Source organism: Nicotiana tomentosiformis, chromosome 3, assembly GCF_000390325.3.
Source record: "Nicotiana tomentosiformis chromosome 3, ASM39032v3, whole genome shotgun sequence".
NCBI lineage: Eukaryota > Viridiplantae > Streptophyta > Magnoliopsida > Solanales > Solanaceae > Nicotiana > Nicotiana tomentosiformis.
This window is the reverse complement of record NC_090814.1, coordinates 13496800-13568888: the sequence shown is the minus strand read 5'-3', so window position 1 is coordinate 13568888 and position 72089 is coordinate 13496800. Positions and strand designations below refer to the sequence as shown.

Below are 72089 nucleotides of genomic sequence, written 5' to 3'. Positions count from 1 at the left end.
TGCCTTGATACAAGGAAAACTCGACAAAACTCTATAAACGTTTCTCTATCACGGGTCATATGGTCGGTGGCCTCTGAGTCTAAAATACACACATGATAAGATTTGATTAGTAAAACGGTGCTAGAAACATATATAACACTTAGAGATGCGTTTTGAAATGCTACCTTTTTCGGCTCAGTGCACTCACGAGCAAAATGCCCTGGAACTTGGCAATTATAGCATTTCATCTTACTCTTGTCTTTCTTCTTGTAGAACCGTTTTTCTTTCTTGTAATTGTCTAGTTTCTTTTCTTGCGGATCCTTCTCCGGTATCCTTACCCTTTCAGCCATTTTTTTAGTTTCTCTTGTGCTTGAAACTTGATCTTTTTATACCACTTGATTTTGCCACAAAGGCACTAGGTACAACTTTAGCAGCACCAAGTCGCTCATCTTTAAGATCTACTCGCTCATCTTTAAGATCTACATGATGGGCAACATCAACAAAAATTTTGATATTGTTATTGTGGCAAGTTAACCTTCAAATGTTCCCAATTATTGGGAAGAGACCAGATCACTGCCTGAACCTACTGCTCATGGGAGAGAACATGACCAACACCTTTGAGTTGAGCAATCATATTTGACATCACCTTTAAGTGTTGGCTGACACTGTGATCATGATGCTTCTTGTAGGTATCAAACTTGATTGTCAGCTGTCTAAGGCAAGTAACAATTCTACCGCCATATGTCTCTCTTAAATGTGCCCATATGGCTTGAGTAGTAGGATATTGCTCACATTCATGGATGAGATCATCAACAACTGAACTTACAATAATTTCACATGCAATGAAATCTTTTTTTCCCCAAATATTGTAAGTTTCCAGATCCCTCATGTGTTGGGCAGTGTTACCCTCCTCTGGGTGACTCATAACATGGTTAATACTTTCAAGAACATCTTGCTCTTAAAGCGCATACCACATCTTACGACTCCAGATGTCGTAATTTTCACCATTCAGTTTGTGACCCTTGTTCAAATCAACAAAGATACTTTTCGATGCCATATCGTTATTAGAGACAATATTACAAGTTTAACTCATCAATATATTATTCAGTCAATTTATGCATATGATTACACACCCAAGCAAATTAATTATAATATTAATTATACATTAAGTATAGAATCGAAAGGTCACTATACTTCCATTCATCATCTATATCTAAATATTTTAATTAATATTAAAATCAATTCTTAGTGTATGCTTCATTTCGAGTCTCAATCCATTACAAAACAAAAAAATAAATAATACATGTAACTGGCGAGACTAACAACAACAAATTCAAATTTCATTAAAATAAAATATATAATAACAATTTCCATGTTTACTAGGACATACATATACCAACTGAATACGAACTCTTACATATATACGCTAAAAGGTGCACAAGGCCAAATATCATGATAAATATCAGTTAAAACTTCACCCCAAGGTTTTCGAAGAGAGTCCGGTAAAATAGCTAACACTTTCTATCAGTAATCTCTATGTAATTAGACAATTCAGCTCTTTTTAACTGAAAAAGGTATACATGTTCAGGACTAGAAGCATCAGGGCCCATTTTAAATTCTTTAAACTCCCTAAGTTTCTTTTCTCCTTTCGTTCGCTCGGCCCTCCGATCCCTTAACTCATTTTGCATCTCTCTCGAGATATTCCTGATGACTTCAGTCTCCAAGTCTTAATCATTATAGAAATAAGTTCTCGACGATGCATCCATCTACGTTGCTCCCTTTCTCGACTTCGAGAACTCCCACTTGGTATAATTCAAACTTGTCCATGTTCGGCCATATCTGAAATAGGACTAAGGAAACATTAAGAATGGCTACAACCATTCAATGTGACAACATTTGTCACAATCACTCGTAGAAGTATATCTACGTAAGGAATTAGGGCTAAACTAATTTTCTATATTAAGGAGATCAAGAGTTATCCACTAGCCAAAACAAATAATGCAATACTCAGTGAGGTAACAACTATGTGTTGAATCACTGAAACATGACCAAGAGATGAAGAACCTTTCATGTTACTAATATTGACTTGGCATATTCTGAAATATATTTATATTAATTATGAAAAGACAATAGGCGGTTATATAAGTCAAAAACTTCCCAAAGAAAGATACCACCGATTACATGTCTGAAAAAGAAACAATCATTCAGTTAAATGGTTTCCACTGAAATCCATGTACATCTTACAGGTTCCATAACATTTTTGTAGGCTTTTCATATTAAATACAGAGATCCAAATAGATTACTTCAAGACTTTGTTTTTGTCCATTTTATCTATTATAGGGATTCTTGTATATACCCATCTAAACATCAAGACAATAAATCATTGGCACTAATAATAGAACAACAGTTATGACGCAAATCGCCCTATTTTAATAGCGAATCAGGGTTTACCAAACACATTTTTAAGGCATGACAAACTTTGTTAATCAATCAAAGTTTAGGACTCATATACATGAATTGTCTTTTTCTAGATAATATTACCGGAGAGATCATGGAGTGCAGATTACCGTTAATAAACCAATTTCTTTGACGCAAACGGCACCAAAATCATGCGGCACCGTCAAAAGAAAATCTACAAATCTATCTAACTTATTCCATTTTTAAAGAAACAAAACCATCAGTAAAAGAAAAACGGTTTGTTTCACTTCCATAACTAAGCCATAACGCCCAGTCACTGCTATTGCAGAATTCAATATATAGTAAAATAGGACTCTCCAAGAGTAGTATCGCTCGTCGAGGCAATCCAAAACAGGAAAGAAACAATGCATACCAATGTTAGATTAACTGGCTGGGCGAGGAACAACATTAGCGTATTGTCACGACCCAAAATCCTAACCTGTCGTGATGGCGCCTATCGATGGTACTAGGCAAGCCGATTCTCAAAAATACTTCCAATGTTTCACAAAAGATAAGTCAAAAGCTTTTACATGACAGAATTTTCGTAAAAACAAGAGTTAAACTCAAAATACAGTGCGAAAAAATAGCCCAAACATCGGGTTTCACCAAGTCATGAGCATATAAACAACCAGTCTAAGAAACAGTGTCTACAAGAGTCTGTGTCAAAATACCAATACAGAAAAGAAAAGATAACAAGGAAGGAGAGACAAGGACTGCGAACGCCGATAGCTACCTCGTGAATCTCCGATACTCAACCACGCACGAGATCAACGTCCTCCGTGACCGGGGTAGCGTGAGTACAACCAACTCAGTAAGTAACAATAATAATTAAGAAACTGAAAGGTAGTGATGAGCTATACAAATACAGTTCATTTTAGTAATTTCAGCAATGAAAGTAAACATATTTTAATTCCTGCAATTTAAGTCAAGTCAGTTAAACATTACCAAGTTCAGGTAAAATCGGATACAATTTTTTTTCCAGAAGTTTCTAAACAATGACATAAATCATCTAAGTGCAGCAACAAATGAAACAAGTGCAACCTCTCAGGGCAACAGTCCTTCAAGCTCTCTCAATAGCTCAACACTCGACTCTCAGCCCTCAATACTCACACTCAATAGGTACCTGCGCTCACTGTTGGTGTACAGACTTCGGAGGGGCTCCTACAGCCCAAGCACTATAATCCGAACGGACAACTCACGTTCTATAGTATCATATCAAGATCCACACGGATAACTCATGTGCTGCACGGACAACTCACGTGCTATAGTATCATATCAAGATCCGCACGGACAACTCACGCGCTATAGTATCATATCAAGATCCGCACTGACAACTCACGTGCTACAGTATCATATCAGAATCCGCACGGACAACTCATGTGCTATAGTATAAATACCTCACAAATAGGCCCTCGGCCTCACTCAGTCATCAACCTCTCTAGTCTCACGGCCCTCAGTAATAAAGGGGAATCGGCCCAAAACAGAATGATATAATGTATCAATAAGGCATAACAGAGACTGAGCTATAATATGCAAGTAATACTACGACTGAGTACAAGTAACAATAAGTAGGAAGGTTCAACAGGTATCACGACCACTGGGGGTCTTTACAGCAACAACACATCACCTAAGCATGATTTCTAACATGATTCACTATCAAATTTCAATAGCACAGAAAGGGCACATAGCTAACAACAAGCTTATTACACTTTCCAGTTTCACGGAATGGACCAAGTCCCAATTTTCACGATGCACGCCCACACGCCCGTCACCTAGCATGTGCGTCACCTCCAAAATACTCACATAATATAATAATCCGGGGTTTCATACCCTCAGGACCAGATTTAAAACTGTTACTTACCTCAAACCGCGCAAAACTCTACTCTAAAGTGCATTTGCCTCTCAATTCGGTCTCCAAACGCCCCGAATCTAGCCACAAGCAGTATAATACAATTAATATAGACTAAAGGAATCAATTCCATAAGCAAAAACACAAAATTATAAGCCAAAATCTAAAATTGGCTCAAACCGGCCCCTAGGCCCACGTCTTGAAATCCGACAAAAGTCACAAAACCTGAAAGCCCATTCACTCATGAGTCTAACCATACCAAGTTTATCAAAATCCGACACCATTTGGTCATCCAAATTCCCAAATTTCACTCTCCAATTCTCTAGCCCTAAACACCCAAATTTTACCTCAAAAACTCATGAACTAGGTGTAAAATCAGTGGGGAAACATTATTATTGAAGATAAGTGGGCACAAGGAGCTTACCTCAGTAATCACTCCAAAATCCCTTTAAACATCCTCCAAAATCCGAGCTCAAAGTGGTGAAAAATCTCGAAGTCCCGCATTTATATGTTTTGCCAGGCCTTTCGCACCTGCAGCCTCTCATCCACACCTGTGGAACCGCTTCTGCGGTTAAACCTCCGCTTCTACGAAAACCACTTAAGCCACTGGGCTCGCACCTGCGCTCCAGGTCTCGCACCTGCGGAGGCGCTTCTGCGACCCTTCATCTGCTTCTACGGAAATGCCCAAGCCTTCAAACTTCGCATCTGCGGAGCCATTCACGCATCTGCGGGCTCGCAAATGCGCATTCTCCTAAGTCCCTAAGTCCAAAATCACCTAACGAATCTAACGGAACCATCAAAATTCAAATATGAGGTTGTTTACACATAAGTCGACATCCGGTCGACTTTTCCAACATAAGCTTCTAATTAAGAGACTAAGTGTCTCAATTCACTCTGAAATCACTCCGGACCCGAACCAACTAACCGGTAAGTCATATAACAGCTGTAGAACACAAAATAAGCAGAAATTGGGGAAACGGGGCTACAACTCTCGAAATGACCGGTCGGGTCATTACATGCTCCCCCTCTTAAACAAACGTTCGTCTTCGAACGAGTATAGAGACATACCTGAAGTGGTGAAAAGATGAGGATAACTGCTGCACATATTTTGCTTAGTCTCCCAAGTCGCCTCCTCGACCGACTGACCCCTCCACTGAACCTTCACAGAAGTAATATTCTTCGACCTCAGCTTTCGAACCTGCCTATCCAAGATCGCCACCGGCTCCTCAACATAAGATAAATCCTTATCCAACTGGACTGAGCTGAAATCCAACATATAAGACGGATCGCCATGATACTTCCAGAGTATAGAAACATGGAATACTGGATGAACTCCTGCTAGACTGGGAGGCAAGGCAAGCTCATAAGCAACCTCCCCAACACGTCGCAACACCTCAAATGGGCTGATAAACCTCGGGATCAACTTGCCCTTCTTTTCAAACCTCATAACACCTTTCATGGGTGACACCCGGAGCAGGACTCGCTCTCCAATCATGAATGCAATACCGCGAACCTTCCGATCTGCATAACTCTTCTGTCTGGACTGGGCTGTGCGTAGTCTATCCTGAATCACCTTACCTTCTCTAGAGCATCCTGAACCAAACCTGTACCTAGTAATCTAGCCTTGCCCGACTCGAACCAACCCACTGGAGACCTACACCGCCTACTATACAGATCCTCATACGGTGCCATCTGGATGCTCGGCTGATAACTGTTGTTGTAGGCAAACTCCGCTAGTGGCAAGAACTGATCCCACGAACCCCCAAACTCCATTATGCACGCACGAAGCATATCCTCTAATATCTGAATAGTGCGCTCGGACTGTGCGTCTGTCTGAGGGTGAAATGCTGTGCTCAACTCCACTCGAGTACCCAACTCATGTTGCACGGCCCTCCATAACCGTGATGTAAACTGCGTGCCTCGATCAGAGATGATAGATACCGGTACGCCATGAAGCCTGACGATCTCGCGGATATACACTCGAGCCTGCTGCTCGGAAGAATAGGTAGTCATCACATGAATGAAATAAGCTGATTTGGTCAGCCTGTCCACAATCACCCAAACTGCATCAAACTTCCGCTGAGTCTATGGAAGACCAACAACGAAATCCATAGTGGTCCACTCCTACTTCCACTCCGGAATCTCTAACTTCTGAAGCAACCTACCTGGTCACTGATGCTCATACTTCACCTGTTGGCAATTTAGACACCGAGCTACATACTCCACTATGTCCTTCTTTATTCTCCTCCACCAGTAATTCTGTATCAAGTCCTGATACATTTTCGCGGCACCCGGATGAATAGAATATCGTGAACTGTAAGCCTCCTGGAGAATCAACTCACGCAAACCATCTACATTGGGCACACATAGCCTACCCTGCATCCTCAATGAACCATCATCCCCAATAGTGACCTCCTTAGCATCATCGTGCTGAACCGTTTCCTTAAGGACAAACATGTATGGATCATCATACTGACGCTCCCTGATACGATCATAAAGAGAAGACCGAGAGACCACACAAGCCAATACTCGACTTGGCTCAGAAACATCCAATCTAACAAACTGGCTGGCTAAGGCCTGAACATCCCATGCCAATGGCCTCTCTGCTGCTGGAAGATATGCTAAGCTCCCCAAACTCTCCTCCCGGTGACTCAAGGCATCGGCCACCACATTGGCCTTCCCGGGATGATACAAAATGGTGATATCATAGTCCTTAAGAAGCTCCAACCACCTCCGCTGACGCAAGTTAAGATCCTTCTGTTTGAACAGATGCTGCAAGCTCCGGTGATCGGTGTAAATCTCATAATGGAAACCGTACAAATAGTGCCGCCAGATCTTCAAGGCATGAACAATAGCTGCTAACTCAAGGTCGTGGACATGATAGTTCTTTTCATGAGGCTTCAACTGGCGCGAAGCATAAGCAATCACTCTGCCCTCCTGCATCATAACACACCCAATACCGATCTGAGAAGCATCACAATACACTGTGTAAGAACCAGAAGCTGATGGTAAAACTAGAACTGGAGCCGTGGTCAAAGCAGTCTTGAGCTTCTGAAAGCTCTCCTCACACTCATCCGACCACCTGAAAGGAGAACCCTTTTGGGTCAATTTGGTCAAGGGCGATGCGATAGATGAGAAACCCTCTACAAAACGACGGTAATAACCAGCCAAACCAAGAAAACTCCGAATCTTCGTGGCCGAGGACGGTCTGGGCCAACTCCGAACCGCCTCTATCTTCTTCGAATCCATATGCATGAACGCTATTGGGGCGTTGGTCAGCCCAAAAGACATCACAAGGAACTCATAATGGCCATATAGGGTCGTGAAAGCTGTCTTAAGAATATCTGAGTCCCGAATCTTCAACTGGTGATATCCTGACCGCAAATCAATCTTGGAGAACACCCTCGCCCCCTGAAGCTGGTCAAATAGATCATCAATACGCGGCAAAGGATACTTGTTCTTGATCGTGACCTTGTTCAACTGTCTGTAATCAATGCACATTCTCATAGTACCATCCTTCTTCTTCACAAATAGAACTGGTGCACTCCAAAGTGACACGCTAGGCCGAATAAACCCCTTATCAAGGAGTTCCTAAAGTTGCTCCTTCAAGTATGAAATCACTCTACTGGGAACATAGTCTATAGAGCAGCTCCACTTAACCCTCGGCAACCCCGGCATCGCCAACGTCACGGTCTTAGCGTGACAATCTAGAACCGCATGACATGGAGACAACCAGTCCATACCCAAAATCACGTCAAAATCGACCATACTAAGCAACAAGAGATATACTCTGGTCTCCAGACTCCCAATAGTCACCACACATGACCGATATACTCGGTCCACAATAATAGTATCGCCCACCGGAGCAGATACATGAACAGATGAAACTAGAGACTCGCGAGGCATATCCAGATAATGAGCGAAATACGAGGACACATATGAATAAGTAAAATCAGGGTCAAATAATACAGAGGCATCTCTGTGGCAAACTGAGACAACACGTGTGATCACAACATCCGAAGCAATGACATCTGGTCTAGCAGGGAGAGCATAGAAACGGGCCTAGCCGTCCCCTGATCAGCCTCCCCCTCTAGGGCGACCCCTAGCTGACTGAGCCCTATCCCGAGCTGGGTGGGTGGGTGGTGGAGTTGCTCGTGTTGGTTCCATCGGCTGAGAACTCTGCTGTGGAGTCCCACTCAACAACCTAGAGCAATCTCTCTTAATGTGACCAAAATTTCCGCACTCGAAACAACCCCTCCTCTGACGGAACTGTTGCTCCTACTACCCCGAGGAACTACCCGTAGACACATGAGATGACGAGGCAAGGTGAGAACTCTGCGCTGGTAGTGCACTGAATGAAGACTGACCATACTGATAACTGTGTGAACCATGGCCAGATGATGCACCACGGTGAACTGGGTGAGCCGTTTGAGCATGTCTGAAAGGACCACCCCTACCGTGGTGGAACTGACCCCCAGAAGGAACACCGTTGAATCCACCCTGTCCACGAGGCCTCTTGGCCTCTCTCTCAACCCGCTCCTGGCTGCGAACCGTCTCAATCTGACAAGCAATGTCGACAACCTCATCAAAAGTAGCACTAGACACACTCTCTCTCTAGTCATAAGCAATCGCAGTTGAAAAGTGAGGCCATCTACGAACCTCCTGATCCTCTCCCTGTCGGTGGGAACCAACCAGACAGCATGACGGGCCAACTCAGAAAATCTCATCTCATACTGCGTCACGCACATATCACCCTTACGAAGCTGCTCGAACTGTCTGCGCAACTCCTCTCTGCGGGATTGAGGCACGAACTTCTCGAGGAAGAGAACGGAGAACTGCTGCCAGGTAAGGGGTGCTGCGCCGACCGACCTACGCCTCTCGTAAGCCTCCCACCAACTGAAGGCAGCCCCAGAGAACTGAAAAGTAGTGAATGAGACCCCACTAGTCTCTGGAATACCTGCTGTACGGAGTATCCTTTGGCACTTATCCAAGAAGCCCTGTGCATCCTCTCCCTCTGTACCACTGAAAGGCTCAAGTCTTCCAAATCTCTCCAATCTACGCTGCTCATCATCGGGCATGACAGGAACCACATAGTCCTGAGCAGCTGCAACCGGCTGGGCTGGTGGTACCCCCAACGTCTGGAGTCCCTGTACCACCTGCTCTGGTGTGCGGGCGGCGGGAGTCTGAGCACCTCCCCCGACCTGAGAAGTGGCTACTGTGGCCGGAACAGAGACCACCCGAGCAAGACTGGTGCACACGGTCAGAATCTGAGCTAAGGCCTCCTGAAGGCCTGGAATCACAATGGGCACAGGTGGTGCCTGAGCTGGTCACACAGGCTCATCCACAACTGGAGCCTGCTCCTGAACTGGGGCAACTGGTGGTTCTACAGGTGCTGCCCTAGCTATTGTGCGGGCTGCACCTCTTCCCCCTACCGCGGCCTCGGCCTATCGCGGCCCCGACTGGTGGTACAGGTGGCTGCCCATCCTGCCCCGTAGTATGCGTCCTCACCATCTGTGAGAGAGTTAGAACAACAGAAATTTAGTTACCAGAATCAAAAGATTCGCACAACAAGAATTCAAGAATGTGGAATTTTCTAAGGGTTCGACAGCCTCTCGAAGATAAGTACATACGTGTCCGTACCGATCCGCAAGACTCTACTAAACCTGATCATGACTCGTGAGACCTATGTAACCTAGGCTCGGTTACCAACTTGTCACGACCAAAAATCCTAACCTGTTGTGATGACGCCTATCAATGGTACTAGGCAAGCCGATTCTCAAAAATACTTCTAATGTTTCACAAAAGATAAGTTAAAAGCTTTTACATGACAGAGTTTTCGTAAAAACAGTAGTTAAACACAAAATACAGTGCGAAAAAATAGCCCCAAATATCGGGTGTCACCAAGTCATGAGCATATAAACAACCAATCTAAGAAACAGTGTCAATAAGAGTCAGCGTCAAAATACCAATACAGAAAAGAAAAGATAACAAGGAAGGAGAGACAAGGACTACGAACGCCGGCAGCTACCTTGTGAATCTCCGATACTCAACCACGCACGAGATCAACGTCCTTCGTGACCGGAAACACCTGGATCTGCACATGAAGTGCAGGGTGTAGCGTGAGTACAACCAACTCAGTAAGTAACAATAATAATTAAGGAATTGAAAGGTAGTGACGAGCTATACAAATATAGTTCATTTCAGTAATTTTAGCAATGAAAGTAGACATGATTCAATTCTGGCAATTTAAGTCAAGTCTGTTACACATTACCAAGTTAAGGTAAAACAAGATACAATATTTTCTAGAAGTTTCAGAATAATGACATAAATCATCTAAGTGCAGCAACAAATGAAACAAGTGCAACCTCTTAGGGCAACAGTCCCTCAAGCTCTCTCAATAGCTCAACACTCGGCTCTCAGCCCTCAATACTCACACTCAATAGGTACCTGCGCTCACTGAGGGTGTACAGACTCCGGAGGGGCTCCTATAGCCCAAGCGCTATAATCCGTACGGATAACTCACGTGCTATAGTATCTTATCAAGATCCGCACAGATAACTCACGTGCTGCACGGATAACTCATGTGCTATAGTATCATATCAAGATCCGTACGGACAACTCACGTGCTGCATGGACAACTCACGTGCTATAGTATCATATCAAGATCCGTACGAACAAATCACGTGCTACAGTATCATATCAGAATCCGCACGGACAACTCACGGACTATAGTATACCTCACATACAGGCCCTCAGCCTCACTCAGTCATCAACCTCTCTAGTCTCACGGCCCTCAGTAATAAAGGGGAATCACCCCAAAACACAATGATATAATGTATCAATAGGGAATAACATAGACTGAGGTATAATATGCAAGTAATACTACGACTGAGTACAAGTAAGAACAAGCAGGAAGGTTTAACAGGTATCACGACCACAGGGGGTCTTTACAGCACCAACACATAGCCTAAGCATAATTTCTAACATGATTCACTGTCAAATTTCTATAGCACAGAAAGGGCACATAGCTAACAACAAGCTTATTTAACTTTCCAGTTTCACGGAATAGACCAAGTCCCAAGTCCCACGGTGTACGCCCACACGCCCGTCACCTAGCATGTGCGTCACCTCCAAATTACTCACATAATATAATAATCCGAGGGTTCATACCCTCAGGACCTGATTTAAAACTGTTACTTACCTCAAACCGTGCAAAACTCTACTCCAAAGTGCCTTTGCCTCTCGAATCGGTCTCCCAACGCCCCGAATCTAGCCACAAGCAGTACAATACATTTAAAATAGGCTAAAAGACTCAATTCCATAAGAAAAACACGAAATAAGCCAAAATTCGAAATTGGCTCAAACCGGCCCCCAGACCCACATCTCGAAATTCGACAAAAGTCACAAAACCTGAAAGCTCATTCACTCACGAGTATAACCATACCAAATTTATCAAAATCTGACACCATTTAGTCATCCAAATCCCCAAAATTCACTCTCCAATTCTCTAGCCCTAAACCCCCAAATTGCACCTCAAAAACTCACCAACTAGGTGTAAAATCAGTTGGGAAACATCATTATTGAAGATAAATGGGAACAAGGAACTTACCTCAATAATCACTTCAAAATCCCTCTAAACATCCTCCAAAATCCGAGCTCAAAGTGGTGAAAATGGTGAAAAATCTCGAAGTCCCGTATTTATATGTTCTGCCCAGGCCTTTCGCACCTGCGACCTCTCATCCGCACCTGCGGAACCGCTTCTGCAGAAACCACTTAAGCCACTTGGCTCGCACCTGCGCTCCAGGTCTCGCACCTGTGGAGGCGCTTCTGCGGCCCTTCGTCCGCTTCTGCAGAAATGCCCAAGTCTTCAAACTTTGCATCTGCGGAGCCATTCACGCATTTGCGGGCTCGCAGATGCGCATTCTCCTACGCACATGCGTCCCCTGCCCTTCCTGGCCTTGCCCGCTTCTGCGGCCTCCCTCTTCGCTTCTGTGGGCTCGCACGTACGATTAAACTTCCGTAGGTGCGATTACACCAGCTGAGTCCAAACTTCAGCACTCTTCCAACTTCAAAACTTGGTCCGTTAACCACCCGAAATCAACCCGAGGCCCCCGGGACCTCAACCAAACATACCAACAAGTCTTATAACCCAATACGAACTTAGTCGAATCCTCAAATCACCTCAAACAACCTCAACACGAATTACACACGGATTCAAGCCTAATGAACTTCGAAATTTTCAAATTCTACAAACGATGCCGAAACCTATCAAATCACGTCCGACCGGATGTCGACTTAAGCTTCTAATTAAGAGACTAAGTGTCTCAATTCACTCTGAAATCACTCCGGACCCGAACCAACTAACTCGGTAAGTCATATAACAGTTGTAGAACACAAAAGAAGCAGAAAATAGGGAAACGAGGCTACAACTCTCGAAACGACCGGGCGGGTCGTTACACGTACCTGTCAACAACTTAGCAGAAGAATTGTTGAACTCACCATCAAAATAATAGCCCCAAGTCGTACTCTGAATCTCTAGAAAACAGAGTTCTTGTTTACAAACTAGATGTCTTAACTTTACTGTGTTCTATCTTTTTATGTGAGGGGGAATCTCTGTGTTATTTTAATCTCTATTGAAAAAAAATATATAAAGAAGAGATGGGCAGAACTACCGATCGTTTCAACTGTTTGCACGCTCCCCCTATTCTTTTAACGTGCGACACTTCTCCTATTTTTTTAGGAGTTAATAAACTTCTCTAGTAATTAACTTTCGCCATTTCTTCTAAATGGGCTGAGTTAGTACATATGGGTGACCCGTAACTCAAAACCCAATATCCAACAAATAGTATTAGTACTACTTTATTTTAATATTCTTAGAGCTTTATTTACACCCTAATTGTTTCGTTCGCACGAGCTATCATATTTTCCTGTTTTTACTATTTGATGCTCCTTCTTTTTCATCTTTTCTTTTTCTTTTTCTTGTTTTCCTTCTTTTTCTTCTTCCGTTCCTCTTTCTTTCTCTTCTTTTAAGTCACGGATCTACCAAAAGTAGCCTCTTTACTTTACCAGGTAGGGTTAAGGCCTGCGTATATACTACCCTTCACAGACCCTACTTGTGAGATTAGATTGAGTTTATTGTTGTAGTAGAGAATTGGAAGGAATAAAAATTAGTACTGCATTACTACACACCATGCATGCAGCCATGTTAAAAGAAATGCTATTATAAATCTGCTCCCATGGATTTGGACGAACTTTTCCTAAAAGTTTCACAAACAAACATCACCATCTTTGCCTACAATTAATTAAAAGAGTATATACTGGGAAGGACAAATTGGTCATAGTGGAATCATTTTGAATTAATAATAATTAAGGTAAATATATCTTACAAAGAAGTCAAAATAAGGGAGGTAAATGTAATATCACAAACCAAAGTATGTTTTTCAATTTTCCTTCTCTTATTTTAAAGTTTTGAATCGTCATCAGCACTATTGGTCCATGTCCACATTTGTGCTTCACAGGTGGGAACTTTTTTATAATCTTGAAATCATAGTAGGAATGTAGGATCATACTAGTACTACTTACTAAGAACATTACTATCTTATGATACACAGGACAAAAAACTAAAAGCACTACGTAATTCTTCGCTTATTCACTAGCTTCATTGCTCATAATTCACATATCACTAAACCTGGTAAAGGAGCATAGTAAACTATTTAAGCCATTCTATACCCACCTAGGGTCCAAAAATTTACAAAAACAATGTGCAATTATTGGCTAGCATACCACTAAACTTGGTAAAGGGGTATAGTACACTATTTTTAAGCCTTTTCTATACCCACCAAGGACAAAATTACCAGAACAATGTACAATGTGTTTGGCTAGCCTCATTGCTCACATGCCACTAAACCTGGTAAAGGACTCGGTCTGAGCCTCCATAAGATTCAGAAACCCAGTTTGGGGGTCAGTCCTAGCCGGTAAAATCTTAAAAGGGGACCGTCTGAGACCTATCAGTTCCAGATTCCAAAATCTTCTTTCATCTATCCGAAAAACTTTGAAAATATATACACTCCCTCCTGCAGTAGTAGCAGAAAACACTAATAAGAAACAATAGGTACAGAGTGCTAACTACTTAAAACTTTCTGTTATTAGGTGTAAAGGCATGCAGATATCATGCGGAGTCCCCTATTAATCCTTAAAAATAAATAAAAGCAGAAGCAAATTGTAACTCTCACGTAAAACAAAAAAATTTAAACCATCGACCTTAAAATTTATGAATGAAATAAAGTATAGCATAACTTCTCTTTTACTAGAGCAATTGGGTGCTTTGCAACGACAGTACAAAGGACAGAACTAGCATAGGAAAACAGAAAAAAGAATAAAAACAAAACTTTTAGATAAAAAGAAGATGCAAGTACCTTTAGTGCTTCTTCCTCTACTTTTTCGATGGAGGTGATTCTGCCTCACTTGAGGAATTGCAAGATAGGTACTGCAAATCTAAAGAAACTACATACCATATTATCACAATGCTCTAGCAAATGATTAATGCTTCTCCATGATCAAGGTGCAGAGGGGAGAATAAGAAGAAAAATAACAAATGAAACATCACATATTCCAACGGCGATAACGACCATAACACTGTTTCAGTTAAGCGTAAAGAGATTCTTATGAAAAAATATCTGCATGGTGTTCATTTAAACACTGCAGATCCTGAAAAGCTGAAGAAGATGATGAATCTTTTGGAAGAATAAACACACTAACCAGATGATTTTGCAAACTTGAGCAGTTTTCAAGTGAAAGACTTACTAGTTCTTGTCTGCATTCCTGAATCGCACACAATATTTGGAAGCAGTCGCATCTTCATCTTCAGAACTTTCTTCCACAAAAGAAGTCTGTCCACCCACAAGTTCAGGAGGTGCAAAGGTCTCTGTTTGAGGTGAGCCAGTCTGTGCAACCTCAGCATTCGGAGAACTTTTACAGACTGGAGCATTTCCTGGTTCTTGGACCTCATTCAAAGAGTTCTTATTGCTGTTCTCATTGTGACACAATTCTTCTTGTTCTCTGGACAGCTTCTGCTTTAATCTATGCGATCTGGGTGGCGATTTCTTGGATTTTTGTCCAGCTGCCACAGGTTCATGAGGCACAGACGCCCCTGGTTGAGGTGAAGGCATCTCCATAACTTCACCGTCCAAGGAAATTCTACTGACTGGAGCACTCCTGGGTCCCCTGACTTTATTCAAAGAATCCTTAATGTTATTATCATGGCACAATTCTTCATCCTCTCTAGACTGATTCTTCTTTATTCTATGTGAGCTACGTGAGGATTTCTTTGATCGTCGCCTAGCTCCAACACCAAGGAATGAAGCCAAATCTTTCCTAGCAAGCGAGGCCATCTTTTTGCCTTCCAGGTACTCAGAAATTGCTTGAGAATATGCACAAAAGGGGCAATAGAAGTTTCCTTCATTATCGAAGCTGGGGACAGAACCCAAACAGCTATGATGAACCACCAAAGGGCAGCTGCCTGAACTACAAACCAACAGTTGCCCACCTTCATTACACTTCACACAGAGATTGAGCTCTCTACCCTTTTGAGTTGCTAAGGAATCTTGACCCTGAGTGCATTGAGAGTAGTTAACGAAATCATCTCTCTTTGCTAAAAGGCCAGTCTTCTCATTGTGATATCCATCACTGTCACTAGAGACCTCAGGTTTATCATCTTCCATAGCATTCTTTTTGGCTCCTTTAGAAGGTTCATCTTTGAATAAATCTCCCCGAATGCACTCCCGATGTTCTTCAGTTCCATGAATGCGAGAATCTTGATGAACTACCTGCTGTGATGAGCCACTTGATGTTCTCAATTGAGCAGAAGGTTTGCTGCTACTTCCAACTTTTTGAATCTTTTCCTCAGAAATCACTTTTTGAGGCAAGAGCTCATCATGACCAATGCTCTGTCTAACCATATTTGATGCAGCACGCTCACAACTACCATCCAAGCCTCCAACAAGAGCTCTATTTTCCAAGTTCCCTTTTCGGACGATAGCTTGGAGATTTCCAGCAGATAATTCTGCTGAATCTCCATCTCTTTGAGATGATTCAAAATCATGAACTACATTGCACCTGGGACTAATGACTTCCTGTTTAAACTTTTTGGAGGCCTTTACGCAACGATCAGAACTGTCCTTTGATATGGGTTCAGGTTCGCCGTATTCTCCTTCATTAACAGTAAAAGTATCGATTCTCCTCTTAGAAGGCACCAGAGTCCTCGGTTGATTATCTTGCAGGCCACTCTCATTGCCCGGTGAAGGAGGAATTGCATTCTCATTTGGTAAAACATGTTCATGTTGACCATCAGTGCCTCTTACTTCATGACTCTGCTTAATACCATTTAAATCAACAGCATTAAAACGATCTCCATCTCTGGAGTGACTGCCGACCTCCAATCCACTCTTTGCTCTCAAGGATGCACAAAGAGGATTGGTAGTATCTAGCATAGCATCCTTAATCTGATTGTCAATTAAAAACAAAGCAAATCCCAATTCCCAGATAATCAGACAGGTACATTGCAGATGTGCAAACTTATCAAATTCCACATATAAATTAAGATTAGCTTACTTGCTGCAGAGCACATTTTGGCAAGCAAGATCTTTTCTTGGTAATAAATGACTGAACATCCCATTTGGACACCTCAGGCCCAGCGATTTTTTGATCTGATGAGACCTGGTCAAATGTACAGGATGCACATCTAAGCAAGTGAAAAAACAGCATCATTCGAAACTCTCAAGCGGAGAACGGCCTTGTAAAATGAATTACTAAAGTTAAAGAAAAATAATCATTTAATAAACTGAGATACTGAATCATATGATCTAAATTTAATAAGTAAAAGTAAGATACTTACCCCCAAGAATAAGCGACGGAGGACATCTTCAGAGCGCACTGATCGGTCAAATTCAATTTTATCACTGGGAACTGAAGCGACATCATTTGCATTTGACATTTCCTGGACAGACAAGGTCTCTAAAAATCTCAAAGAGACCAGTTCCCTTACATTTCTCCCCATATCATCTGAAACTTCAGGATTCTGCTGAACCAAATCTGTTATGCATAAACCAGAAATGTCAAAGCAGCCATTATCTCAGTTAATAAAACAGCTTTTATGTCACAAAGCAGTAGTAATTCAGACATACCGATGAGGAAAGAAGTGTCTATCTCATTGGAACTTGCCAATGTTTCAATCACCCATATCCACGGTAAATTTGACGTGCTAAGCTTGGTATCCATGAAAGACTGTTGGAGTGCTTTCGGGATCATATATTTGATTGTCAGCCTCCTTCACATTTATGTTATCTCAGATAACTGTCTAACGCAAAGATAGATGACACAAAGGTGTCGTAAATAGACAGCACAATCAGAGAATAGTGCACCTACATAAAATTCTTAAATTTACAAAAATGTACGAATAAGACGCATCTAAATCCTTCAACAAGAAGGCCAAACTAAATTGAGGTTCACCAACAAGGGGTATGGTGGAATGGATGGGATCCCTCCATCCTTAATCAGAGGTCTTAGGTTCAAGCCCCGAGAATAGAGGGTATGGCAGTGTTATAAATAGCGCTCGCCTCAGCGCTAATAGCGTGAGGCGAGGCGATGCGAGCAGCCTGCGCTATTTTGGTTCTGTTGCGTTGCGATTGTAAAAGGCGAGCGCCTCTGCCTGCGTAGCGAGAGGCGCTGTGTAGCGAGAGGCGAGCTGTGGCGTTGCTTTTTGAAAATAAAGAAAGAAAAAGGCTTAGATATTTTTAAAAAAAAAGACCAACGACTTAAAACATTAGGGTTGCAGCGATTTCATGTTTCTTTCTTCTTCAACTTTCTAACAACAGAGCAGCCAAGACCACCCAGCCCAGGTAAGCTTCTCTTCTTCTTCGACTTCTTCTTTCTTCTTTCTTCTTTCTCCTTTCTTTCTTTCTTCCTTTTCCTTCTTCTTCTCTTCTTCTTTCTATTTTTTTTGCTCTGTTTTTTGTCGAGCAACAGTGCAGAGCAGAGAGTCTGTTGCTCTGTTTTTTTTAGTTTTTCTTCTTCTTCTGACCTTCTCTTCTTCTTTCTATTTTTTTTGCTCTGTTTTTTGTCAAGCAACAGTGTAGCAAAAAACAAAACAGAGAGTATGTTTATGCTCTGTTTTATTTTTTCGTCTTTCTTCTTCTTCTGATCTTCTCTTTATTTTTATTTTTTGCTCTGTTTTTGATTGAGCGGCAGTACTGCACCCTGTTTTTGCAGAGGCAAAGGCAGAGAACTTCTAACTTCAAACCTGAAATTTCCTCCTTTTTCAGTTATAGAGTAGAATTAATTGCATATTGTGAATTGATATATTTATTAATCTATTATTGTTATTGAGTTTTTAGTTATATATATAATATTTTAGTTTTTTGTATAAATTGTCGCTTCACATAAAAAAGGCGAGCGCTTCGCTGCGCGCCTCTCGCCTCAGTGAAGCGGGCCCTCGTCGCTATTTGTCGCCACACGCTATCCAAAACACTGGGGTATGGAATGGAGATACCCTCTGGTTGGGAGCGCACTCCCTCTTTAACAAATTGTACACTGTGGGAATCTGGATTAGTCGGGCCATTGATTCCGGTGATCAGATGGTTATACAAAAAAAACACTAAATTCAATATCATATGTCTAAGCATTCGTGGATAGAGTTATCCGGTACATGTGCTGGTGGGAGGAAGCAGGTACCCCATTTAAAAGTCAAGGTGCACTTAAGCTGGTTCAGACACCACCGTCATAAAAAAAAGGTATCATCTTTAGGGGGCGGTTTGGAGGAGTCTGCTAGGTAAACACAGCAACATAGTACTTCTCCTCTCAAACACAACCACAATAACATGAACAACCAACCAAAGGATATAACACATTTACTTGATTTCTATGTAAGCCAGCTTTTACCAACAAAATAGATGCAAAAACTAAACTATGGAAATAAAAAATTACTTCAATCTCAACTAGAAATGTTGAAAGTTCCCTAACTTTCGAAAAGGTTTTCGTTACCGGCTTGGAACAATGATACATACTCAACTCACCTTTGCTCAGTAAAATATCCTTATAAGGCTACAACAACAACAACAACAACTATTACGCCTCATTCTCAAACAAGTCAGGATTCATATAGCTATTACGCCTCATTCTCAAACAAGTCAGACTATATGAATCCTCACTGACCAGTTTACTCCATTTAATCTCGTCTCATGCCAATATTATGCAAATACAAATAAAAAGTATCAGAGTTTCTGTATATTTTCTAAACGTATAAATCTCTAAAAGGCTAAACCACTCCTAGAAAGCATATGACCTATGGTAAAAGTGCTAACATCTAATACGTATTACACCTATTTCTGTAATAAATTCCTTTTCACCTATGGTTATTAAAAAAAACACTAAGAACCGCATATGCTTCAACATAAACAAAAACAAAATTCATGTTAATTTCTTTTTTCTTTTGACTGAGGACCCTGAAATAAAAGCTGAATATTTCCAAATTTCCAAAGAGCAAATAGGAAAAAAATAAATAAAGATGAGTACTTTGGAATGCATACCTTAAAAATTGGGGCAACTAATACTTGGTGTTGGAGAGAAACTGAGAGCGGGGAAAGTTGCAGGAGCATAATATTACGAAAGAGTCGGGTCGGGCTCATCGGGTTCGGGTAATTAGGCTCCAGGTTTTGGGAAAACGACACTTGTCCCCCTTGAGATTTGAGAAATTGGAAATACACCCCCGTAATGATGATAGTAAAAATTCGATATTCAATTGTTTCATGTGAAAAGATTTTTACACTAAAAAATTATTAATTTTACCGCTAAATTTACAAAAGTGAGAATAGATGTCACTCGAAATATTTTTTGGATATTAAAAAGATAGAAGGAAAAACTATAATAAGATGTTGCCAAATGCTAAAAGCACACATCATTCCAACACCAAATCAGCTTTTGCAATAGTACTGAAACACTCAGAAAACCCTCTTCCCCTGGCTTTTTGGGGCAGGGGATTTTGTTTTGGGGGAGGGTTTGAAGATTCAGAATACTCAATTCACATACACTATATGTGAATTTTTAATTTTTAATAGTAAAAAGTTAATTATCATTTTTACGAAGTTATCGGTTAATGCTTACTATATATATTTACTTTGTAATTGCTTCGATTTGATTCTTTAAATATTTTAAGCTCTATTTATGCCCATTTTCATTTCTAGCCATATAATGATGTTTCATAGAGAAGCTCAACTTTTGGCCTTCCCCTTGACATTTTCTCTTGAGGCACCTTCTTGGAAATTTGAACTAATGGTAGTTTATGTCCCTCCTCTGTTATACTTTCAGGCTATTAAAATCTCTATCGTTAACCAAAGTTCTACATTTGTTCTATTTTTGACGAAATGGGACACGTGACAGATTTGAACTTAAAAATCTATCCCACAACTGAACTAACCTGTCCTAACCCATGACCCGTCGGATCCCCCCACTCTAAATTAAAAAACCCGATAACCTAATAACCCTCCCCTCATCGTAAATCAACCATTGATAAATCAATAGCGACCAAATTTAGAGTTCTGGTGTTTTCTCTCATCTCTTTTCTTCTTAAACTTATGCGTTAAGGATGTTTAGGTCGTCGAAAGGCATACAATATCGGAGAATAGTTGTTCATCGAAGATGATGTGCAATTGTGGAGAAGTTACCAATCATTTCACTTCGAAAACTCTCCTAAACCCAGGAGACATTCTACAAGTGTCCTAAACTTGAGGTAATTTTTATTTTTTATGTTTGGATATATGTTAATATCCATTATTTCAACAGTTGTTTGAAGTTGTTTGTGTTTCGTTTAGAATGAAGGATGTGGTTTCTGGCAATGGAACGATGAAGAGTTCACTGATGCTGCGTTAATTGCAATAAACAATGTACGATTAGAAGCTGCAAATCGAGAGATTAATATGTTGAATATTTCTTTGGAAGCTCTTAAAGTTGAAAGGGATGGCTTGAATTAAAGGGTTGAAGTATTAGAGGCTATGAATAATTCTGCAGTTAAAAAATCTATGAAATTGGAAGACAAGGTGTTGAAGATGAAGATGTTCAGCATAATTTTAAGTGCCCTAATTGTTGGATTTGCTTTCTCGTTTATGAAGTGAATTACTTAGGACAATCTTGTATCTGTAATATTTTTATTTAGTACTAATGGAAATTGTTAGTGACTTTTTTTGGCTAAGTAATGTTTGTACGATTTGGATTCCAACAGTTTACTATTTCAACTGACAATTAGTAGTTCACTCTTTCCAGTAGAATTTGTTATGTTAGTAATATGGGTGACACTTCATGGGAAGAGCACTACGATTAAAGCGAAGAGCAGAATAGGTGAAAACATGGTTAGTAACTTCTCTGTGTGTATCTTATGTAGATCCATACTAGGTTGATACTTTCAACAACATGGCCAAAGAAACTCCAATTCAAATAAATTCAAAATGAGAAGGAAAAAGAAAAAGATGAAGGAAATAAGATTACCCTTGTCATGAAAAATATTCATGGTATAAAATATAAGAATTTTACATACACAGATATCACTTTAGAGGTGATAATACTATCAGACATCGTAGAGCACACATTACCTGTTGCTATGTTGAATATACTCGTCAAAGCTTCAAGGACTGTTAATACTAGTCAAAATAATGCTGCTATAATAGTTATGAAACTGCAAATCTTCAGTTTTTCATATTCCGCAGCTACAAGCCTTAACCAAAAGGCACCATTGCAATATACTGATAACACGCTAATTAAGCAAACAAATCACATAAATTAACAAGTCAGAAGTTTGACAATTACATCAAATCAGAAAAGTGAATGCTATGTTATAACTGCAAAAACTTACACAACCTAACTCATAACATGACATCCACCTCTAAAGTCACACAACCAAAAAATTATAAAGTATTGTCATAATGCAGTAATTACATGCCAAATTAAACCAACACAAACCAAAAGAAAGTGACATAGGACATATCAGATCCCCTTTCTTAGTATTAATTTTTGGACTTTCTGTCTACGTTGCTTCTCTAACTGATCCCTAGTCATTGCAACATTTCCCTTCCATGTCAAGTTTTTTGGTAAGTAAGGAAGATCAGTTGGTTCACTGATAAAGGGTGGAATGTGCATGTTTTGAGTGTGTTTGTATGTTATTCCGTGTGTGAGTTGCGAGAGTTCACATCGCTTTTGAAGTAAAAATATGCTCATTACGTGTTTCTTATATGTAGGAACAAACTTGTGCAGAAAAGGATTAAATAGGAGAAAAATTAGTAAAAACAAAGCTGAAGAGAAAAGTCTCGGACAACGAAGCGAGGTTCGCTTTGCCAGACCAGGACCAGAGCAGAAAAATTCAACTTTTCTAATCCGAATTAAGAGAAGAAAAATCAGGCCCAACTCAACCCTAAACCATATGAGAGTTAGCCACTTCTTGAAGAGAGAGAAGACTTTAGAGAGGCAAGAACACGCTTGGAGCAAAGAGAAGGATTCAACTTCACGGTTTTTCCTTTTTCTTCCTAATTTTCCATTATTATAAATTCTAATCTTGTATTTGTGCAAACAACAATGAGTAGCTAAGTTCTTATCTAGGGTTTGATGGAACCTATTGAAGGATAATTTTTTCACTGCGTTTAATATAAATTTGCCATTTACTTTTCTCTACTTGTTTACCTATATTATTATTGTTGTTGGTTGAAGGGCCCTCAATTGACTGTGCCTATTTAGTGTGTACTACTCGAGAGAGAGTACGTATTTAGGTGGTTGTTGAACAACACCACTCCTAACGTATTTGAGGAATCAATACGGAGAGTTTAAATACGGGATTAGAGATAATAAAATATTGGTGCGATCGTAGTGAGTGGTGAATTAGTGCCAGCTAGCGTAGTTCGAGAGAATATGTCTAGTAAATTGTGGTAGTTGCTCGAGAGATGTTATACCCTATATTTTCGTACGTAAAAGTGCGTCGTGAGCAAATTAATGTAGGACCAAAAATGAGATAATCTTTGAAAATATATAAAGTAAGTTAATCATGTTACCTCGCATGTTGCAAATATTGAAGATCATGAACAACAAGTACAAAGAGGGTTGGAAGATTCAGAATCTAAAGGAATTGAAGAATATAATATTTCGTCGAAAGTTGAGAATGTTATAACATGTACTTTTGGGGTGAGACTAGGGTGATTAACATGATAAGGAGGTTATGTTATTAGTTATATTAGTCGTATGATAGTCGTGTGTTATGTTTTGAAGTCAAGCGAGTGGTGGAACAAAAGTCAATGAAAGTCATCACAAGTTACGTTCATAAGTTTTACTGAAACTTTGGGTCAAATGTAACTGCGATTTTCTCCCAATATACTTAGAGTTATTAGGTTTTCCACCCATAAAATTGAATATTTATGAGTCTATTTTTTAATGCATTAAACTTTTTGTCAATACGATATCGGAGTAGAGAGATATGGGCATTTTTGCGAGACTGCGCAGACTTTCACCTACTTGCTTAAATGAGAATCCAAAAATGGGCCAGTTCAGGTCATCCAAAGAGGCCTTTTTAAAGGCATATTTCCTTCATATATTATACTGATAATAAGGCATAATAACCAGACATAAGCTCTGCAAAAATTCTCCCAAAAATTGCCCACAAATCCTAATTAATTTTCTCTCCCTTTCAAGTTCTAATTGGAATAAAAACCTAAAGTTTGGAGAACCAAGCTAGGAGCTGAGTTATCCAACAAATAAGGTAAGTTTACTGCTCTCTTTCATCCATTATTTTTTGCTGTAAATGCATAGTAAGTCATTCTATATTTGTAAAAACTTACGGGACGGTGATCGGAAGCCTTGAGTTCGAGTTATTCACTTGTAGCATACTGTTTTGTGGACTGTTTTGTGTTGTTGTTGGGCTGCTGTTTTACTACTGTTTTGTGGAGTTTTGGAGGAGTAAGGATGTGGAGAAACACCACATAAATGTAGGGTGGTGGGATGGTCATTCACTGTAATATTTTCGGACTATTTGACACTACTACGGTGGTCGTTTTTGTGTATGAAGAGATTGGGATATGTTGGGCTATTTTGTAGTATTTTATGGTGTATATAAGGTTGGAAAATAATGTATATATGTTGTTCTTGTTGCATTCTTGTGTTGTTGGTGTTATCTTAAATTTGGAGGAAGTAAGGATTATAGGGGAGATGCTGCCCGTTTTAATACAAAATAAGCTTGTTGTTCGTTGTGCGATAGTTGTACCTTTTGTAACTTAATGATAGTATTATTATCGTTGTTGTAGATTAAGGTGCGAAGAGGTGAGTTCAACTTGGTGATTGGAAAGATTGTGATAAGGTATGTTAAGGCTAAGCCCTTCCTTCATTTTGGCATGATCTCGTAACTACATGTGTTTGATAACGAGGTATAAAGAGAAGTTCATACTCCCGAATTTATATACATTATCCTAGTCTCATAAGTTAAAATATTCTCCCTTATCGGGACTTTATATTCAATTGAGTATTGTCTTCTTCCAGTCAAGAGAGCAGAGGGTCTATATATATATATATATATATTCACCACCATCAAGCTATAATCGATGGGTATGCCCCTATTGGTCAACCTCTGATCAGATGATAAGTTATATACCGAGCCTACTGTAGCCAAGCGCCTATGAGCTAGCACAGGATGGCCGATATACAGAGCCTAGTATGGCCGAGCGCCTATGAGCGAGCCTACTACATCCGAGCAGTTACACATACCGAGCCTTATAGGGCCGAACATTTATTTTACTTACTATATTGAAGGAGTTGAGTCAGTATCAACAGATAAGTATATCTCCAGATCATCTTTGACTCCCAGTTACTTATAATTATTATATTATCAGTTCAGTTTCAGCTTTCAGTTATGTTATTGCCTTACATACTCGGTACATTATTTCGTACTGACGTCCCTTTTATGGGGACGCTGCATTTCATGCATGCAGGTTCAGATAGACAGACAGGTAGACCTCCTCAGTAGGTGTTTCCCGAGTTCAGCCTGATCGGTAAGCTCCACGTCCTTCGGAGTTGCCGGGTCTAGGGTTTCGTGTACATCTTCTGTATGTATGTATATATGTTATGGGTAGGTTGGGGCCCTGTTCCGATCACAATACATCCATCAGTATAGGCTTATAGACATATCCTGGTAGTTAGTGCAGTATGTTGGGCTTGTAGGCCTGGTATATATATTTTGTTGGTTTGTCAGCTGTAGTAGTTATGACGGCCTTGTCGTCCCAGCTTTATATTGATGTTTAGTCAGTGCTAGTTTCCATTTAGTTTTATATTTTGCTTCACAAATTGTCTTGAAATGTGGCCATTTGGCCAAATTATGACATTATATGTTCAGAGTCCCTTAGTCATAAGTTGGTACACTAGGTTAGGTGAGGCACCGGGTGCCGGTCTTGCCCCCCATATTTGAGGCATGACAAGAGAGAGCTACTCAAAGTACTCACGATCGGTGGAGAATACTTGGGCGAATTTATAGAAAACGTAGCGGGGGAGATTCCGATAGTAGGGGAAATCAAAACCCTAGACCTCCAATCTTGTCTACAATATTTGCTTTGTTAATAATAAAATTACAGCTTTTTAATTACCTTGTTTTTAGTTAGTAAACAATCAACTCATTATTCAATATTTCTGAAGGTTGATTACTTAAATTCTTGCGAAACTAGTGGTTGTGATTAGTAGGTTAATTCCTTGTGGGATTCGACTCTAGACTTGTAAACCGAATTATATTTGCAAGGACCGCTAGACCTCTTAGGAGGCATAATTGGGCATGATCAAATTTTGGCGCCGTTGCCGGGGAATTAACGGTGTTATTAATTACAGCTAGAAGAATTGCTAGGATTCGTAGTTTAGTCAATTTTCTTCACTTTTAATTCATTATATTGAAATTCTAATATTTGTAGTCTTGTGTGTTACAAGTGCATGCCTAGAAACTCCTCAAGAACTGGTGAATTGTTTGAAGCATTACCGGATCCTGAGAAAGCTTTCAAGTCATTAAATCATTCAAACAAGAAGGACAAATAACAACAAAACCTGACAGAACAGATCAAACTAGATATGGGGGATGTCATAGACAACCAAAACAATGGGAATGACCCCGAACAATTAGGGTGTGGAACCTCTTGTGCTAGAAGCAGCCTTGTATGATTGGGCATAACCCACCGCTGAAAATCTGGTAACCGCAATTGCAGTCCCTCAAATACAATCAGAGTCATTTAAAATCACAAACATGTTACATCTGCTGCAGAACAAGGGACTGTTCTCCGGGTCTTACATTGAAGATCCATATCAGCATCTGAATTTTTTTTGTCAATTTGTGTCACTCAAAGGCAACCGAATATGACACCGGAAGCAATCAGACTGTTATTGTTTCCATTCTCAGTAACTGGAGAAGCTCAGACTTGGCTTAATTCGCTCCCCATAAACTCCATCACCACTTGGGAGGAATTAGTTAAGCAGTTTTTGAACAAGTTCTACCCACCCAATAAGACTGCCAAGTAAGTTGATGAGATATTGAGTTTCAGGCAGAAACTAGCTGAAACACTACAAGAAACGTGGGAGAGGTTCAAAGGTTTTACATGGAATTGGCAGATAACTTAAAGGCCAACGCTGATGCTTCAGCAGGTGGAGCATTTTTGAGCAAATCATTTAGAGAGTGTAAGGTCCTACTAGATAAAATGGCTCAAAACTCAGGATTGATGATACGAGACACTACAATCACCCCTATAGTTCACTCAGTAGCTTTGGACCCATACAACTCCATAGTCGAGAATATGGACACTCTGATGACGCAAGTTAGTATCCTCACCAAGAAGTTTGATGAATCTGGCCAGAAGCAAGTACACATAAATGACACGACTAATGGGGGCTTATGTACAACATGCATTAACCAACCATATGTGTGCTCGTGGAGTGGTGAAAGTAACAACCAGAACTATCTGGAGAATATGAACTATGTGGGCAACTATGGAGGCCAGAGGCAAGGTGGTCAGAATTGGGGGCAAAAGAATCAATAGTATTGACCAGCACAACAACAGTACAATAACAACAACAAATGTGGAGCTATGCGACCACAGGGTCAAGTCGTGCCTTACTAAAGGCAATAAGGATACAATCAGCAAAATCAACAGCTAACTTATCAACAGCCTCAACAATAACATATCGTGAGACAAGATGATGGGTTGTCTAAAATTAAAGGAATGTTGTAACAACTGATTGGGTCCAATGGAAAAATGGAAGAGAAGGTTGAAGCACATGACTCATCGATAAAAGGCATTGAGATTCAATTAGGGCATATATTTATAGCACTGAATAATCGTCCCCAAGGGACGTTACCTACAGATACATATGTCAATCCGAAAGAGCAGGGCCCGAAGCAGCTTATGGCGGTGAGTCTAAGAAATGGTAGAGATCTTGATCTAGAGCAAGAAATTACTCGCGAAAGCCGACCAACTGAGATAATTATGCCAATACCAATTGAGGTAGAAGATTCAACAGGGTTAACAGAGGTAACAGTACAACACGCACAAGAGGATACAAGCAAATAAAAAGAGGTTGCAAAGGAGACTGAGAAAGTACAAGAGAAGGCATTAGAAAAAATACCGGAGCAGGATCTAACTCAAGTCACATGAAGGAAGAGACCTCCAGCACCCTTACCACAAAGGTTGGCTAAATATCATAAGGATGAGCAGTACAAAAAATTCATGGAAATGTTGAAGCAGATTTAGGTAAACATTCCATTGATTGATGCTTTGAGAGAGATGCCAGGTTATTGAAAAATGATGAAAGACTTGATGTCTCGCAAGTTCAAATTTCAAGACTTGGCAACTGTGACATTGACTCAGACCTGTAGTGTTGTCGTGACAAGACCTATTGCTGAGAACCTATCTGACCCTGGAAGCTTCACAATTCCATGCACCATAGGTAGCTATGCATTCGCCAAAACATTGTGTGATTTGGGGGAAAACATAAATCTGATGCCATTGGCTATCTATAAAAAGTTAGGAATTGGAAGAGCAAGACCCACATCCATGTTATTACAGCTAGTTGACCGAACGGTGAAAAAGCCATCAGGTATACTTGACGATGTACTTGTGCAAGTTTGAAAGTTTGTGTTTCCAGCAGATTTTGTCATTCTGGATTGCCAGGTTGATGAGGAGATTCCCATAATTTTGGGAAGGCCGTTCTTGGTCACAGGAAGAGCTTTGATTGATTGTGAAACTGGGGAGCTGAAGATGAGGCTGAATAATGAAGAAATAACATTTAATGTGCAAAATTCTATGCGGCGATCCAGTGAGTTTGCAAATTGCTCTTTGATAGAAGCAGTATATGTGATCATGGAGGAAGATGATAAGATACTTAATGCAAAAGACCCTCTAGTAACCTACCTTATGAACTTAGAAGAAGTAAATGGTGAGGACTTGGCGGAATGGGTGTTGGCTCTTGAAGGCCAAGGGTACTAGAAAATAGAGCTCGAATTCGAGCCTTTACACTTAGAAAAAAGAAAGACCCCTCCAGCTAAGCCATCGATCGAAGCGCCACCACAGTTGGAGCTAAAACTGCTACCATCTCACCTCAAGTATGTTTTATTGTTACCTAACTCGACTTTACCTGTGATTATCTCATCTGGTTTGTTAGATGTGCAGGTAGAATAGCTTTTACAGGTGTTTGAAAGAGTGCAAGACTGCAATTGGTTGGACCATTGTAGATATCAAGGGTATCAGCCCGGTCTTCTGTATGGATAAGATTCTACTGGAAGATTGTCACAAACCTTCCAGAGAACATTAAAGAAGGCTGAACCCCAACATGAAAAAAGTCGTGAAGAAGGAAGTGATCAAGTGGTTAGATGCAGGAATTATTTTTCCCATCTCTGATACCAACTGGGTTAGCCCAGTTCAGTATGTGCCAAAGAAAGGTGGAATGACTATTGTGCAAAACGAGAACAACGAGTTGATCTTAACAAGAACAGTCATGGGATGGCAAATTTGTATGGACTACAGAAGATTGAACAAGGCCACCCGAAAAGATCATTTTCCCTTGTCGTTCATTGATCAGATGCTAGATAGATTGGCAGGGAGGTCCCACTTTTGCCTCTTGGATGGATACTCGGGATATAATCAGATCTCTATTTCCCTGGAGGATAGAGAGAAAACGTCATTCACCTATCTGTATGGTATCTATGCCTTTCGAAGAATGTCGTTTGGACTATGCAATGCACCCACCACATTCCAAAGGTGCATGATGGCCATATTCATAGATATAGTAGATGACATAATGGAGGTTTTTATGGATGACTTCTCAGTGGTGGGGAACTCATTTGATGACTGCCTTATGAATTTGAAAAGAGTATTGAAGAGGTGTATGGAGACTAATATGGTACTGAACTGGGAAAAATGCCATTTCATGGTACAAGAAGGTATAGTCTTGGGACACCTAGTGTCAAGTAAGGGCATTGAGGTGGACCGTGCTAAGGTTGATGTAATTGAGAAGTTTCCTCCACCCACTTCCGTCAAGTCCATAAGAAATTTCCTTTGTCATGCCGACTTCTACAGGCGGTTTATAAAAGATTTTTATAAAATTGCTAACCTTTTGTGTAAACTGCTTGAAAAAGATCACTCCTTTGTATTTTCTGATGACTGCAGGGTAGCTTTTGAGGAATTGAAAAAGAGGCTGGAAACTGCACCAATCATAGTGGCACCTGATTGGGAGCAATCTTTTGAGTTGATGTGTGATGCAAGCGACTATGCTATGGGAGAAGATCTTGGATAGCGAAAAGATGAAGTCATGCATCCAATATACTATGGAAGTATAACCTTTTGTGGTGCCCAACTAAATTACACAGTGACCGAGAAGGAGATGTTAGCAGTGGTGTTCGCATTTGATAAATTCAGGTCATACCTGATAGGCTCGAAGGTAATTGTTTATATTGACTATACTGTTCTCAGGTACCTAATTGAGAAGAAGGAGTCAAAGCCGTGCCTGATTCGATAGGTGCTACTGCTGCAAGAATTTGACTTGGAAATACGTGATCGAAAGGGAACGGAGAACCAAGTGGCTGATCACCTGTCTAGGCTAGAAGGAGATGAGAAGAAGTTTAAGATGGAAGAGATTGTGGAGATGTTCTCGGATGAACAACTGTTGGCTACGAGCCTTGAGGTAGCGCCATGGTATGCAGATATTGCAAACTACCTGGAGAGCGGTATTATTTCCTATGACCTTTTCTCTGTTCAAAAGAAAAAGTTCCCGCATGACTGTCGCATGTATTATTGGGATGAGCCTTATCTATTCAGGATTTGTGTTGATTACATGATTCGGAGTTGTATCCCAGACAGACCAATTTTCTATTTTGTAGGCTTGTCACACATCCCCATATGGTGGCCATTTTAGGGGAGTAAGGACAACTACAAAAGTGTTGGAGTCGGGCTTCTACTGGCCGACATTGTTCAAAGATGCACACCTCTAGGTGAAGGGTTATGATGAATGCCAACAGACCGGTAATATTTTTCGCCGACATGAGATGTCCATGAACCCAATTCAGGAGGTGGAAGTGTTTGATGTGTGGGGAATCGATTTCATGGGGCCTTTTGTCAGCTCATATAGCAATAAGTACATACTTGTAGCTATGGACTATGTGTAAAAATGGGTGGAAGCTGCGGCACTCCCTACAAATGATGCAAAGGGAGTCATTGGTTTTTTGAGAAAGAATATATTCACCCGGTTTGGCACTCCAAGGGTAATAATCAGTGATGGAGGCACTCACTTCTGCAACTGAGCTTTCGCAAAGTTGTTAGAAAAATATGGTGTTAGCCGCAAGGTTTCCACCCCATGTCATCCACAAACAAGCGCGCAAGTGGAGGTGTCTAATAGAGAAATAATGAGTGTGTTGACAAAGACTGTGAATACGAGAACGGATTGGGCGAGAAAGTTAGATGACGCACTCTGGGCCTATCGTACCGCTTTTAAAACTCCAATTGGCATGTCTCCATATAAACTGGTATTTGGGAAAGCGTGTCACTTACCCATGGAGTTGGAGCATAGAGCTTTGTGGGCATTGATGCAGCTAAATCTCGATATGGAAATTGTGGGTACAAGTTGAGTCAAAGAGTTACACGAGCTTGATGAGTTTCGTTACCATGATTTTGAGAGCATAAGGCTATATAATGAGAGAATGAAGATGATGCATGACAAAAATATTCTTGAGCAAAATTTTAAACCCGGAGATATGGTATTGCTATATTACTCAAGATTGAAATTATTTTTGACTAAGCTGAAATCTAGACGGTCGAGACCATTCAGAGTAGAGCAGGTGCTCTCAAATGGAGCTGCAGAAATTGAGTCCGAGGATGGGACGAACAGGTTTGAGTGAATGGGCAAAGGTTAAAACACTACCTTGGAATGAGTGACAAAAAAAGAGAGAAAGATGTGATACAATTGAACGAACCTTAATATGTGAGTGAAGTGTAATCCGAAAAGTCTGCATCGTGCTGCGACGTTAAATAAGGCGCTTCCTGGGAGGCAACCCATGGTTTTCTTGTAATTCGTCGTGCCGTGACGTTAAATTAAGTGCTTGTTGGGAGCTAACCCAATTTTCTTATTTTCATCTAGTTGTCATTTACTTTTTTTTTAAAAAAAGAACGTGGGGAGGTAGAAGCGAAGCTCGCTTCGCGACACCGAAACCAAGAATGTTGAGGAGAAAACTTTTGGTGGTAGCGAAGTGTATCTCGCTTCGCGAGACCGGGACCAAAAGAGAGAAAATCAAATATAAGGTGGACAACAAAGTGCCCATGGCTTCGCGAGACTGGAACTGGCCATAACCGAACAGGTAAAGGGGCGTGTCTCCAGGTCACGCGTCACGCAGTCCTGGCGCGACCCCATGCATTTTCTTAATTTTTTTTTTCTATTTTTCTATTTTCTAGTTAGTTTATATAATAAAACCTCTCTCGTTCCCTTAGGTCATGACACTATTGACAAATTGCACCAAATGAAGCTTAACAAAAGTTGTGCACATAAAGTGTTCGATGAATTGCCCGATTGAATTTTTTGGTGAGGTTTAGTGAAGTCTGAGTAGCTAACCTACCTCAGTTGTGCTCTTCCTAAGACAAGTATCATCCGCGACTAACTTAGGCATGACTGAGGTGTTGCCATACTCACATATTGTTGAATTATGCTAATTAACATGGAATAACTATCAAATTACAGACTGATGCAGAGGGGCTCCAGACAGTTGATTTGAGTGCTACTGAGGGCACTATTGCAGAGGAGCCAGTACTAGCCGCTGTGACCAAGGGTCACTACCGGTCCTCACCATGACCCGAGTGATTTTGAGGGAGCTTCTGACACCCACTCTACTTTTGATCTTGCTTATTTGTATTTTTGTGATATTGTGCAACTGAGGGCAGTGCACATTCTTTAGTGTGGGGTGGGGTTTCAGACTTTAATTTTTGTGGCATGTGCTTAATTGCTAGTCATACATTTTGAATTGCATGATCACTCTTATGGCCATTGTAATTGTATAATTGTAGTAGTTCTTTTTTGTAGTGGCTTAATCCCGGGGTTTTTCTAAACCACGGTTCTTTCCCGAGGATGCCATTTTCTTGAACCGGATATTTTTAGGCAGATAGTTTTTTCAAACTTTGTAAGAATTATGGACTTTTCCTGACGATGGATTACCTAGACAGTTTTCTTGAGGGCCTAAAGTCTAAAGAAAAATACAAAAAGATTATTTTGTTTCTCTTTTATTTTGTTTTCTGGTTCAACTGACAATGGAATTAGAAGAAGCTTGATCTCTATAATTACATGCCTTGACAATATGTGTGGCTTTCTTTTGATACCGAGGCTCATTTTTTGACTCTTGTAATAAATTTTATTGTGCTGAATTTTCTGATGACAGTGCTGGTTGCTTTAACTCGCGAGTCAGGTTTGGGCAGTCCTAAGTGAGTCATGTGCATTGTGTGAGGTGAGACTTTAGTGTACTCTGTGTCATCCTTGCTAGTCTAGAACTTGCCCCGTGTGTGAGTCAAAGCGAAATGATTAAGTCTTAGAAGTTTGGGAAGTGATATAGGCTTTCTTTGATTGGCCATTTAGCCTATTTGCCTACCAGTATTGATATTATCCGCAGTCACCCCTTTTGAGCCTGTAGACCTTTTTTTGGCAACCACATTACAAGTTGAAGCCCCTTTGTTCTTAATCAAATCTTGTTTAACCTTTACCTCCGAAAGCACTTAAGTAGCTAGAAGAGCAAATAAGAGATTGGGGAGCTTATGAGTGGAACCATAGGAAGGCCGAAAAGGTGCACTTGTGTAAAAATAAAAAAGGTACTAGCCAAAAATACCAAATTAAGGAGAGTGAAAAAAAGAAACAAAATGAATAACACCTCTCATATTTTTGTCTGGGCTAGTAAGTATCTATATGTTGATGTGCTTAATGAAGAAGGGCCTAAATGTGTATGGCTTCATGGCAAGACATCGAATTGGTCAAGACAAGGTGTTGAAAAGTGAAGTGTAGTATATTAAAGTACTTAGGAGGGTTAGTCACTATTTTCTCAAATATTTCCTACCCGTCCTTTAGCATATATTACAACCTATAAAGTCCTACTTGATCCTAAACTTTGCAAGCTTAGATTAGTAGAGACTTACACTATGGGCAAGCCTATGATACGAACTTGGGTGGCATAAGAGTTTCTTTGTGAGAGTGAACAAATTTTTTCGATTTGAGAGTCCTTAAAAGATACTTGAGCTTATATTGAGTGTGTGGACTACTTTCTCTGTGGTTTTTTGGTAAGAGCACATGATTTGCAAAGGATTGGTAGAGACCTTGATTTTTGAGTTGGCACAAGGAGCGAGTCATGGTCTGGAATGCATTTGAGTCAAGTTTTGTGGCGAGGATATTAGAAAGAGCCACACGAATATTTTAAATGATCTTGGTATGAGTTTAAAACTTGAGGAATGGTATGAAGAGTGCATATGATGGGTTCTAAGCATTGATATAAACCATTGTCATTGGTGTGATGCTTGAGTATGTTTTGAAAGGTGTTTCTTGCTTATGCGCTTACTTTTAAGTTTCTCAAGAACGAGCAAAATTTTAAGTGTGGGGTGGTGATAAAGGGTGAAAAGTGCATGTTTTGAGTATTTTTGTGTGTTATTTCATGTGTGAGTTGCAGGAGTTCATATTGCTTTTGAAGTAAAAATATGCTCATTACGTATTTCTTATGTGTAGGAACAAACTTGCGTGGAAAAGGATCAAATGGGAGAAAAATTGGTGAACAAAGAGCTGAAGAGAAAAGTCCCGGACATCGAAGTGAGGTTCACTTCGCCAAACCGGGATAGGAGCAGAAGAAATCAGGAAAGTCCCGGACAGTGAAGCGAGGTTCACTTCGCCAGATCGGGACCGGAGCAAAAAAAATCAACTTTTCCAATCCCAATTAGGAGAAGCAAAATCCAGCCAACTCAACCCTAAACCATATAAATATGAGAGTTAGCCACTTTTTGAAGAGAGAGAAGACTTTGGAGTGGCAAGAACACGCTTGGAGCAAGTAGATGGATTCAACTTCACGTTTTTTCCCTCTTTCTTCCTAATATTCCATTGTTATGAATTCTAATCTTGTATTTGTACAAAAAACTATGAGTAGTTAAATTCTCATTCAGGGTTTGATGGAATCTATTGAAGGATAATTTTTTCACTGCGTTTCATATAAATTTGCCATTTACTTTTCTCTACTTGTTCAACTATATTATTATTGTTGTTGGTTGAAGGGCCCTCAATTGACTGTGCCTATTTAGTGTATACTGCTAGAGAGAGAGAGAGAGAGTACACATTTAGGTAGTGTTGAAAAATACCACTCCTAATGTATTTGAGAGATCAATACAGAGGGTTTAAAGGTGGGATTAGAGATAACGAAACCTTGGTGTGATCGTAGTGAGAAGTGAATTAGTGCCAGCTAGCGTAGTTTGAGAGAATACGTCTAGTAAATTATGGTAGTTGCTCGAGAGAGAACTATGACACTCAAAGTAATCACGATCGGTAGAGAATACTTGGGCGAATTTATAGGAAACGTAGCGGGGGAGATTCCAACAGTAGGGGAAATCAAAACCCTAGACCTTTCCAATCTTGTCTACAATAGTTGCTTTGTTAGTAATACAATTACAACTTTTTAATTACCTTGTTTTTAGTTAGTAAACAATCAACTCATTATTCAATATTTCTGAAGGTTGATTACTTGAATTCTTGTGAAACTAGTGGTTGTGATTAGTAGGTTAATTCTCTATGGGATTCGACTCCGGACTTGTAAATTGAATTATATTTGCAACGATCACTAGACCTCTTAGGAGGCATAGTTGGGCGTGATCATTCACCAATACCTGTGCGATCCCCCTTGAAGCTGATTTTCCTATTTCTAGTTAGTTTTTGTATGTGCTGCCTTTGATGCAATCTTGTCTCTGATTCTGATATAACTGTTGGCCTTATTGTTGGGTCAGGATCATGTTCAAAAGTTGTATTGTCAAAATTTGGAAGTGAGCTCACTGTTGGAGTAGGCATAAAGACAAAGTCACTAAATTGAATATTCTGGGACACTTGGGGTGCAAATAAGGAAATATCTTCATCTTTAGATTCTATTTGTGATTGCATCACATCTTCATTCTCGCTGTGTTCATAAATCAAAGTCCTCTTCCTCTTTGTTGATGTCTCTTTTTTTATGTTTGACCTACTTTAGATGACTGTTTGCCCTTTGGAATATTTTTTCCTTTTAGTGGCTAGTTACACAAAACAAAGCAAGTTAGGGATGCATAAATGTAAAGTATTAATTACTAAAGTATTAATTACTTTTTACATCCTCTTGCATTGTGTTTTTTCTCCCCACAATTTCCATAAGTCATAACTCTACCTTTCCTTGACAAACTCCACTCACCAAGCCTCTTACTTGCCTCGTCCTTTTGTCTAATCCTTTTAACCTTAGGCTTGCCAGCCAACCACACTAATTCTAGTGGTTCTATTACCTGAGATGGTTCTATTTTTCACACTTTCTCACCAGAAACTGGTTGTATCTTAGGCCTGTAAGTCAGAAGATAGGCTTCCTTTCTAGACCACCAATGAATTTTCCTCAAAGGGTCTTCCTTCAAGTGTATTAATGCCCTTATTGCAAGAGTACATGGGATTCCAAAAAGGTCCCATGCCCTACATGTGCATCTTTTCACCTCCAGCTTTATAATATACTTATCCCCTTACTCTGACACTTCATAACCATCATCACCATTAGCTTCCACCTCATATTTTTGAGCTATTTTCAGAAAATCACTACATAGTTGCAAGATCTTAGGACTGTACCCATGTTTCCATAACCTCATCCCCTCTTCATTCTTTCTCAATCGATTCATTACCTTGATTCTTATATCCCCAATCATCTTAATTATGAGTTTGTACCTAACTTTCATAATTCAAGAATTAAAAAACTTAGTAAAATTATTGTCCACTGATAGATTCTTTCAGATAGTATCAAAATATGCCCTACACCAACTTTGTGGAGGATACTTTAACAAGGCAGTCACATCTCCTTCATCCAGATGCCCCCATATTCTTCAACTGATCTTTGAGGTCTTCATCATAAGTGTACCATGCACTCCACCAGAACAACTTCTTCATTTTCAATCCTCTATAATTTATGGCCCAGTTTGCCTCAACATATTAGCATAATATCTATGCTTTGCATCTGGAAGGACTGTTTTAATGGCCTCAAGTAATCCCTCCAAATAAGGATATAAATTAAAAAAAAAATCTGTACATCAAAAGAATTAAAAGACAGAGAGAGGAAAATAATAATTATACCTTCTGCATGTCTGACATGAAAGTGACTCCTTCACCCATATTCAGCTTCAATGAATTCTTCAAAAGCTCCGTAAACCATGTCCTTCTTCTTTTTGTCTCTTCGTCAACTAAAACCCAAGCTACAAGGTAGAATTGGTTCATATTGTCTTACCCAACATCAACTAATATTTATCTTTTAACCTCCCCTTTTGAGAAAGTACCATTCAATCCAATAAATGGTCTTAGTCCCTGCTTATATCTCAACTTCAATTCTTGGAAAAAAATGTACATCCTAAGAAATTTTCTTTTATGTTGAAGTAGGGCCTCTTTGGATAAATTTATGACAACATCAGTTCCAGGATTACTATCCCTTAAAGCATTTGTATATGCTTTCAGTTTGTTGTTTTAATCAGTGAAGCTCTATTAAAGCTTCAGTGATTTGCGGGCAAGAATCTGCAATCCCTTCTCGCTCATATAACCCATTCTTTTATTCCACAAATATGCAGAAATCTCATCATGAGCCGCATTCAATTCACCTTGGCATATATCTGCAGTTATCTTGTACAACGTATGATGAGCAACTCCCTTTGCAATCACCAATAATCCCTTGGTGAGTCTCCACTTTTGATTTGCAAAATATTTCTCGTATCTATCTCGGTCTAAAATAATTCCTGAGATCAAGTTCATTTGCAAATCAGGTACATGTCGCACGTCCTTTAGAGCCAATGTGTATCCAACATTTGTCTTGATACAAATATCACCAATCCCCACAATCTTTGAGTAACTTGTGTTACCCATACTCACATTGCCGAAATTACCTGCTACATATCTGCAAAACAAATCTCTTACCGGTGTGGCATGGTAAGATTTTGTTGTGTCAACCACCCATTCCTACTCTGGACCTGTCAAGTGAATGCATTCCTCTTCCTCATTTATGAAGAGAACAACTATGAGCACCTAATTTATGACTATATTTGATTTTTTATCACCTTCTACTATGTAAATAGTTTTAAAAATTTAATATACATATTTTTTTTAGCTTTGTTATACTTTTTTTTTTATATATAGCGTAAAAAATTAAAAATATTTTAAAAGGTCAATTATTACTATTAATTTATTTTATTTATATTTCCTCCCCTTATTTTTAAATAAAACAAATTAAAAAACCGAAAACAATATTAATTAAATATATATATATATATATATATATATATATATATATATTTTAAAATTTTTGGATGAAAATAAGAAATAGAAAAAGTCGAAGTATGGAATTAAAAAGTAAAAGTAAAAGTAAAAGTAGGTGAAAATTGTTCAATAAAAAATTAAAGAAAGTGAAAAATTAAAAAAATAAAAGTAAAAGAATGTGAAAATTTAAAAAAATGAAAAGAAAAATAAAGTTGGAATTAAAAAATAAAAGTAAAGGTAGGTGAAATTATTTTTTAAATAAAGTAAAAGAAAATGGAAATTAAAAAAAAGTAAAGTAAAATAAGTGGAAATTAAAAAAAGAAAAGTACAATAAGTGAAAAATAAAAAAAAGAAAAGTACAAAAAAGTGGAAAATTAAAAAATAAAAGTAAAGGAAAGTGGGGAATTTTTTTTTTTTAAAACAAAAATGGTAAGTAGGAATTTTTTAATTAAAAAAGAATAAAATAATAAAATAATTAAAACAAATCTGAAAAATTCCGATTTTTTTTATAAATAGAAGAGAAAATGGGAGAAAAAGAGAAGAAAGAAGAGAGGAGGGAATTGAGAGAATTTTTTTTCTTGTTCTACACTAAGAAAATTTCTACTCGTGTCATTCTTTCTTCCTCTTTCTTTTTTAAAATCTAGCCAAAAAGGAGTAGCCAAACCAGCTGCGAAATAGTTCAAAAACAACTTCAAAATCAATCCAAAATTAGTTCCGAAACCATCTTTAAAGTGAGGTGATGTTCGAGTTCGCCGGTTCGAGGTTCCGGCGATGTCACCTTTAGAAGCCTCCGATCTTGGTTCGGATCTCTAGCAGAAGTATTAAGTCGACTCTCTTCATTGTACTTGGTTTTAAGAGCTCATATTTTAAATAAAAATTACGGCTGATTGAGGTCCGTTCTTGCCTCTTTCGATTTATATTTTTTGGTCGATCTTTTTATTATGTTTGTTCATGAATCTCTGTTTATGTGTTTGCTTGTGGTATTTGTCGAAGAATTTTCATTGGTTCATATCCTGATTTGCCATGAGTTTTGATTGTTTTGCTGATTAAATTTTAGAGTTTATATTTGGTTAATTAGTTAATAAATTAGGCCATGTGATTTGTTTGTAAATGTGTCTTGGGCCGTGAAGATTTGGCAATTAGTTGGGATTGGTTGACATATGATAGTTTAGTTTTGAACTATAATGAAGGAGAAGAATTTGGGCCTTAATAAGCTGAACTTCATCCGACCCAGCATAACAATTCTAGCCCTTTTCCTTAAATAATTGAATAAGCTAGCCCGCCTTTCCATAACTAATTTATTACATTTTCCATCAATAATTCCATATTTCTTGGACTTTTCCAATAATCTAAAATCTTAGAAAAATAATCAACTCATGAAACATTCGTAGAATACTTAGGCGGGCTTTTAATTTACTATCATGATTGTGTACACGTTCGCGTGACATAATTATGATTGCCAAAATAAATCAAGGTACGCGTTCACGCGACTTTGGCCAAACAATCCTTAAGAATAATAAAGCGTGATTAATCGTGTACACGTATGCGTGACATGATTTTAGCGCCCCAAATAAAATGGATTCACGCACACATGATCCGTTTCAAAGATAAATCCATAACGCCATAATTTAAAAGCGGTAAAAGACAAAACTCACATAGGTTCTTAAACACGTAATTAACAATTAAGCCAGGTATGATTGAAGCTACCGTGCTAAAACCACAGAATCCGGGAAAGCCTAACACTTTCTCCCGGGTTAACATAATTTCTTACCCGGTCTTTTATGTTCGGAGACCATAAATAAGAGTCAATTTTCTCGATTTGGGATTTTAAAATAAACCGGTGACTTGGGACACCATAACAAATATTTCAAATGGCAACTCTTATTAAATAATCTCATTTCGAATAATATCACTTTAATTGGAAAAACTCCCCTATCCCTCGGGAAAAGGGAGGTGTGACAGCTCTGGCGACTCCGCTGGGAATAGGAACCCAAAACTTCTGATTTAGGGTTCAGAATCCGAGCTTGGCTTTCTTGATTATTGATATTACTATTTTGTGGGCCTAATGTGTTAATTGCAATTAATTTACTGTTTTGATATTATTTGAACTATATAAACTGTCTTCTTACGCCTCCCTTCTGAGTCTTTTAAAAATATGGTACACACGTGTGCGTGGCCCACTTTTCTGTTAGAAGTCATACCAAATAAAACGAGACTAGATCAGCAACTAGGCCGGTAGATTTTCGTGCTCCCGGTACATTGCCCCTACCTCGGCTCGAGCTGCCCGCTTGGGTAAGCTAGGTCTAAAACACACCCCCAGAATTTAAACCTAGAATAACATAGCCTAATGCCAGATCCCTAGTAGGAATATTTATTTGCATCACGTGCATTTGACTTTGGGGACTCAACACAGGGGTTGGATCCGTCTAGGATAGGTGTACCCAAAATAAAATACCATCCTAATGCATCCTACATGCTACTTGTCCATTTTGTTTCATCTGGTTTGCATGTTGACCGACTTCTAGAATAAGAACAGAAAATTGAGAAAAGTAGGAGTGAGAAGTAGGAGAGAGAAAATTCATCTGGTTTCCAAAAATCACGGTATTTGAAAAGTCCCGAAACTCAGCCAAAATTTTGAAAAAAAAGAAGGCATTTCAAATTGAGCCAAAATTTTCAAGTGTTATATTTCCCCTATTCTGTCAAAATATACCGAAATACGCGGGTCTGATTCTCACCGGATGTGAGATACGTAGGCAAACCTCATTGGTTCCGGCCCCAACTTTCAAAAAAAAATTCAAAATTATTTTTTCTTTCCTTAATTCCTTCTTAGAATTCTTTTCTTAGAAAATCAAAAAACAAAAACTAAAATCCAAAAATATTTTTCTTCTTTTCCGAAGTCTTTCATTCGAAAAAAAAATTAAATCAAAATCCCAAATATTTTCTTCTTTCTTTAGAATTCCTTCTTTCCAAAAATAAAATTCCAAAAATTCCATAAAAAAGAAAAAACTCAAATATTTAAAAGTCTTTATAAAAAAGAAAAAAACTGGGTTAGTCTATTCCCGATCTCCCTGAACTACATAATGATCGTATTCATGCGGTGACATGATACGTAGGCAACCCACAAAAGGTTCGATCAAAATATTTTTCAACGATTCTAAGATGAGGGATCAAAATGAGGCGTGAGTGAAAAGAAAAAAAATGGTGATAATGTTAGGAGCGTGACATATTACGTGTGATTTATATCTATAAAATGCCTAACTCTAACCGTTTGCTGTCTCTTATATAGTAAGCTTAAGGTGATTGGTTTGTGGTGAAACTGGCAACACATCATTACTTCACCAGATCAAAGGGAACGGTAGTAATGGATAACAGTGATGAAATTGAGTTGGTCAGTGACAATCCTCAGGGTCCATCAGTTGAGCAAGAGTCGGAGGAAATAAGAAAATTGAGACAACAACTGTCTGCTGTATATCAAGCTTGGGTTTTCGGTCAGCCTCCACCCCAGGGTCCCTAAAAGGGAACTTCCACTGTACCCCGGGCTACTCAACCACCGCTCCAAGCAGTGAGCGATCACATTCTACCACTAGGGTATGTGCCAAACTACAGCCTCCATGCTGCCCTTAGTACCTTTAATATGCGACCTCCAGTCGCACCGGTCAGGAACACCCCTCTTATCGTGTTTGGCGCACCGGTATATACAATCCCGCCACCACCTCCTGTGACGAGGCCAAACAAAAAGCCACCATCTCAGGCTTATGATGGCCAATACAACTCTCCAAATATGGCTTTTAGGGTCTCGACTCCATACAATCAGATTCCTTAGTACGAGTCACTAGTGGAAAATGAAAAGCCTGCCAAGACTGGTGAGCCAGATGAGATGGCCAGGAAAATGAAAAGTCTTGAACAAAACATAAAGAACATACAAGGACTAGGTGGTCACAAAAGTGTTTTGTTCAGTGATCTATGCATGTTCCCTCACATCCATTTGCCACCAGGGTTCAAGACCCCAAAATTTGAGAAGTATGATCGACATGGAGACCCTATCGCCCACTTGAAAAGGTATTGCAACCAACTGAGAGGTGTAGATGGAAAAGAAGAATTGTTGATGGCTTATTTTGGGGAAAGTCTTGTGGGGCTAGCCTCTGAATGGTTCATTGAACAAGATATCTCTCACTGGCATGTCTGGGACGACATGGCCCAGGCCTTCGTCAAACAATTCCAGTACAACATTGATATTGCACCAGATCACAATTCCCTGTCCAATATGAAGAAAAAGCCGACGGAAAGCTTTAGGGAGTATGCCATCAAGTGGAGGGAGCAAGCGGCTAGAGTTAAGCCACCCATGGATAATCATGAGTTGATCACCATTTTTCTAGAGGCTCAAGAGCCTGATTATTTCCAAAACATAATGTTTGCTATGGGTAGACCATTCGCTGAGGCTATCAAAATTGGGGAGATGGTCAAAAATGGTTTGAAAACGGGCCAAATCTTGAGTCAAGCTGCTTTTAAGGCCGCATCACAGAACGTTCAGAATAGTTCGGGGGGTTTGATGAATAGAAATGGGAGAGAAGAGAGAGCCATGATGGCTTCCAGCTCGAGGGAGGCCTGCATGGCATTCAACCAATCATATATGCTTCCTGAGGTCCCACAACACTATTATCCCCATCAAGATGCTCCTTATGTCGTGGCACTGCATCCATATGCGGTGATGAACGCGCAATCTTACATGCGGACACAACATTATACACAAAACCGAGCTCCACCTCCCAGAAATGCTCGTCCCTACCAAGCTCCATATAATCCCCAACCAAATGTTTCTCAATACAATCTTCGCCCAAGCGAGCCCCTAGAAGGAATCAGTTCACCCCTATTGGTGAATCATACTCTAGCTTATTCCAAAAGCTAGTCAGGCTAGGTTTGTTGCAGCCAGTGGCCCCGAACCGAGCTGATGCTTGATGTGAATACCACTCCGGAGTAGTGGGACATGATACTGACGATTATTGGACTCTCAAAAGAGCAGTGGAAGACCTCATCGAGGTCAAGGCAATAGTTCTTCAGGATGAGGAGCTCATGATGTGACAAACAATCCCTTGCCTATTCACAACACTAGGCTAGTAGTCGGAATGATTTGTGAAAATGAGAAATTTGATCCGGCACTGAAGGCCATTGCAGCCATTGCCGAGACAGAAGAAAAGCCAAAAAATGGTCGCCAAACCTGAAAGTTCCCTATCAGATGGGAGTCTCAGTAGCCGGTCTTGCTATCCTTTTCGCGTTCGAATTATTTCAGGGTGTGATCCGGATGTTTAACTTTGTTGTCTTACTTTCTGATGTAAACCGTTCTATCTTTAAAATTTTAAAAAATAAAATCAAATGAAATTAATATTTCATTTTCTAGGAATGTCTCTTTTCTTAATCTTGTCACTTTTCTTATTCTCTTTTCAGTTCTGTTAAATATAGATTTTAATGACATGACATGCCTGCGGACTTCAGGCCCAGATCCTAACACACTGTCAGACTTTAAAATAATGAATCAAAAATGAGAATGCAATGAAGATAATTTTAAGGAAATAAAATAAAGAATCAGAAATGTCAAAAGGTCCATATACTGTAACGAGAGTACTGCCAAAAGAGAGTGTTGTACTTGGGAAACATCGAAGAAAATATCCCTGAAATAACGGTCAACGTAGATGCAGTCAAAAGGTACTATATTTGATCCTCTATATAACATTAATGTTCTCCTATTGGGATGAAGAAGACTTTCTTTCTCACTATCCAAGTACTATCAACCTTTTGCAAATCCTTTGAGCCGGTTCCCTTTTTTTTTATTACCCTCTTTTGAACTTGGAAATTATTATTAAGAAAAAAAATGAATGAAAATGTAAAAAAAAAGGAAAAAAGGAAAAAGAAAGAGAAAACAAAACAAAACAAAACAAAAAAACAAAAAAAAGTAGTTATTTGAACTACGTTTGACCTGATTCCTTAAAGAAGGGATACGTAGGCAGCCTTACACGATTCAGTCTAACTAAATAAAATTTCCCCCCAAAAAAATCCAGTATCTAAAACTGGGGCATGAGTTTGTTTTAGTTTGTTGAAAGAGTCGATTCCAAGAGTTGTAAGTGTAAAACCTATTATATTGAGTCTATTTTGAACCTTCATGCCATCCTTTCTTTCTAACCATATCCAAAATCCTTCCAAACAAGACCTCCTGATCAGTTTTGAGAATGCCAAGGGAAATTCGCAATGAGCAATGATTGTCATATGGAGGACATGGTCATGGTTCTCACTCAAGGAATCAAGAAAAGAAAAATAAAATGAGAGAGTCTTACTAGTGAAAACCCTCACAGGCACTGTAAGACGACGGTAAGTAGAGATAAATAAATGAGAGAGACTTGTTGGTAAAAATCTCTCGGGGCACCACTAGTCGAAAGTAAGCCGTGAAACTTATGCAAAGAATTAACACAAACAAGCCGGACTTCAAGGCCCGAAGGAATAACGAAATGAATGATTAGATCAGTTTGATAGATCAGGCCGTTGAGTCCAAAATGCATGTCATGATCATTAAGGTTACCTCATTCAAAAAAGAAAAAAACAAACAAAGCCTCTTCCTTTATATATATATATATATATATATATATATATATATATATATATATATATATATATATATATATATATATATATATATATATATATAATAAATAAAATAATATAAAAAAAACCTCTTCCTTCTTTCCTTCCTGATGAAGGCATCTCTTGTAAATATTATTTCTTCACATTATTATATCCTTTGCTTTGAGTCAGTCCTTGTCAAAATAAGTAAGAAATGATTTCAAAATCTGCTACCAGCTTTTCAGTTGCACAAAGCAAATTCTGGCCAGAACATTCAAGATAACATTATCGGAGAAGTAACATGCACACACAGTTGTTACAGTCGACAAGTCTTGAGGATTCGTGCAGTTCAAAGGTTCCCAGAAGATATTTCTGTCTGCCTACTTGTCAAAAACAAGCAAAGAAAAGACCGCAAGATTGATTACGGTTTCCCTGTAGTACTGAACAGAGACTATGAAGTGTGCACATCACGCAAAAGGCGCATACCCAGTTGTGATTCTCTCTAACAAACAAATTGCTCGAAAATCAAGAAGCCATTCAAGATATCAGAAAATGTCGCCTAAGCAAAGATCTCCAGTTGAGATAAGGCTGATTGAGCCACAAACACAATCAAGGTTGGTACAGAGAGCAAAAGTCTCTTGAATGTAACAACAGAGTATACCAGCAGTGTAGCCAACTACCAATACAGTCAGTTTTCCTGAAATGAATGGGCACAAAGCCAAGCTGCCAAAGACATCAAGGCCACAAACCGACCGCCACTTTTGAAACTCACAATTTTTCTTAGTTTAGAAGCAGTAACAAAGCAGTGCAGAATGGCAATTCTTAAAGGACGAATGTCACCAAAGGTAGGTTTCCACAAAATCTCCATTTTTTTTAATTTTAAGCATGCATCACTATTGTTCATACAGATCATTTTCGTAGCTTAACCCAGGTAGAACCTTTTCGCCTAGGGGGATCCAGCTCATAGTTCCGAGTAGAAGTACTCTTCGTTCAGGATGTTTTTTGTAGCTTAACCCAAGTAAAACCTTTTCGCCTAGGGGGATCTAGCTCATAGTTCCGGGTAGAAGTAGTCTTCACCGAGCGGTTATTTCCATAGCTTAACCCAGGTAGAACCTTTTCGCCTAGGGGGATCCAGCTCATAGTTCCGAATAGAAGTACTCTTCGCTCAATTTGTTTTATGTAGTTTAAACCATGTAGAACATTTTTGCCTAGGGGCACCAAACCATGGTTACATATCTTTTCAGTAATATAGGGTGCCAACCCTTGGTTACATTTCATATCAGTAATACAAGGTACCAACCCCTGGTTACATTTCCTTTTAGTAACAAATGGTACCCCACTCCCTAGTTGATTTGAGCTTAAATGCAGGGTACACCATTTCCTAGCCATATTTTCTCCAACATAAGGTACACCAATCCTTAGTTGAGACACCATTTAGATAATCAGGGTACACCATTCCCAAAGAATCATATTTTCCTAGGGTACACAAATCCCGACCTTTTATTATTTTTAATAATAAAGTAGTATAGAGTTTTGTTATAATAACTCACGAAATTTTCCTAGTGAAAACTGGGACAGAAAAATTTCGTTTGTTTGTTTGTTTTGGTGTTTGAGCAGGTTTTACCTCGAGGCATAGGGTTCGAGAAGACCAAAAGAAGAATTCTCAATCCAGAATAAAGAAAAGAAAACAAGAGAAGTGAATCCAAAATGCAGAAGCGGATGAGAAGATATGGATTGCTCAAGGCGACTGAAGTTACGAGCTTTACATTTCCCGTTTTGATTAGAAGAAGCTATAGAACAATGAACTAGCACCTACAACTAGCGAGCATCAAGGTTTAGATCAGAGTCTACATGAAGAACCAGTCAAGACTCAAGATCAAGTTTCAGAAGACTTCTAGATAGGAATCTTGTAACTCATAACTAATAGGCTTGTTTAGTTTCTTTTTTATTTTGATATAATAGCAGGACCGCGGACCAAAGCCTCGACGAAACTTCACTCGACTCCTCAACTCATCATTCTACCATTTTTCTTGAACTACATGCGACCTGATTCCCCTATAACCCGGGATATATAGGTTGTCCAAAACCAGGACTCGGTTACACCCTATCTTTTATTTCTTTTCCTTTTGAATAATGGTTTGGTCAAATCTTAGTCACTTGGCTCACCTAATCTTTGCCTAAAAACTCTTCATGTTTCCAAGCAAAGGGGGGCAGCTGTGAGCACCTAAGTTTTGACTATATTTGAATTTTTATCACTTCTACTATGTAAATATTTTTAGAAATTTAATATATATATATATATATATATTTTAGCTTTGTTACACTTTTTTTATATATAGGGTAAAAAATTAAAAATAATTTAAAAGGTCAATTATTACTATTGATATTATTTTTATTTTTATTTTTTCCCCTTATTTTTAAATAAAATAAATTAAAAACCAAAAACAATATTAATTAAATATATTTTTTTTATAATTTTCGGATGGGAATAAAATATAGGAAAAGTAGAAGTATGAAATAAAAAAAATAAAAGTAAAAGTAGGTGAAAATTGTTTAATAAAAAAGTAAAAGAAAGTGGAAAATAAAAAAATAAAAGTAAAAGAATATGGAAATTTAAAAAAATGAAAAGAAAAAGAAAAATAAAGTTGGAATTAAAAAATAAAAGTAAAGGTAGGTGAAATTGTTTTTAAAAAAAAGTAAAAGAAAGTGGAAATTAGAAAAAAAAGAAAAGAAAAGTAAAATAAGTGAAAATTAAAAAAAAAAAAGAAGTAAAATAAGTGGGAAAAAAAAAGTAAAAACAAGTAGGAAATTAAAAAATAAAAGTAAAGGAAAGTGAGGAATGATTTTTATTTAAAAAAAGAAAAATGTTAAGTGGGAAGATTTTAATTAAAAATAATAATAATAATACAATAATTTAAAAAAAATCTGAAAAATTCCGAATTGTTTTCTATAAAAAGAAGAGAAAAGGGAATTGAGAGATATATTTTTCTTCTTCTACGCTAAGGGAATTTCTACTCGTGTCATTCTTTCTTTCTTTTTCTTTCGAAAAATCCAGCCAAAAGGGAGCAGCAAAACCAGCTGCGAAATAGCTCGAAAATAACCCCAAAATCAGTCCAAAAATTAGTTCCGAAACCATCGTTAAAGTGAGGTGATGTTCGAATTCGCCGGTTTGAGGTTCCGGCGATGTCGCCTTTAAAAGCCTCCGATCTTGGTTCAGTTCTGTTGCAGAAGTATTAAGTCGAATCTCTTCATTGTACTTGGATTTGAGAGCTCCCATTTTAAATAAAAATTGCGGCTGATTGAGGTCCGTTCTTGCCTCTTTCGATTTATATTTTTTGGTCAATCTTTTCATTATGTTTGTTCATGAATCTCTGTTTATGTGTTTGCTTGTGGTATTTGTTGAAGAATTTTCATTGGTTCATATCCTCATTTGCCATGAGTTTTGATTGTTTTGCTGATTAAATTTTAGAGTTTATATTTGGTTAATTAGTTAATAAATTAGGCCATATGATTTGTTTGTAAATGTGTCTTGGGCCGTGAAGATTTGGCAATTAGTTGGGATTGGTTGACATATGATAGTTTAGTTTTGGACTATAATGAAAGAGAAGAATTTGGGTCTCAATAAGCTGAACTACATCCGACCCAGTACAACAATTCTAGACATTTTCCTTAAATAATTGAATAAGCTAGCCCGCCTTTCCATAACTAATTTACTACATTTTTCATCAATAATTTCATAATTCTTGAACTTTCCCAATAATCTAAAATCTTAGGAAAATAATCAACTCATGAAACATTCGTAGAATACTTAGGCGGGCTTTTAATTTACTATCGTGATTGTGTACACGTTCGCGTGACATAATTATGATTCCCAAAATAAATCAAGGTACACGTTCGCGCGACTTTGGCCAAACAATCCTTAAGAATAATAAAGCGTGATTAATTGTATACACGTACGCATGACATGATTTTAGCGCCCTAAATAAAATTGATTCATGCACACGTGATCCGTTTCAAAGATAAATCCATAATGCCATAATTTAAAAGCGGTAAAAGACAAAACGCACATAGGTTCTTAAACACGTAATTAACAATTAAGTCAGGTATGATTGAAGCGACCGTGCTAAAATCACGAAATTCAGAAATGCCTAACACCTTCTCCCGGGTTAACAGAATTTCTTACCCGATCTGCTGTGTTCGCAGACTATAAATAAGAGTTAATTTCCTCGATTTGGGATTTTAAAATAAACCGGTGACTTGGGACACCATAACAAACATTCCAAGTGGCGATTCTTATTAAATAATCTCATTTCGAATAATGTCACTTTAATTGGAAAAACTCCTCTATCCCTCGGGAAAAGGGAGGTGTGACAGCTCTGGCGACTCTGCTGGGGAATAAGAACCCAAAACTTCTGGTTCAGGGTTCAGAATTCGAGCTTGGCTTTCTTGATTGTTGATATTACTATTTTGTGGGCCTAATATGTTAATTGTCGTTAATTACTGCTTTGATATTATTTGAATTGTATAAACTGTCTTCTTACGCCTTCCTTCTGAGTCTTCTAAAAATATGGTGCACACGTGCGCGTGGCCCACAAAATATCTAGTACTTTACGTAATCCCTGTTGAATGAGTAGATCTCTCATCCTTCTTTTTCATGTTGAGAAACCGCTATCTTCGTTGAATTTTTCTACCTCATACTTTACTCCGAACATTTTTTTCCTTTAACCGAGTATAGTACTACCAACTGTGAATAGTATTTCTGTGAACGAGCAGAACCTGTTCTCTGATACCAATTGTTAGGAATAAACATACGACAACAAATAATATTTACGGTAATAAAAGCAGAATAATAGTGTAGCACCGAGATACGGTAATCAACAAGAATAAAATAGTGACAATGACACCAAGATTATTACGTGAAAAACCCTTTTGAATACAGAAAAAATCACGAGTCCGAGAGGTGCAATGGATATCACTATAGCAAGGGATTTTTCTCCTTGTAGGCCCGAATAAAATACTCCTAAGACCACTACAGCACTCAAAAGAAATAACCCTCTTTTGATATTTTTACCTCACTATAATATCGCTCATACTCTCTATTTTTCTCAATGAGTATTTTCTTATATCCCGTCTACGATGCGTCACTTTTCTTTCTCTCTTTCTGATGATGTGTCTTAAGAAGTAAAACTTAGTCTCCAAGAATACTACCACAAATCTAGCCTTTGGCCCCAAGGCTCTCTGCCGGGGCTATCCATAAGCACATGCCTATTTTACTTCTTCTTTCTTTGTTCTAACAATGGGTTGGACCCCATTGTTAGAATATCCGGTTGGACCCAACTAGTATTTCTGGTTGTTGCATCATTTGTCGATTCACTTTTCAGATTTCGGGAACATCCTTAGAGGTTTCATGTTTGAGCCTTGGGAATAGAAAATTTATTATAGGAACCATTTTTCCATTAATGGATCTTATGTGACGCAAATCTAGATTACTTGAGCAAATAAATATCAAATTCTGTAGATGGATATACAAAAGAAAAAGGTTTTCCAAGAAGTTATAGTTATGTTTTCCTCAACAACTCAATTTAGAAGATCTCTATGTAAACTAGTGATCTCTTACACGTGCTTTGCTTATTATAAAATTAACAAAACTTTTTGCAATATGAGGTAGTTAGAAATTTATGGAAACAGGGTAAAGAGTTTTGAAGACTTCAAATAATATATGGGGCACAATTAGCATAATATCTGGGACGTTTTTCATGTACTTAGAAAACAAAAAAGAAAAGCTAAAATGTGCATGTTATGTGTTCAAATTCTGACTAGTTAATATTAAGTAGTACAATCACTATTTAAGGCTGGCTATTTTCCATCTGAACTTGAGCACTACCATCACTTTCCACTTTGTTTTTCTTCAACTCTTTCATAGTAGATCTCCACTTAAAGAAAGTACCAAACAATTCCTCCATCTCCTCTAGTGTTCTACCTTGTGTTTCTGGTAACAATGTGTAAAAGAAAATCCAAGCAATTACTGCAATTCCAGTGTACAAGAAGAAAGCCCCTCCAATACTAATAGCCTTGTACAATGATATGAATGTCATCAAAATTGCTCCACTCATTGCTCTATTCACTGCCACTCCTATACTACAACCTTGAGCTCTTAATCTCAATGGAAAGATTTCTGAACTGTATACCCATGCAATAGGACCCATGCCAATTGAGAAGAAAGCAACACTAGATAATGTTGTACATATGCAAAGGACTATTGCCCATTTTAGCTTATGATCTGAGTGATCAATTATGGTTAAGCCAGTTGCTAGGCCTAATAAGGAGAGAATCATACCACCGCAACTTGATAGAAGTAAAACTCTTCTTCCAACTTTGTCTACCAAGAATGTAGCTATCAAGATAAAGAATGTCTTCATACATCCAACAGCTATAGTGGCAAGTAGTATGTCGTTGTCTTTAGTAATGCCTGTCGAAGGTATAATGAATTAAGTAAACGTGTGAGCTGTCTAGTAAGTTAAGCTTTCAAGTAAAGTAGACACTTTTTAACATAGTATTAGAGCAGACGGACAAACATAGATGCAATATATAATCAACAGTACAATTGAACTCAACTATATATAGTTGCAAGTATTCTGTCGTTGTCTTTAGTAATGTCTGTCGAAGGTATAATGAATTAAGTAAACGTGTGAGCTGTCTAGTAAGTTAAGCTTTCAAGTAAAGTAGACACTTTTTAACATGGTATTAGAGCAGACGGACAAACATAGATGCAATATATAATCAACAGTACAATTGAACTCAACTATATATAGTTGCAAGTATTCTGTCGTTGTCTTTAGTAATGTCTGTCGAAGGTATAATGAATTAAGTAAACGTGTGAGCTGTCTAGTAAGTTAAACTTTCAAGTAAAGTAGACACTTTTTAACATGGTATTAGAGCATACAGCCAAACATAGATACAATATATAATCAACAGCACAATTGAACTCAGCTATATATAGTTGCAAGTATTCTATCGTTGTCTTTAGTAATGTCTGTCGAAGGTATAATGAATTAAGTAAACGTGTGAGCTGTCTAGTTAGTTAAACTTTCAAGTAAAGTAGACACTTTTTAACATGGTATTAGAGCGACAAACATAGATGCAATATATAATCAACAACACAATTGAACTCAACTATATATAGTTGCTAGTAGTCTGTCGTTGTCTTTAGTAATGCATGTTACGTTGAAAATGAGATTAAGTGTACCCTCTATATATAACAACTTAATTAAGCTTTTAAATGATATGGTCACATGGTTCAACAAAATATTAGAGCATACCGAGGATTTTGATTTCAATTTTCATCGTCACCCATTATCAAAGCTTGACTCATGAAAAAGAATAATTAAGTATAGAGAAGAAGTTCAAATTTAACTACTACGCTAAATGATTTTTCCCTCTGTTATACTTAGAGTCATCCATACTCTTGACGTTAGCAAATTGTATCTTTTATTTGCCCTTGATTTATATATATGGAGCTCCAGCTTGAACTAGGCGCATATCCTTGTGTCAAATTTATTCAAGAAAAAGTCCAAATTTACCCATCAACAATATTAGCTATGTTGAAAAGTATCCTAAGTTATAATTCAAGTTGGAGCTTCAATAGAGTCAAAGACAAGTACAAGAAGACTTGTTGAGAACAAGAGCATGAGTGGTCCCCAAAGTATATATAATGGAAGTAAAATTAAGATATTTCATATATTAGAGTGTGCCATTTTTCCTTAAGTAAATAAAATGATATTTTTCTAACTTAAACTTTTAGATATGCAAATCAGGCAGTTCAACAATATATATGTACATACCTGCTTTCTCGAATATCCTCGGACTGTACAACACCACAGCATCTATACCACTTGCTTGTTGGAAGAAATGAATACCGATGCCTGCAATGAGAATATGAAGAACAGCAGGGGTAGGATGGAGGAACAATTCTCTCCATACACCTTCACCATGAGAACTACGTCGTGTGACAGAAACTATACTATCATCTTGGCAGTCTTGTGGTATACCAGCAGCTTCTTTTATGTCAGCTAATCTCATTTTGGACTCTTCTAATGTGTCTGACGTTCTGTCTAAAACTCGTTTAGCGTCTCCTAGACGACCTTGCATGACTAGCCAACGAGGTGACTCGGGCATGGCAAGAACACCAAGGGCTAAGAAGACTGATGGAATGACACCAATTCCAAGCATGAATCGCCATCCCAATTTCGTGGGCAGCTTGGAAAATGCATAGTTTGATACGTAACCAAGTAACACACCTGCCAAAAGGGAAGAAAAGAGAGGCAGGAAAGTAATAATTACTACCTTTTTTAACCCCACTCCACCACCATATCACAAGGATATACAGTGTTCCCTCTAAGATAACTGAATATGAATACACATTTGAATATTAAGATATGTATTAAGATTTGAATACACATTTGAATATTAAGATTGTTTGTTTTTAAACATATGAATATATAAAATTTATCTTTCTTTAAAAATTAATAAACATAAAATTCAAATAAAATAAGTTAATCTAATATTCTATCATATATATATATATGGTGATGGCTAACGGAGGTACTTGTGAGTGCCGACTAGAGGCAGTGATTGGTGGTAGTTTTGGTTGATTATGGTGATTTTAGGTAATAGCTAGTGGTGATTGGTAGCGATTCTGGTGGTGGTGGTTATGGTCGTGATTAAGGATGGTTATGGTGGGTGGTGGTAGTTTATAATAGTTATGGTAGGTGGTGGTAGTTTATAATGGTGTACGGTGCCGGCTATGGTTGTTGATGGTGATGGGGTGGTTGGTTGTGGTAGTTGTGGTGGTCGGAAATAGACCGATTTTATATCACCCTTCAATTCGAATTAGCAAAAGCAATCGATTTCGCTGGCACCATACAATTGAACCAATTCAATTGTTTACTTATTCACTGAGACAGTATATGATTGTGATTGAGGATAATGGAGGTAGGGGTGGTGGTAGTAGTGACGGTTATGGATGAGGATGGTGGTGGTGGTAGCTGATAATGGTAGGCGGTAGCGACAGTTAATAATGAATGTGGATGTTAGTATCTTAATGAAATTAAGTCATTGTTATAGATCTTAATCATACAAACCTATTCAAACCCATTACGTGGTTGTGGAGTAAAAAATACAAACATACTTAATGATTAAGATTTGAATGATCAAGATTGAGACTTTAAAAACAAACGCATTTAATATTAAGATCTGAATGATTAAGATTCAGACCTCCATTAAGTGCAAACAAATAAAACCTCAAACCCTCAACTGCTCAACTTACCAATTGATGGTGGAGGTGCTCAAACCACTAGGGCAAACCTCACGTGTCAATTAATTACCTTTTGAATTGGAGTTTAAGTTATACACTCTCTCACTGTAAATATTATAAGCGAATTCAATCTGGCCATTAGTTTGGAGTAATTAAATATCTAGACGTACTCCTATACAATATGATAACGTTAGTTTAGCATCATGAGTAGAAAAAAGAGTACGAGTGTCAAACTAACTAATTATGTTCGGTGTGAAGCGGAGCATAGAGTTTTTATTTTTTTTAAAACTAATACATATTTAGAGGCTACACAAAAAAATATTATAGGTCACAATAGCTCATAGATTAAAATATTTAAAAAAAAATTTGCAAAAAGATATGGTCAAAGAAAATCTTATTTGACTTCCTAAATAATAAATGTCACATAAAATTAAAAAGTAGTACTTTAATAACCTGATATGCCCATTAATTGTACGGATAATGTAATAATTAAAATTAGTCCAAATAAAAATAGTTTATCATGAAACCATTAAAAAAACGGATAATTTCAGAGACCTCCCTCCAGGTTTCGCCCTATCACACTCACCTCCCTTGTGGTTTACAATATTACGCCTACCTCCCTTATTTTGATTTTCTTGTAACCATTCTTTAAACTCATTTAAAATAAATATAAATAAAATATAATTTGATAGATTTGCCCTTTTTAATGTTAATTTTTTTCAATTAGAGAAATTACTTTGAATTTAATTACTCGAGTGTTAGAGAAAGTTTGATTTTTCATGTCATCAAAATGGTCCTTGAAAACAACATAAGAACTAATGAAACCGACGTAGCCGCTATTTTGTTTGGATATGTTTGGAATATTTTTGAAAAATAAAATAAATAAAATAGGAAGAGACTAATGTCGAATATTAATAACGTAGCTTCGTAAATGTTGTCACCAACTCTTGCCTTTTGTCATGAGTATATTATATATTTGCAAGTCAAGCTACGGGGATACCGTAACTATCTCATTCCATATACATTTTACAAATTGGATAACCTTCTTCAGTAATAACAATAAAATATATTTTAGTAGTTTTGTTACATAGAATAAATTAAAAGCTTAACAATTATAGTTTATTTGTAGTTTAAAATATCATCTCATTACTAAAAGGAAATATACAGGTAGGAGTGTATATATGTTAGGTTGGTTTGTATTTTTAACATTAAAAAGGGCAAAATCTGTCAAATTGTATTTTATTTATATTTATTTTAAATGAGTTTAAAAAATGGTTACAAAAAAATCAAAATAAAGGAGGTAAGCATAATATTGAAAACCACAAGGGAGGTGAGTGTGATGTGGCGAAACCCGGAGAGAGATCTGTGCAATTATGAGTAAAAAAATCTTGAATTTGCATAACTACAGTATAAAGCGAAAAGTACGTTCGCAAAATTGTAGCACGATAATACATACTCCACTCCTTTATGATCATCGTTGGAAAATGAATACCTCATCCAAGAGGAAAACAGCCAAAAATTCATTTCATCATTCTAAGAAGACGACAAAAGTCCATATCATTGAATATAACCACACACACAAAAAAAAGTTGTCAATTGTCACTGTTTTTTTTTTTTTTTTTAAATTTATATTTCGGAATAACTCTCAGGATAGGGGTATACAATACCTTCCCTACTCTTTCTTGGTGGAATTCATTGGATTTATTGTTGTTGTTGATACAGAAAAATAAAAAAAAAATAAAGAAGAGAGAAAGCTTAATTAATTACCTCCATTGATGAAAACTTCAGGGAAAGAAGTGAAAAACCCACGACAAGAAGCCGGGGCAACCTCAGCAGTATAAACTGGTGCAATCATAAGAGCATATCCAACTCCAATACCAGCCACAAACCTACCAAACATGAGAAAACCATAGTTTGTAGCAAATCCCATCAATATTGCTCCTGCAAAAAATATTGCAGAGGCAAAAATAATGGTATATCGACGACCTATCCAATCTGAGGTTCGACCAGCTAGAGCAGCACCCACAAGAGAGTATATGTTGATTGTTCCCACAAGGATTTCGATTTGTACATCTGAGATTTTAAGGTCTTCCTTTATGTAAATCACTGCTCCACTCATCACTCCCGTATCTGCATAGACCAAAGTCGATTCGATTTAAGACAGGTTCTATGCGTTCAACTGAATTGAAGTCGATCGGATTTAAGACAGGTTATACAGGTTATATGAGTTCAACTGAATTGATAACTTTTGATTCGATTTATGTATACACAGGTAAAGAAAATTGAGTTATATACATACAATAAGATCAAATTTATTTTAAATTCACCTATTCTACACATATATATGTAACAACATCATGATAGTAATATAGAGAATTGAAACGGAATATCTTACCATAACCTAATAAAACGGATGTCATAGAGGCTAAAAGAGAGCAAGCAAAAGCATATTTGTTTCTTTTTGGGTTTTTACAAGGAACAGATTCTTGAAAAGGTATTTCCCGAGGTTGGTCGGAGATGACGCTTTTATCAAGATTTTGATTTTCCATTAGAGTCGGCAAGAAAGAAAGAAAGAGTTACAGATACATATGAGAAAAGAGAGTATTTTCTATATACTTGATCTCACTCACAAAAGGAAAAATCATATTCATCTTCACAAAAGGAATGAAAATGTATGTATGGGTAAGAAAAGATAAGAATATTATAATAGCTAATTATTGGTCATAATGGGCTAATAGCTAGAATATAAATAATCATCACACACTAAATGCCGATAGAAATGAATTTAACATTTTTAATAGAATTTCAACACTTCCTTTTGAGATAAACTCATTGTCTAACAATCCTCACATTTCTCAAAAGGAATAGAATTATAGTATATTTTTTGGATTTTTTTACATGTGTACAATGCATCGAATCTGGCGTCTCGTAGACTGTGAACGAAACATAAAAAAAATAAGATTACGCTTATAGAACAATTGGTGAAGTTTAGAACTCGAACTAAAATTCTTTTGTAAGCCCAGAGTCTTATTTATCACATTATACTCGCACAATCTTTGTAATTGCGATTTTGCACTAAGAGGTCATGCGCGCGCCTGGTTTTCATGAGTGCTCTAGAAACTTTGCCACAAATTTCATAGGATCAGTCCCACTCCACGCTCATATATCTCCATCCATCAAGTCTATTCTGCACGCAATACACTATTTATAAAGGCTATGGATTAGATTGAGAATTTAATAACTCAACCTCATATTTCTTGTGTCTTGTAATAGTCCATGTGAGCACTTAATTTTTGACCAGCTTGAATTTTCCCCACTCATCTCCTTATCACATTATATAAACACACACCGAGAACACGAAAATGGAAGAAGCTGAAAAATCGCTTAAAAACGAGAGAAAAACGGAGGGACAAAAAATAGAGTGAGAATCCACTGCTTCTTCACCAAAGAACCAGTGAAATCTCCCACAAAATTTCAGCTTAAAACTAGCTAAAAACAGTCCTTAAATAGATCCCAAATCAGTCCCACAACAGTCCCATATTTCCACTTGAGACCAGCCTCTAAGTCCACCTTGAACCCACTTGAAAACTCCATTAAAATCAATGGCAAAAACAGTCCAAATCTCTGCCATTAAAAACGTCCAGGCCTAGTCGAGTACGTCCGAGGTTCGTCAAATTCCGGCGATCTTCGAAGTCGAGGTTCCAAAGTCACGGTCTTGGTCATCTTTCAGTTTTGAGCAAACAAAGTCAGATTTTCCTTGCTAAAAGGTTATTTTGCACTCTACTAATCTTCCTCGTTAAAACACTGCTGCGATGTCTTGGTTAAGTGGCTTTGAGTTTGAATAAAATGTCACATTTCTGATAAGCATGTTATTAATTTTAATTTAATCTTTTGTTTGCTCACACCATGTTTAGTATTTGTCTTTGGTAAATGCTTAGTAGATTGTATTTGTTAGTATGCGGATGAACGTCTTTGTTTATTGCTTGAACAAGAAAGAATGTAGTTTGTTTATTAGAAATTAGAATTCTGTCGTAAGAGCCGTGAATTTTTCTATTAAGAATTAAAAACACTTTCGATTGTTCCATTTTGTTAAATATCCTAAATTAATCGGTTGAGTGTTTGGTTGATGAAAGTTTATTAAAGATCCATCCCTACCGTATTCAATTGTTTCATTCATGTCATTCACTGTTCACTCCCTTATGGCTTAGTCTTCTTAGATATTTGATTATTACTATAGGAGTATTAATTTAGTCACATAATTTTTAACAAAATTAGTTTTTTTAGGAAAAGAATTCATCGTACCTTGCTTTAGTCGCGATTAATAATAAATCATCGTAACTATGAGTACGGTTTCTGTGGCATAGTCATGATACGTAAATCCCAATTCGAGTATGTATTCACGCGACTTGACCAAAACTTCAAATAATAATAATAATAATAAACATATTGTAAATTCCGGGTGCATTTTACGTGGCGCGGTTTGCAATGTGTACCAAAACGACAAGTGTACGATATCGTAACTAATTCAAAAATAACTCTATAAATACTAAAAGCGGTTAAATAAATAATTAAAAACGGTAATGCATGAAAGGTTTTAAACATGTAATGATTCAGATAATTAAGCCATGTGTAATTGTAAATCGACCGTGCTAAAATCACGGAATCCGGGAGTGACTCACACCTTCTCCCGGGTTAACAGAATTCCTTACCATGTCTTCTGGTTTTCGCGGACTTTAAAACAAAGTCAAATTTCCTTGATTTAGGATCTAAAATAAACCAGTGACTTGGGACACCATAAATTATTCCTAGTGGCGACTCTAATTTATATAAATAATCTTATTTCGAACAATGTCACTTTAATTGAAAACCCCCCCTATTCCCTCGGGAAAAATAAGGTGTGACAGCTCTGGCGATTCTACTGGGAAAAGAACCCAGAACTTCTGGTTCAGGGTCCAGAATTCGAGCTTAGAATAACTATTATATTTGGCTTTGGTTTATTATCTGATTTTTACATGTTTGAGCCTAATGTGCTAAATCCCGCTTTTTACCGCTTTGATATTGTATGAAGTGTATATAAAATTGTTACGGCACCCTTCTTCTCTCTAAGTCTTCTAAATCTTCTGGGAGCATGCGCTTCGCATGACTTCTTTTCTGTTAGAGTCATACCCCTAATTTTAGAACGAGGATCGGACAAGTTACAAAGACGGTAAAACTTTTGTATTCCCCCCCTCCCCCTTTCCCGACTCGAGTTGTCCGCTCGGGTAAGCCAGGTATAGAATAACACATCCCAGGATTTAAACCTAGAATAACATAGCCGCATGCCGAATACCTAGTAGGAACGTTTGTTTGCATCACGTGCATTTGATTTTGCTCCAATATAAAATACCATCTTGATACATTTTACGTGTTACTTGTGCATTTTTTTTATTTTGGCTTGCAGGTTGACAGACTTCTAGAATAGGGAAAGAAAACCAAAAAAAACAGAAAAGAGAAAATTGACCTGGTTCCTGAAAATCCCAGTATTTTTAAAAAAGAAAAAAAAGATTCTGAAACTCTAACGAATTTTTAGAAGGTGGTCACAAATGACTCCAGATTTTCAAAAATGACATTTTTCCCCAGTCCTGAAAAACTAACCGAACTATGCGGGTCTGATTCTCACCGGATGTGAGATACGTAGGCAAACCTCATCGGTTCCAACCCCGATTTTCAAAAAGAAAAAAATTCAAAAATATTTTCCCTTCCCTTAATTCCCTTCAAAAATAGAATTCTTTCCTTAGAAAATCCAAAAAGAAAAATTTAAATCCAAAAATATTTTCTTTCTTTTCCAAAGTCTTTCATTCGAAAAAAAAAATTTCAAATCAAAGTTCAAAGTATTTTCTTCCTCTTTAGAATTCTTTCTTTTAAAAAGAAAAATTTCAAATTCCATAAAACAAAACTAAAAAAATATATTTAAAAATCTTTATAAAAAAAAAAGAAAAAGAAAAATGGGATCGGGTTCATTCAACCCGCAAGATCGGCGTCATGATACGTAGGCAATCCTCATCGGATTCGATCATAACCATTAATAAACCGTGTGAAAAAAAAATAGAAAAAGAAAAAGAAAGAAAGGAGTGACAAAAAAATAACAAAGAGCAAAAAAAGAAAAAAATCAAGAGCGAAAAATAGAACTCTTTGTCCAATTTGAAAAAGAAAATCGTGGAAAACTTGTATGGGTATACTGTCAAATGGTGCGAGCAAGCCGACAGGGAAAAACCTCCAATGGACGAAGCATAAATGGTTATGGTCTTTCTACATGCGCAAGAGGCGGACTACTTCCGGAACATGATGGGTAACCCGTTTGCCGAAGCTATCAAAATTGGGGAGATGATCGAAAATGATTTAAAAACAGGTCGAATCTTGAGTCATGCTGCCTTTAAGGCCACATGGCAGACCGTTCAAATTGGTTCGGGGGTGTTTGATGAATATAACTAGGGAGGAAGAGGGAACCATGATGGCTTTGAGCTCGAGGGGGCCCGCAAGTTATTCAACCAATCATATATGCTTCCTAAAGTCCCACAACACTATTATCCCCATCAATATGATGCTTATTCCATGACACTGCCTCCCTATACAGTGATGAGTGCGCAACCTTACACGCGGCTAGAGCATTATACACAAAACCGAGCTTCACATCCCAAAAATTCCCGACCCTACCAAGCTCCATATAATCCCCAACCAAATGTTCCCCAATATAATCCTCGCCCAAGAGATCCCCTCAGAAGGCATCAGTTCATCCCAATTGGTGAATCATATTCAAGTTCGTTTCAAAAGGTAATCGGACTAGGTCTGCTGCAGCCAGTGGCCCCGAAGCGGCCAAACCCCGAGTCCCCCTTGCACCAAGCTGATGCTGGATGTGAATACCACTCTAGAGCAGTGAGTGTTACACCATGTGCGTACCAAGGTGGCGTAATGAATATGAAACTTATTAATTATTATTTAAATAATTTTAAAGTCATAATATGGCTATATATGATGTTTGGATAGAAAATATAAAGTTTGGGAAATATCGAATTAAAGTTGCGGAAAAAGCGACTAAAGATTTGGCTTGTAACAGAGCTTTTTGAGAAATAAAATTTATGTGCTATATGTATTCTTTTTGGGACATATTATATACCAAATTGAAGGTCTTGGAATTTAGTTTCCAATGCTCTTAACCGTTCGTTCATACGACACCCAAATAAAAAGTTATAAGCGTTGGAAGAAGGACCAATGCTAGGGTGCCAAGTAGCACCTTTTGACTTTTCAAACAAAATGGATATTTATATCTTTATCTCGTTTCATTCTTCAATTTTCCAGAACACACAACCAAATAAGACCCCTAACTTTACTCTTAAGCTAAGATTATCATTCCGGGCACGAAATCAAGAAACGATAATATTTAAACGATCCCTATGGCGTAAGTATCGCTATATCGCCTCTATTTTTCTTTGTAGTTTGAGTTTTGGAAGGTACTTCATAGTTAATAAAACATGTACTTTCTGTATTTAAGTGTTTAAATATCAAGAAAGGTTGATAAATTCGTTTTCTAATAGGTAGAACTCACGGGACAGTGATCGGAAGCCGTGAGTTCGAGTTATTCACTTGTAGCGGACTGTTTTGTGGATTATTTTTTGTTGTGGTTGGGCTGCGTGTTTTACTTCTATTTTTTGGAGTTTTGGAGGAGTAAGTCTGTGTAGAAACACCACATAAATTCAGGGTAGTGCGCTAGTTGTTCGTCGTAATAATTTTGGGCTGTTTGACACTACTACGGTGGTCGTTTTGTGTATGAAGAGATTGGGATGTGTTGGGCTATTTGTAATATTTTGTGGTGTATATAAGGCTATAAAATAATGTATAAATGTTGATATTGTTATGTTTGGTGTTATCTTAAAGTTGAAGAAAGTAAGGATTATAGGGGAGATGCTTCCCGTTTTAATACAAAATAAGCTTGTCGTTCGTTGTGCGATAGTTGTACTTTTCGTAACTTAATGATAGTATTATTATTATTGTTGTTGTAGATTAAGGTACGAAGAGGAGAGTTCAACTTGGTGATTGGAAAGATTGTGATAAGGTATGTTAAGGCTATCACTTCTTTCCTTTTTGGCATGATCCATATGATGCAAGAAATGAGCAAGTATACAACTTTCACAAATAATTCTATTCCTAGAAGTACTAGGTTTGCCTATATTCTTGATTCCCCATATGTCCTACTATCATATCGTATGTTCACGAGTCTTATGATATTCCGAGTGATCTTATTGACTTACTTCATTATGTATTGCATCCATTTATACATGTACATTAACCCATGATCAGATGACGTTATATACACGTATATTATATGTATATGAGGTATGAGAAAAGGTTATGGTGTTATATACGCACCACCACCTGATCAGCTGATATACGTTGATGATTTTGCCCACAGCGACTGAGATGATATGATGGGATACCCCCAGAGGCTTGATGATATTATGTACGCATATACCTATGCATGATATGACATTTATATGCACATACATGACATTATAAATTTTTCATGATTCACAGAGCTATTCAGACTTGCAGGTTGAGTTCCTTACTCCATATTTCTTTCATGCCTTACATACTCGGTACTTTATTTGTACCGACGTCCATTTTTCCTGGGGACGCTGTGTTTGATGCCCGCAGATCCCGATAGACAGGTTGAGAGTTCTCCTAGTAGGCTATCTGCTCAGCAGAAGGTGTTTGTGCACTCCACTTGTTCCGGAGTTTCCTATTTGGTTAGTATAATTTGAATATGTATTGATTGGTATGGCGGGGCCTTGTCCCGACCTTTATGATGTTTATGTAGTATTAGAGACTCTTAGACAAATGTCACGTATATGGATACGTGTATGGCCTTATCAGCCTATGTTTTGAGTATACAAATGATCATGTCGGCCTTATAGGCCCGTATGTCACATGCATGAGTTTTTATATCATGTTGGGTCGTCCTATGTCTAGTATTCCCTTATGTTTTATTCTCGTTATCTCATGACGGACCTTCTGGGCCACTTACCCATGACGGTATGATAAGAAAGATATGTTACATTAGTACTCGGTTGTGTAAGGCACCGGGTGCCCGTCGCGGCCCTACAGTTTGGATCGTGACAAAAGTGGTATCAGAGAAGTTCTATCCTAGGGAGTTTACAAGCCGTGTCTAGTAGAGTCTTGTTTATGGGTGTGTACTACACCATACTTATAAGCAGGAGGTTACATGGAATTTAGGATTGTCACTCTTTCTTCTTACTCTAGATCGTGTGGTAGAGATCAATTGTAAGAAATTCAGAATCCTAAATTCTATTATATTCGTTATACAACGATATCTACATCTAGAAAGACAGTTGGTAAGAGATTGAATGTGGCTGTGGAAGAGTTGAGTCATCGATTTTGCATCATGCTTATGATAAGTAAATGTAAGGCCTTCAGTAGATTATGTGTGTACTACGGCGTGTGAGCTTCTTGATAAGGAGCGCTAAGGCATGAATATCTATCTACCCCTATAGTAAAAAGCAACGAGAGAATCAGAAGGTAGATACAAGTTTCAACAAGTAAAAGAAGCTAGGTGAAGAAGGATACGAGGTACCTAGTTATTGAATATTATATGTATTTACAATTCAGGCAGAGAAATATAAGTATTCTGAGTTACTTTCAACAATATCAAAGATATATTCACTTGACAACACCCATTTCAGTTATGCCTTGTGGGAGCTAACATATATAATTTAAGGCCTAATTTATTTTTTTAAGATTAAGACGTCTGAATCTGAATACATAACTGAATATTCAGATGTGTATTAAGATTAAGACATCTGAATCTAAATACACATCTGAATATATATAATTTATCTTTATTTAAAAATTAATAAACATAAAATTGAATAAAATACTAATTAATCTAATAGTGGTGGTTTTAGATAGTATCTAGTGGTGATTGGAAGCGATAATGTACGATTTTGATTGAGGATGGTGGTGGTAGATGGTGATAGCTAATAATGGTTGGTGGTGGTAGTTTATAATGGTGGACAATGCTGGCTATGGTTATTGATGGTGATGGGGGTGGTGAGTGGTGGTAGTAGTGGCGGTTATGGTTGAGGATGGTGGTGATGGTGGGGGTAGTAGTTGATAATGGTAGGCAGTGATGACAGTTAGTATGGCAGTTGGTAATGAATGTGAGTGATACCATCTTAATGAAATTAAGTCTTTGTTATAGATCTTAATCATATAGACCTATTCAAACCCATTAAGTGGCTGTGAAGTAAAAAAAACAAAAACACTTAATGATTAACATCTAAATGGTTAAGATTCAGACTTTAAAAATAAACGCACTTAATGTCTTAGATCTGAATGATTAAGATTTAGACCTCCATTAAGTGCAACCAAATGAGGCCTAAGAGAAGGATGGGATATCGGCATCCAGCTGGGGTTAAAGTAACCCAAAATTGTGGATGGATTGTTATCATTAGCTCACATTTCCGAGGGATATTGCAAATGTGGTAATGGTTCTCCTTGTGAGACACCCAGATGGTGCACTCTAGAATAGTACAATCAGATATGATACTAGAATGTTCAGAAATTTCAGAAGATTGGCATTGGAACCCTAGAAGGGATAAATATTTACCTTTGTATGGCTTTCGTCCCTAGTAAAGAGGTAGTGTTAGGCGACCCGAAGAGCCAGTGAATTGAATCAAGGGGGGGGGGGAGGCTAAAAGTGAAAGAATGTTTTGAAGAAGCTTTCATAATAAGGTGATAGACAGAAATATTAGCAGGAGAATAAGAAGAAAGTAAATGAAGCATTATGAGTAAGATGTGATAAATAGATGATAACGGTAAATCAAAATATGAGAGGACTACAAATTCTATAGTCAAGTGAAGGAAATGACAAGAAGTTACAGGCCTTGAGACAATAAAAGAGTATAAGCCATAAAGTGTCCCCATTTTGAGAAATGAGTTAGTGACTCATACGTGATTACCAGAAGGAAAAGTTAGACCCCCGAAATAATAGAAATTAGTATGGACAAGTGAATAAGATAAACTGAACATAGATTCGGGACTGAATGATTTGATAATAGTTGACATCGTGAGAATTTCAGAGATCGCGTTCCGACGATAATTGAATGGACAACAGAAGAATAACCTTTAAAGGTCATTCAGGAAGACGCTTCCCTAAAACGAGCACTGCGAGCAGAGTTAAGCTTAAGGGACTAAGTGTACCAGTTACACTATGTGTCACCTTTGTATGTAAGAAATTAAATTATCCCTGGTACAGAAGGGCTACCGCAAGGCAAGTAAGAGTCTGTGAAGATGTGAAAAGACGCCAAATATGAAGAGGTTAAACATTTATAGGTAAATCTTCATAGCAATAAATGTTAGTATTCCCCTAAAGGGGGAAGATGATGTGATATGATATTAAGTCAGAGTTATGTGGTTAAGGTAACTATGGGATAGTAAAGGAAGAATGTGGTAGAAAGGAGAAAGGAATGAGATTGCATTTATTCAGATCCTACGGATATGATACGACTCCAGAACATTATGTAAGCGTGACGACGGAGAGAGGCAGTAAGGGTTCCATCACTAGATGTTATTGATAAATAAGTGCAAATGAACACTGGATACATAAGGAGCCAGTGTGCGAGGTAAGTTAAGACAAAGTATATAACCCAAGAGAGATTACGTAGAATATAGATATGAGAATGGACTAACGTGTAGTTAGTAATTAATTCAGGAAGAGCCTAGCCATGGATAAACAAGAGGATATAGACAAATCAACAAGTTGTGCAAGATAAACATAGTGAAACCCAACATAGGGAATTCAGTCTCGCAAATATGATGACATCGTAATCCTTGGAAAATATTCATATAGGAGTTGGGGTTGTTAAATGTACCGTATAAGTGTTACGAAAAAAAATAATGGTGCCACTGATAAGACAGTAAAAAATTTCAATTCAGAATCAACCTTACGAGCTCAAGGGCGCGAAGGTAAGTAATTAAGGATAATTATAGGTGAGTAAGAACGTCAAAAAAATTCTTTCGGATATACAATGTAATAAGCTCGCAGCTTTACAGGAGTCAAAGTGTCTCTCTTAAGTACTACAAAGAAAGACTAGCTGAGGGAATAAGGAAGAAGACTTTAACTTAAGCATAGTGACATAAGGAAGAAATGGTCTTGTAACAAAAGTCTCACAACAACATTGTATGCACTCCATTAGAAAGTGGCACCTATCGTAGCTAATGAATGGGAAGAAAAAAAAAATCAAAAGATGATATTTGAGATCATATGAGTTACAGGAAATTCTAGTATTTGTGGGTAATGAGATAAGCCTTGTATTCATGAAACAAGTGGCAGAACGACCATGAAAAGTAATTGCTTATGTTTAAAGACAACTAAGAAAGCACGGGAAGAATTATCCGACCCACAATTTAGAGTTAGCCGTAGTGATTCATGCACTAAAGATGTGGAGGAACTATTTATATGTCATTCATGTTGATATTTATACGGATCATAAGAGCTTTCAATATATCTTCAATCAAAAGATATTGAATTTATGCCAAAGAAGATGGTTGGAGCTACTGAAAGACTATGACGTTGATAATTTATACCATCCGGGGAAGGCGATTGTAGTAGCTGACACCCTCAGCCGTAGATCTATGGGCAGCCTATCATATTTACAACTAGAGAAGTGTGGGATAGCCCATGAGATTTATCAGCTAGCTAGTCTTGGAGTTCAATTACTGGACTCAGGTGATACCGGAGTTACTATTCATGACACGACAACATCCTCTTTAGTAACTGAAGTGAAGGAATGCCAGTACGAGGATCCTGTGTTAGTTCATTATAGGTATATGACCCCTCAGAAGGAGAAGAAACCATTTGAGATTACAGAAGATGGGGTCTTTAGGTATCGAGGAAGATTATGTGTCCCTGATGTTGTAGGGCTGCGCCAGCAGGTTATGGGAGAAGCTCACTATTCGCGTTATTCTATCCATCCAGGAGCGACAAAGATGTATCATGATATCAGAGGAATATACTGGTGGGACAAAATGAAGAAGGATATAATAGAGTTTGTTGCTCAGTGCCCTAATTATCAGTAGGTTAAGATTGAGCATCAGAAACCCGGTGGATTATTATAGGCTATAAAGATTCCGACTTGGAAATGGGAAGTGATTAATATGGATTTCATCATAGACTTACCTCGTACCCAACGTAAGTTTGATTCTATATGGGTTATTGTCAATAGATTTACAAAATCAACCCATTTTCTGTCTGTCAGGACTATTTATTTAACAGAGGATTATGCAAGGCATTACATTAGGGAGATAGTACGACTTCATGGTGTAACTATATATATTATCTCAGATAGAGGTGCTCAGTTTACAGTTAATTTCTGGAGGTCCTTCCAAAAAGCATTGGGGACTCCGGTAAGTCTTAGTACAACATTTCATCCCTAGACAGACGATCAGGCTGAATATACTATTCAGACACTGGAGGATTTTCCACGGGCTTATGTGATGTACTTCAGGGGTAGATGGGATGATCATCTTCCTCTTATTGAGTTCACATATAATAATAGTTATCATTCCAGCATTCAGATGGCTCCATACGAAGCTCTTTACAGACGAAAGTGTAGGTCACCTATAAGATGGTTCGAGGTTGGGGAAACTATATTAGTAGGACCATAGTTGGTACAACAGACAGTTGAGAAGATTAAGCTTATACGGGAAAGGCTATTAGCAGCTCAGAGTCGTCAGAAGTCCTATGCAGATAATCGACGACGAGACTTGGAGTTTCAGGTAGATGATTGGGTATTCCTAAAGGTATCACCAATGAAAGACGTTATGAGATTTGGTAAGAAAGGAAAGATTAGCCCTCGGTACATTGGACCTTATAATTTTATACGCAGAGTAGGCCAAGTAGCATATGAGTTAGACTTGCCTTCCAAATTGGAGTTTGTACATCCAGTATTTCATGTGTCAATGCTCTTTAGGTGTATTGTAGATCCCTCTAAAGTCATTCCAGTTGACGATGTTCATGTTACATAGAAAATATCATATGAGGAAGCTCCCATTGCTATACTAGATAGACAAGTTCGGAGATTAAGAACTAAGGATGTAGCTTCGATTAAAGTACTTTGGATTAACAATAATGTGGAGGAGATGAATTGGGAAGCTGAAGAAGAAATGAAGACTAGGTATCCTCACTTGTTTCCACTTCCGGAGGAGGATCAGACTGAGACATTACAACCATTAGGCACATATATGGTACTTAATTCTTATGTTAGTTATTATTATTGGTCGTGTGAGGCCATTGGTGTTATTGATGATTGTGGACCTGTGTGGATTTGTATTGTTGGGTTTGCTGTATGATAGGTTGGTAGTAGTACCGTTACATAGGGGACTCTGCCAAAATTTCTATAGATTTCTGGGAGTTTAACATTCGAGGACGAATGTTTCTAAGGGGAAACAATTGTTACACCCTATGCGTCCCAAGGTGACGTAATGAATATGAGACTTGTTAATCATTATTTAAATGATTTTAAAGTCATAATATGGCTATATATGATGTTTTGATAGAAAATATGAAGTTTGGAAAATATCGGATTAAAGTTGCGGAAAAAGCGACTAAAGATTTGGCTTGTAATAGAGTTTTTTGAGAAATAAAATTCATGTGCTATATGTGTTCTTTTTGGGATATATTATATACCAAATTAAAGGTCTTGGAATTTAGTTTCCAATGCTCTTAACCGTTTATTCATACGACACCCGAATAAAACGTTATAAGCGTTGGAAGAAGGACCAATGCTAGGGTGCCAAGTAGCACCTTTTGACTTTCCAAACAAAATGGATATTTATATCTTTATCTCGTTTCATTCTTCAATTTTCCAGAACACACACCAAATAATTCCCTAACTTTACTCTTAAGCTCTCTGTAAGATCTTCAAACAAGATTATCATCCCAGGCACAGAATCAAGAAACGATAACATTAAAACGATCCCTACGATGTAAGTATCGCTATATCGCCTCTCATTTTCATTCCAGTTTGAGTTTTGGAAGGTACTTTATAGTTAAGAAAACGTGTAATTTCTGTATTTAAGTATTTAAATATCAAGGAAGGTTGATAAATACATTTTCTAATAGTTAGAACTCACGGGACAGTGATCGGAAGTCGTGAGTTTGAGTTATTCACTTGTAGCGGACTGTTTTGTGGATTGTTTGTTGTTGCTGTTGGTCTGCATATTTTACTACTATTTTGTGGAGTTTTGGAGGAGTAAGGTTGTGTAGAAACACCACATAAATTCAGGGTGGTGGGATGATCGTTCGTCGCAATATTTTCGGGCCGTTTGACACTACTACGGTGGTCGTTTTGTGTATGAAGAGATTGGGATGTGTTGGGCTGTTTGTAGTATTTTGTGGTGTATATAAGGTTGGAAAATAATGTATACATGTTGATATTGTTATGTTTGGTGTTATCTTGAATTTGAAGGAAGTAAGGATTATAGGGGAGATGCTGCCCGTTTTAATACAAAATAAGCTTGTCGTTCGTTGTGCGATAGTTGTACCTTTCGTAACTTAATGATAGTATTATTATTATTGTTGTAGATTAAGGTACGAAGATGAGAGTTCAACTTGGTGATTGGAAAGATTGTGATAAGGTATGTTAAGTCTATCCCTTATTTTCTTTTTGGCATGATCCATATGATGCAAGAAATGAGCAAGTACGCAACTTTCACAAATAATTCTATTCCTAGAAGTACTAGGGTTGCCTATGTTCTTGATTCCGAGAGATCTTATTCACTTACTTTATTATGCATTGCATCCATTTATATATGTACATTGACCCATGACCAGATAACGTTATATATGCGTATATTATATGTATATAGGGTATGAGAAAAGGTTATGACGTTATATACGCACCACCACCTGATCAACTGGTATACGATGATGATTTCGCCCACAGTGACTGAGATGATATGATGGGATGCCCTCAGAGGCTTGATGATGTTATGTATGCATATACCTATGCATGGAATGACATTTATATGTACATGCATGACATTATAAATTTTTCATGATTCACAGAGCTATTCAGACTTGCAGGTTGAGTTCCTTACTCCATATTTCTTTCATGCCTTACATACTCGGTACTTTATTTGTATTGACGTCCTTTTTTCCTGGGGATGCTGCGTTTCATGCCCGCATGTCCCGATAGATAGGTTGAGAGTTCTCCTAGTAGGCTATCGGCTCAGCGGAAGGTGTTTGTGCACTCCACTTATTTCGGAGTTGCCTATTTGGTCAGTATAATTTGAATATGTATTGATTGGTATGGCAGGCCCTGTCCCGACCATTATGACGTTTATGTCTGCAAGTTGATAAAAAATGCACATGTGACCATAGAATAGATGCATCTATTAAAATCATATAATAGTAAACGGTCCACATGGTAGGTGACTAGACCCATATATTTATCACCTTTTATTTGTTCCAGAAATTAAGGGATTCAATCCCAACCTTAACTGGTATATCATGAGAATAAGCAGCACAAGAGAATTCTTGAAAAATCTTCTATTTCTTTAATATATTCCAATGTAATTCTTAATTAATATTTCGCATCATAATTGAACCGGGATGGTCAACCGTTCATGCCAACTAATATTTATTTCAGTAAACCTCTAGTTTACTTGTGACATATGATTCCATCATCATGCTTATATTTGTGTAGTACAAATAAAAAGAAAATCGGGTAACCTTTCATATTTACCCGTTATGATTATAGAAATATGAAGATATTCAATATTTCTTTCATTTATAGTCTCAATATACCAACCACTTTGACTTATACATTTGAAACTCAAAAAGTTTCTTTTGAGACTTTACAATATCAATGTCGTGAATAATTTTATTCATCTGGGTAGTAACAAATTAATTTTTCTGGAGCTCTTAACAACTTTTGTACTACAAGATCTTTTATCACACCATTCATATGGTAAATGTCTCCTTCATGGAGGAAATTATATCATAATAAATTGTCATGGTCAAAATCATCATAAGCAAAATTATTTCTTGCTTTAATTTTTCCTTTAATAACCTTTTATAAAGCACAACAAAATATAATTTTTTGGCGTATCACATGTACGCGACCAATGATATATTCATGTAACCACACAATAATGTTTATTCTCTTTATTTCACTCAAACCTCCCTTAGAGATGAGTTGTGTGGTATTCATCTAATCAGGCATTGCATGTCTTTATTCATTTTTTTTATAACATATTGCCACATTCACCTTTAGGAATGGGTCTGCATTCTCAATGCTTATCACAAGTCACATTCTCTTCAAGAAATGGATCATAATCAGCGGCGTGCTTTATTATTTTTCATACCAATTTGATGGTAAACATTGCCTTCACATTTTGAAGGACTATTTTGAGAACCCTTATTGTTCACCTTTTATAATCATAGTGATGATTAATATTATTTTGATCTTTGGAACGCCCACGTTCATTGTTCAACCACTTATCTTCATTTAGACTTATTATGCGCCGCTACCACATTCACTTCAAGAATGGAGCAAATCAAGTGGGACAATATTCATGCATTTTCATGAAAAATATATTATTTTTCTTTAGTTATCATTATATCATCAATATGGTATAGTGGGACTCAAACCCAATGTCTTACCAATATAAATGCATGTTAGGCCATAATGAATTGGGACCCAAACCCAACTCTTATCATTATGGAGTATCATAACTTGATCCTGATGTCTTACCTTCATGGTGCATTGCGACTTG

The 72089-nt window shown here is 37.8% G+C and overlaps 2 protein-coding genes and 3 long non-coding RNA genes across 13 annotated transcripts; 3 read left to right on the top strand and 2 right to left on the bottom strand.

Annotated features, from left to right (window-relative positions):
- Positions 1-10091: 10091 nt before the first annotated feature.
- On the bottom strand, positions 10092-20254 carry LOC104114449 (uncharacterized). Of its 9 annotated transcripts, none has more exons than XR_011414592.1 (7): positions 19867-20254; positions 17467-17635; positions 17178-17374; positions 16895-16999; positions 15089-16785; positions 14701-14779; positions 10092-10379 (listed from the first exon to the last, which is right to left on the bottom strand). XR_011414592.1 is itself a non-coding variant. In XM_009624907.4 (7 exons), the coding sequence occupies exons 2-6, from the start codon at positions 17588-17590 to the stop codon at positions 14746-14748; spliced, it is 2166 nt and encodes a 721-aa protein (XP_009623202.1). In that variant the 5' UTR covers positions 17591-17635; positions 19867-20254; the 3' UTR covers positions 10092-10379; positions 14701-14745. The 9 variants fall into 9 exon arrangements, 6 of the variants coding, with proteins under 6 accessions (XP_009623202.1, XP_009623204.1, XP_070052831.1 ...); XM_009624907.4 differs by having other exon boundaries at positions 14701-14788; XR_011414593.1 differs by lacking the exon at positions 10092-10379 and adding an exon at positions 13900-14358 and having other exon boundaries at positions 15044-16785.
- A 139-nt stretch (positions 20255-20393) lies between these two features.
- LOC104114448 (uncharacterized) lies at positions 20394-21524 on the top strand. The gene is made up of 2 exons (XR_690396.4): positions 20394-21065; positions 21148-21524. It is a non-coding gene; the product is annotated as an uncharacterized lncRNA (long non-coding RNA).
- Positions 21525-50674: 29150 nt separating this feature from the next.
- Positions 50675-56950, bottom strand: LOC104097717 (polyol transporter 5-like). Its single transcript, XM_009604332.4, has 4 exons — positions 56653-56950; positions 56025-56387; positions 52786-53241; positions 50675-51413 (listed from the first exon to the last, which is right to left on the bottom strand). Exons 1-4 carry the CDS (start codon positions 56804-56806, stop codon positions 50791-50793), a joined length of 1596 nt encoding a protein of 531 aa, XP_009602627.1. The 5' UTR covers positions 56807-56950; the 3' UTR covers positions 50675-50790.
- Positions 56319-56900, top strand: LOC138906975 (uncharacterized). Its single transcript, XR_011414591.1, has 2 exons — positions 56319-56421; positions 56476-56900. It is a non-coding gene; the product is annotated as an uncharacterized lncRNA (long non-coding RNA).
- Positions 56951-57502: 552 nt separating the features above from the next.
- LOC138908717 (uncharacterized) lies at positions 57503-63217 on the top strand. The gene is made up of 3 exons (XR_011415116.1): positions 57503-58024; positions 62294-62346; positions 62826-63217. It is a non-coding gene; the product is annotated as an uncharacterized lncRNA (long non-coding RNA).
- The last annotated feature ends 8872 nt before the right edge of the window (positions 63218-72089 follow it).

What these genes read in the sequence shown, in the direction of transcription:
- LOC104114449 (XM_009624907.4), bottom strand. Translation starts at nt 17,590, where the DNA reads ATGATCCCGAAAGCACTCCAACAGTCTTTCATGGATACCAAGCTTAGC. An exon ending in AGACACTTCTTTCCTCATCG is followed by an intron (nt 17,375 to 17,466) that starts GTATGTCTGAAT and finishes TATGCATAACAG; the next exon opens with ATTTGGTTCAGCAGAATCCT. An exon ending in CAAAATGTGCTCTGCAGCAA is followed by an intron (nt 16,786 to 16,894) that starts GTAAGCTAATCT and finishes ATTGACAATCAG; the next exon opens with ATTAAGGATGCTATGCTAGA.
- LOC104097717 (XM_009604332.4), bottom strand. Translation starts at nt 56,806, where the DNA reads ATGGAAAATCAAAATCTTGATAAAAGCGTCATCTCCGACCAACCTCGG. An exon ending in ATCCGTTTTATTAGGTTATG is followed by an intron (nt 56,388 to 56,652) that starts GTAAGATATTCC and finishes TGGTCTATGCAG; the next exon opens with ATACGGGAGTGATGAGTGGA. An exon ending in GAGGATATTCGAGAAAGCAG is followed by an intron (nt 51,414 to 52,785) that starts GTATGTACATAT and finishes TACCTTCGACAG; the next exon opens with GCATTACTAAAGACAACGAC.